The 69,283-nt window shown below is 38.7% G+C and overlaps 2 protein-coding genes and 1 non-coding gene across 3 annotated transcripts; 1 reads left to right on the top strand and 2 right to left on the bottom strand.

The window, feature by feature from the left end:
• Positions 1 to 9,051: 9,051 nt before the first annotated feature.
• Positions 9,052 to 40,907, top strand: RPP30 (ribonuclease P/MRP subunit p30). Its single transcript, XM_064374120.1, has 11 exons — positions 9,052 to 9,140; positions 12,996 to 13,051; positions 13,671 to 13,727; positions 14,139 to 14,213; positions 17,138 to 17,209; positions 24,350 to 24,439; positions 34,070 to 34,186; positions 34,756 to 34,785; positions 35,497 to 35,534; positions 35,932 to 36,011; positions 40,512 to 40,907. The coding sequence occupies exons 1-11, from the start codon at positions 9,059 to 9,061 to the stop codon at positions 40,619 to 40,621; spliced, it is 807 nt and encodes a 268-aa protein (XP_064230190.1). The 5' UTR covers positions 9,052 to 9,058; the 3' UTR covers positions 40,622 to 40,907.
• An 11,128-nt stretch (positions 40,908 to 52,035) lies between these two features.
• Positions 52,036 to 61,338, bottom strand: ANKRD1 (ankyrin repeat domain 1). The gene is made up of 9 exons (XM_012454760.3): positions 61,234 to 61,338; positions 60,402 to 60,581; positions 59,366 to 59,503; positions 59,116 to 59,223; positions 57,945 to 58,043; positions 56,387 to 56,485; positions 56,011 to 56,109; positions 55,773 to 55,871; positions 52,036 to 52,902 (listed from the first exon to the last, which is right to left on the bottom strand). Exons 1-9 carry the CDS (start codon positions 61,258 to 61,260, stop codon positions 52,792 to 52,794), a joined length of 960 nt encoding a protein of 319 aa, XP_012310183.1. The 5' UTR covers positions 61,261 to 61,338; the 3' UTR covers positions 52,036 to 52,791.
• A 1,626-nt stretch (positions 61,339 to 62,964) lies between these two features.
• LOC135274064 (U6 spliceosomal RNA) lies at positions 62,965 to 63,068 on the bottom strand. Its single transcript, XR_010341877.1, has one exon. It is a non-coding gene; the product is annotated as a U6 spliceosomal RNA (small nuclear RNA).
• Between the last annotated feature and the right edge of the window lie 6,215 nt (positions 63,069 to 69,283).

Here is a 69,283-nt window from a genome sequence, read left to right as displayed (position 1 = left end):
AACTCTGGTTGGAAAGACCAGATAATTCACAGAGCTAACATATCAGCACGAGTAGAAAGTTCATTAGAAGACTGGAGGAAAGCAGAATGCAATGCTGACGGGGTCCACAAACACATGGAAGACTTGCCAAAGCCGTGGAAAATAGCAAGGGTAGACTTGTTGGGGCAAATCATTAAAAAAAACTATACCTACCTGTGTGCCATGCAAGGTAGGTATGAGTTTTACTCTGCTCAAGAAGGGTCACGTTATTTTTCTAAAATAAGTTACTGACTGACACTAATTGTTCAATAACACATTTAAATTTTTTTTCAAACACTTAAAAATCTAAAAATGATTCTTAGCTTGCAAGGCATATAAAACAGATGGCAGACTGGATTTCGCCCACGAACAATAGTTTGCTAATCTCCAATTTAGACTAACTACTGGCAAGATATTTGTAAAATTCTAATGTTCCAATATTATTTCAAATTCTCAATACAATGCACTGCTGTTCAAAAACATGTAATTTTTCTTCACACTAACAGTAGCAATGGAAAAACGCAAATTAGGCAATATTATCATCAAGTCTTAGGGTTTAACTCAGTGTCTTTTCTGGATCATAGTCTTCGGCTTCACAATTTGGTGCTGCAATATAGGGTTAGGCCATAATTTTCATATCTGGAAACCAATTTCAGTGCAAAAAATAGACTATAAGATTCCTACCCAGATGAGTTTCCAAAGATACAATTTTGTTATATATGAATAAATCTGTTTATATGTTTTTTTAAGGGTCAGGGGTTATATCATCAACTACAAGAACCAAATCTTTGATTCAGCCATCACTGGTGAGCCAAGATAGATATTTTAACCTTGATAACATTAATAAGTAAATTTCTTTCAGCAGCTCAAAATTGAGTTCTCAACATCCACTGTAGCTATTTGGAGCATGAACTGTGTGTGAGCCATCGTTAATGCCTTAGATATTATTTGTATGGCTTTTAAATTTAGAGCTCAAAGTGGTTTCTTGTTAATAGTATAATAAATTGGCTTAAATTCTGTGTCTTGACAAAATCTTGTCACATCGTGCTTGTATTTCATAAGTCTGATGTTAACACTGACCCCTACTGGAGTCCCATCTGTAGCCATGGTTACCAATTCTGAAAAGTGTACTTTAAAGTTCAAAAAAAAAAAAAAAAAAAAATCTCTTCTCTATACATAAAAATAAGCCATTTCCTAATGTGCCTTTTTGGAGCACCATTTCCAAAAAAAATTTTAGTCATTTAAAAATACTCTCCAACACAAGTAGCTTTTAGGTTTCTATACACTTATCAGCTGCAATGAAAAAAATGCCAGAAATAGCTTAGTTTTTTTTCACATAACTTGTCTTGCAAGCTCTAAGCCATATTTACAACATACTGAGCAATAAAAGCTACAGATATTACATTTGTAAGTGTTGGTTTCTGTTTAGGACTTGTGCTTTTTTTGCCTTCAATAAACGTTCTTTTTAAAACTTGCCTTTGATACAAAGTTTTTGTTGCCTGAGCAATTTTTTTCACGTAATATGCCACAATTTCTAGATAGTGTCACTGTGAAAGTTGATTTTGTGTTTCAACTTGACTGGGCCATGGGGTGCACAGATATTTGGTCAAACATTATTCTGGGTGTGTCTGTGAGCATGTTTCTGGAGGAGATTGACATTTGAATAGGTAGGCTGAGAAAAGCAGACTGCCCTCCCTAATGTGGGTGGGCCTCATCCAATCAGTTGAAGGCCTGAACAAAAAGCTAACTGTCCCCTGAGAAAGGGAAGATTCGTTTTATCTGACTGCCTTTGATCTGGAACATCAGCTTTTCTCTCCTTTTGGATTCAAATTGAAATGTCGGCTTTTTCTTGAGCCAGCCTACCTGGAACTACACCATCAGCAATCCTGGTTCTCAGGCCTTTAGACTCAGACTGGAACTACCCCATCAGCTGCCTTGGATCTCCAGTTTGCTGATTGCAGATCTTAGGACTTGTCAGCCTCCATAGTCACTTGAGCTAATTCCTTAAAATAAATCTCTCGTGCTTTCACTCTACACACACACACACACACACACACACACACGGTTGATTCTTTTTCTCTGGAGAATCCTAAGAGCATCATTTATTCTATTTGTATTTTAAAAATTCTGTTGAAATTTCAGTTCTCGTCTTTCCATTTATTGAATCAGTCATCATGCGTCTTTTTCCCTATACCAGTCATGGTTCTTCCTTTGATTTCTTTCATAATGGCTCCTTAAATTGTAGTTTTTAAAAATCAGGCACACTTTGCACCTTAAAGAGGTAGGATGACTGTTTATTTTCACAATTGAGCTTGCTTTTATGCTAATTTTTGTAAATATAAGCCTATATCTCTCTCATTTTCCCATTTTTAATAGAAACATCTGTATAAAAATATTTCACTTTCATTTAACTGCACTTAAAAAGAAAACTAATATTGCAAGCAGGGACAGATTACCCCAGCACAGAAAGTGGACAAATTTTTATAATATCAGGTCAGTAACAAGAATCTCTGGGGGATGGCAAGAAGATGAGGAAGGAATTACTGTAAGCAGCTCCCTGGATTAGTGACGTCCTATGGAGGGTCACTAGAGTTCTAAGTTTAGCAATCAACCCCTCTGATCTGCTTTATGAGGGTTTCTGGGAAAGGTTGGGCAGATGGTTCATTGCACAAACTTCCCAGATATGTGAATGAGTAGGGCAACTGTAATGTCAGGCTGGAGTTCAGGTATATTCTCTTAGTCTCCCCAAGAGCTCCTATAAGTGTCCCATCATGTGGGACACAGAGCATGGTTCTGTTTAAGTTACTGGTGTATCATACCAATGCACCATGTGCACAGTTCAGTGAATTTCTGACCATGTGGTTAAATAAGACATCCAACATTGCTACAGTTCTGTTGATGTGGGTATGAAGTCAAACAAGAGGTTATAAGTTCATTTATTCAATCAGCAAATTTTAGCTGAGTACCACCTACTTTGTGCCAGCTCTGGATATACCCTCAACACCCTAGATCTCTACCTCAGGTATGTTTCTCTTCCACTTCATGTGTCAAAATTCAAGTCAAGCATTACTCCTTCAAGGAAACTGCCCCTTTTCCTCTTCAGATCTCCCAAACCTCCCCCCTCAATTTGGGAGAGAAATCTCTGCTTTGTGCTCCCAATGCATCTGGCCAAATCATTTTATAATATGGTTTTCTTGCCTGGCTCCCCCTCAGTCTTAAGCTGCAAGAGGACAGGGGTTGGGTAGAGCATTTTTCAGTTCACTCAGGAGGGGTGAACAAAATAAAAGTAGGATAAGGCCAGAGACTAATCAGGCACACACCCTAGCCCACACACAGCCCAAAACACTCTTCTGGGAGGATAAGAAGAGCCCAGTGATTGCTTTGGATATGAAACCCATCATCTTTTTCTAGGCTTCCCACAGAAGAGGAAATGACTCAAGAGTCATCCTATCTGAGCCCAGGACTTCTTGATATAACAAGAATAACAATATCCCTCTCATTTGCTATTGTGAGGATCAAATCAGATAACTAATGTAAAATGCTAATCACAATTTTATAGAGTACTTTTTTCTTCGCTGTTGTTGCCCAGGCTGCAGTGCAATGGTGCAATCTTGGCTCACTGCAACCTCTGCCTACCAGGTTCAAGCAATCCTCCTGCCTCAGCCAGCCAAGTAGCTGGGATTACAGGCATGGGTCACCACTTTTTTAAAGAGACGACAGGTCTCATTCTGTCACCCACACTGGAGTGCAGTGATGCAATCCATAGCTCATTGTATAATAACATCAAACTCCTGAGCTCAAGGGATCCTCCTGCCTCAACCTCTCAAGTAGTTCAGACTAAAGGTGCACACCACCACACCTGGCTAATTTTTTAATTTTTTGTAGAGACAGGGTCACTTTGTTGCCCTGTCTTAATCTTAAACTGGCTTTAAGCAATCCTCCTGACTCAGCCTCCCAAAGTGCTGGGATTACAGGTGTAAGCCACCACTCCCAGTCTTATACAGTAGTATTATTCCAGTCAGAAATCTCCATGGTCTTCTTCAAACTACAGATCCTTGCTGCCACATCCATCCCTGCAGACCAACTTCTAAGCCTTCCTCCCTGTTCATCACCCCATTCTGTCTTGTCTTTTTCTTCTTCCCACTTCTCTCTCCCCTCTTCTACTTTTTCCTTTCCTTCCTTCTCCCTTCCTGCTTCTCATTTCCTCCATTCTCATTCTCTCCTCTCCAGACTCCCTTCTCTTCTTTTCTCTTCCTCATCCTTCCCCCACAACTCTAGTCTCTGCTTGCTTTGCTCAGGAAGCAGTACACTAGGCAAGAACTGAAGCAAACTGTCTCCATCCACATGTAGTTCTACCACTACTACTTATGTCTTAGATTTCTCAGATGTACAAAATGGATATTGATTTTAAAAACAAAATAACAAAAAGCAAAAAACAGTACTTCTGCAAGTCTAGATCTGAAAACAATAATAAAATGAAAATAAAAAACAGCACTTAACACACAGCTGCTTTGAAAATTAAATAAGATACATACATAAGTACTTAGAGTACTTAGCAAGTTTGCTGACCCTCAGTATAGTGATAAATACTGATTGCTATTTATTCTATTATTTCTTACCTTTTCTTTTCCTCTTCACCTAGGCTTAGGGTGCAGAGAAGAAAAGAAGTTTATAGGGTACAGTCCACAGCAAAAGTTCTGTGACTTTCAAAAAAGCTCACTTCAGTCTAGTACTAGCATCAGATAATAAAACTGTCTCCTAGCCGAGGCAATTAGGCAAGAAAAAGAAATAAAAGCCATCCTAATTGGAAAGGAGGAACTCATATCATTCCTGTTTGTAGACAACTTGATTATATACATGGAAAACCCTAAAGCCTCCACCAAAAAAACTCCACCATTTAAAACTAGCAAGTAAATTCAGTGAAGTTGCAGGAAACAAAACTGATATACAAAAACTCAGTAGCATTCTGTATACTTATACTGAATGATTTTAAAAAATGAAGAAAACGATTCCATTTACAACAGCTACAAAAAAGATACCTGGGAATAAACTTAACCAAGGAAGTGAAAGATCTCTACAATAAAAACTATAAAATGTTGAGGAAATAAAGATGACACAAATAAGTGGAAAGATATCCCCGTTCATGAATTGAAATAATTAATATTATTGAAGTAGATATATTTTCCAAAATGATCTACAGATTCCATACAATCCCTATCAAAATACCAATGACATTCCTCACAGAAATATTTTTAAAAATCCTAACGTTTATGTGGAACCACAAAAGTCCTCAAATATCAAGAACAGTCCTGAGCAAAAAGAGCAAAGCTGGAGACATCACAAAGCCTGACTTAAAAATATGCTACAAAGCTATAGTACCCAAAAGAACATGATACTGGCAAAAAAACAGACACATAGACCAATAATGAAACAGAATAGAGAGCCCAGAAATAAATTCATGCACCTAAAACCAACCAATTTTTGAAACAGATGCCCAAAACACACATTGAGGAATAGACAGTCTCTTTAATGAGTCATGCTCATTAAAGAGAAATTGGATATCCACATGCAGAACAATGAGACTAGACCCCTACCCCTCACCATATTAAAAAATCAACTCCAAACAGAGCAAAGACTTAAATGTAAGAACTGAAACTATAACACTACTATAAGAAAACAGAAGTGCTCCATGACAAGCACTGGGCTGGGCAAAGATTTTTTAAATAAGACTTCTAAAGCACAGGCAACAAAAGCAAAAATAGGCAAATAGGATTACATCAAACTAAAAAGTCTCTGCACAGCTAAGGAAAACTTTAACAGTGTGAACAGACAATGAAGATATTTGCAAACTATGCATCTGACAAGGGCTTAGTATCCAAAATATATAAGGAACTGAAACAACTCAACAACAATGAAAAAAGCCAAAATAAATAACCCATTAAAAATGGGCAACTGGGCCAGTCACGATGGCTCACACCTATAATCTCAGCACTTTGGGAGGCCAAAGTGATCCACCCGCTTCAGCCTCCCAAAGTGCTGGGATTGCAGGCGTGAGCCACCGCACCCGGCCCTGAGGCTTAATACTTAAGTGATGGGTTGATAGGTGCAGCAAACCACCATGGCACACATTTACCTGTGTAACAAACCTGCACATCCTGCACATGTATCCTGGAACTTAAAATAATATTAAATTAAATTAAACAAATTTTCTGGGCACAGTGGTATATACCTATAGTCCCAGTTACTTGGGAGGCTGAGGTAGAGGAATTGCTTGAGCCCAGGAGTTTGAGGCTATAGTGAGCCATGATCAAGCCACTGAATTCCAGCCTGGGTGACAGAGATTCTCTTAAAAACAAACAAACAAACAAATAAACAAACTTTAACAGACATTTCTCAAAAGAAGTCAAAAGAAGTCATACAAATGGCCAACAGGTATATGAAAAAAATTGTCAGCCTTGCTAATCATAAAGGAAATGAAAGTCAAAACCACAATGAGCTACCACTTCACTCCAGTTACAATGACTATTATCAAAACAATAAATGAAAATAAGCATTGGTGAGGATGTAGAGAAAAAGGAACACTTACTGTTGGTAGAAATGTAAACTAGTATGACCATTATGAAAAACAGTATGGGTGTTTCTCAAAAAATTAAAAATAGAATTACCATATGACCTAAAAGTTTTACTACAGGGTGTATAATCCAAAGAAAGTGAAATCAGTATGTCCAAGAGATATCTGCACTCCTATGTTTATTGCAACGCTATTCACAATAGCCAATATATGGAATCAACCTACATGTCTAACAACAAATGAATGGATAAAGAAAATGTGGTATACACAAAATAACATACTATTCAGCCATTAAAAAAGTATGAAATCCTGTCATTTGGGATAACACCATCTTAAGCGAAATAAGCTACACACAGAAAGACAAATACTGTCTAGTCTCGCTCATAAGTGGTATTTGAAAAAAACATGTAATTTGATAGACGTCTAGAAAGTAAACAGTAGAACAATGGTTAACAAAGACTAGGGAGGGCTTGGGGGAGGAAGGATGGGGAGAAGTTGCTCAACAGGTACAAAGTTAGATAGGAGGAATAAGTTCTGATGTTCTATTGCACAGAAGGTGACTATGGTTAACAGTAAGGTATTGTTTATATATCACAAAATAGCTAGAAGAGAGTTTTTTTATGTCATCACCAAAAACGCATGAGGTGATGAATATCCTATCTTGATTTGATCATTATGTAACATATACGTGTATCAAAACATAAAATTGTACCCCATAAATATGTATAATTACAATGTGTCAACTAAAAAAATAATTGAACTGTCATCTGATTCACCTTTACCACACATTGGTCATATTTCTGACCAATCTACATTTTTATGGTCATAGGTGAAGCTGCCTGTATGACCCTGCAAAATTAACACTAGATATTCTCATGAAAAACAAAGGGTTTGCTTCATGTGACCTTATTCTATTTGCAGAAGTAATATTCTCTTCTACTCCTACTTAGGAAATATCAAGTACTGGAAAGGCAAAATATCTCTTCTTTACAAAAGTTAACCAAGAAGAGAACTGCACGCTACTGCATGGAACAGATCCCTCCTCCCTTCTGAGACAGACAAGAAAATCGAATAAAGAAGTACTAGTTAAGGTGTGGTCCATAGACAGAGACTATCTGTGAACTATTTGTGATCAGTAAATACAGAAATTGATGCGTGGGGCATGGGGGTGGGCCCCTGTAATCACAGCTAGGAGAGAGGATTGCTTGCGTTGGAGTCCATCCTGGGCAATAGCGAGATGCTCTCTCTAAAAACAAAACAAAACAAAACAAAACAGAGAGAACTCAGCAGGCAAGCAAATGGGACACTCCCCAGGTCAAATGGCTGAGCCTCTAATTTTTGGGGCAATCCACTCTGTGATTGTTGTTGCTGTGCATATGTTATTTTAAAAAAAAGAAAAGAAAAGAAAGTGAAAATGTTCAGAACGTTTACAGCACGTTGGCATTGTCCTGACAACCAAGCTCCTGATCAGCAGACTCTTCATTCAGCCAGGTATAGGGTAGTTCAGTGTTGTCAAATTTGTGATTCACATGAGGCCAGGCTGTTTACTGGTAATGCATAAAGGACCACATCCTGGTTCTCGAAGAATTTGGGGGTAGGGGAGAAGGAGGGAGAAACTGGTCCTTCATCACAGGTAGTTTGAGAGCACTGATGTAAACTATAGTTTCACACTGCTGTAGTATAATTGATTATTAATCCTCATAGGTTATTTACACTAAGTCGGAAAAAAAGTGGAAATATCAGATATGTGGGATATGCGTCACCTTGTACATTTCTCAGCTGGAAAAGTGTAAAACATCTCAATTTTGAACCTCCCTTTTCAAACGAGTCTTTGGCTGAATCAGTGGTGGCTCTAAGCGCTCGTCCTAGAGCGAGTCCTGCCATCTTGTGGTTGAAGATGCTGACTGTAACAGAATAGCAGGCTTTGACATCAACAGTTCTAATTGGGTAAAAAGACCCTCGTCTTGGGGTAGTTCTCTTTTGAAGTCCTAGAGTCAGTCACACACAAACGCCCTCTTCCCGTTAAATCCATTTTAAACAACTGAATGGACTTTAGGGAAAGGAAAGGTAAATGTATTCTTTAGGACTCTTTAAATAGCATTTTCGCCCTTTAGTAGAAATCTGATTCATGAGCAGATGCTAAATACCGTGTGCGTGCATTTTGATTGAATGAATGCATTTCTACACTATTTTATAGGAGTGTTGAATAGTGGGGAATTGGAACCCCTCCAGGGGGAACCAAACATTGTCATTTAGAAGACGATAAAGAGGGATTGAAATATAGCTGTTGATTTCAACACACAGATTCTGGTGGTATTTGAAGGCAAAGCAGGTAAATTTCTCCGAATCCCTAAATAGTCAGCTGCTGGTAGAGACGGACTGCGCAGGTTAACTACAGCTCCCAGCACGCCTGAAGGGCGGGCCCAGCGGCTGCGCAGACTGGCGCGCAGGCGGTCATGGGACTTCAGCATGGCGGTGTTTGCAGATTTGGACCTGCGAGCGGGTTCTGACATGAAGGCTCTGCGCGGACTTGTGGAGACAGCCGCTCACCGTGAGTTGCCCTGGCTTCGCGGGCAGCAGCGCCTGCAAAGTCTCATGCCACCTAGACCATCGGGCCACGCTCGGGAGGAACTGTTTCCTGATGGGTCTCGGTCAGGTCTCCTGGAGTCTCTGGGATGTCCCTGGAGGCTGATGACAGCCGAGGTGTTGGTCTGATACCTAGCGCAGGAAACTCGAAGGTTCTAGAGGTTATCTGGTTCAGCTCCTTTCATGCAGTGAAGGAACTGAGGCCCAGCGAGGGCGAGAGATTTGCGTAGGGGCCTACAGCTGATAGATGACAGAAGCCGGAGCTGGACTCCACGTGTACAATCTTCTAAGCTTCTAAGTTACCATCAGCCCTTCCAGACTCTCACGACAGTATCTAAACAAATGCTGGAATTTGGGGCCCGGACAGGAAGCGCCTTGGAAGCCCCGAGGGGGAAGATGTGGAAGTGTTGGAACAATATTATCTAAACAGAGAGAGGGTAGTGGGGGCAGAGGACATCCACCGCGGAGTGGGGGTGGAGGAGGAGGACAGCATGGCCCAAATCTAAGGGAAGCGAAAGCCTTGAGAGGCGAGAACCTGTTTTCACTATGGAGTTAGTCATGGTTCTTATTCCTTAGACTGTAAGGTGTGGGGCTAGAGAGATTAAAAAGAATCAAGAGGTTTGTGCAGTAACATGTCCTCAGAGACAGTTCTCAGCTCATTGTGAGGTCTGGTTACTGATACTTTTCAGAGATGGTGCTAGAAATGACAACCACTTCTTGGCAAAATGAATCACACCATTTTTTCTTGTCATGTTTATGAAATATCCGTAGCGAAATGACTTTCCCTTTCTACTGCTGCCACTAAATGAACATTATCTCTGGGGTACTTTGCTCATCAGTAGGAAGAGGAAAGTAGACATGATGATATGTGCCATTTAGCGTTAATGTTCTTTGATCCCGTAAAATAAATTTTCCTGTGTGTAGCTAGTTGCAATTATAACCTCCTCAATGAGGCTTTTCCTGATGCCATCCCATTTTTTAATAAATCATGAGCTTCTGAAGGTAATTGCCATGTCTTATCCTTTTATTTACTGTGCATAACACATTTACTCTGCAGGCACTAGTGCATGCCAGTTACTCAGTTAATGCTTGTGGAATAAACTGAACACCTTAGAAAAATCGATACAGAAAAGAAAAGTTATACTGATTTCTTTAGATAATTTCCCCCAGTTTAAAATACACTTGAAATAGGTGTGGTAATATATGTACATTGTTAGTGGTTTTTTATTTAGAAATTAAATGAAATTCATGGCATATGACAGTCACCTCAACTTACAAGTCAAAGACAAAGGACTGCTATTTGATGAGTCTGGAAATAAATAGTAGACATTTTCAAAGAAAAGGGAAGACAGAGCCCTGGTTCTTAGTTTCTGATGTGATATAAGAAACCAGTGATAAGCTTCAGAAATATACTGTGTAAATTAAAATACACTAATGCTTGACTGGGGAAGTACTCCTAAACTGCCAGATGAGGAGTAGTCTAGGAAAAAGTTTTATAGAGAAACAGAATCTAGTTGACATTTCTGTAAAATGGTAGGGATATTGTTTAGTAGCCAAAAAGATACCCCAAATGGGGTATAGTAAGGAAGTTGAGAGCAGATTTGAGAGTGTGGTAAAGAAGAATGGGAAGGAGGTGTGGCTGGTTGATTTGACTAACTGGGTGCAAGGTGAAGTCCAAAATACAGGCATACTTCTGATTTTTTTGTTTTTAAGGGTAACTTACGCCAGGGAGCCTTTTGTGACTCCTACAGCAGGTTTCATTGTGCTATATTCTTCCGTAGAATCTTTACTTATAAAAAACATGTATTTATATGTAATGACTTGCTAAATTGACTATTTACCTTAGTTCTTCAACATGTGGACCAGGATTGTATTGTTTATCCTGTATACGCAACACCAGTTTAGGGCTTGTCAAGTAATGGATGCTCAGTAAATATTTGAGGGAGGTAGGGAAGAAGGAAGTTGGACAAACTGTTGTAAGTTTGGCATTAATATGTATTTTAATATTACTGTCCTTTCATCCCCATTGGTATTTTTAAAAACTTATAAGATGGTAGTCATGATTTAGATTTTTTTTGGTAGCCCAAATGTCCAGAACAGTACTAACTGATGAGGATTGTAGGGTTGTTGGCCCCACAGGGTCGTGGGGTGTCCCTTATACTGTGCTGAGGTACAGGATCCAAGAAGTAAAGAGACAGGACACTGAAGAACTGGAGAAGAGCAGCTGGACTCGGGGGGTCACGCCACCTATGAGCAGAGATAGGCGAGGCCCCAAATGCCCAGAAGTGTCTGTATTTATTAGGCACAAGCAGGGGTAAGGGTCGTAAGTGAGGTCATCATCTATAGGCTTAGTGATAGGGTAAAATAATCATGTGAGTTACAAGTGAGGGGGCCACCCCATTATGTCACTTGGGCAGAGAGGTGAGCCTTGCCCAGTAGGGACCCATGCTGTGTGCAGTAGTAGAGGGTCGTGTACAGAAAAGGGGTCCACCTCCATTAGGTCACCGAGGCAAGGAGGTGGGCTGTGTGCAACAGGTGTCCTGTGCAACACTTCTTATCTGGGGGCTAGAGACTTCAAAGGGTTTCTAATAGAAGGATACTGTAAGCCAATGCAGTGGGAGCTGACAGACTTGTGCTCTTCTCTTAAGATATTTATGGAAGGATGGTTTAAGCTAGCACAGAAGTGAGAAAAGAATGACAGGGTGTACAGGTGCTGTTACTGGTCACACCAGAGGGGTGCTTCTCCCTCAGTTATTTTCGGGATCTCAGGCCTGAGGCCTACTTTCCACAGAAACTGGATGCAAGGTACTACAACTCCTTTATCAGGAGGAGAGACTCTTGCTCCAAGTCTGCCATACCGTGTATGCCCTTTCAGGCAGGGACAGCACTGCCTGGGTCTTTGGTTCTTGTCCTGGTCTGGCTGTTTTCCCATGTACTGCTTCTGTTCTGTGACTGCTCTAGGCATTCCTCCTACTACAAACTACTATATGGTTATATAGAAGGATTATATAAATCAGCACCAAATGTGTCAGTACGGCTCCAACTACATCTGTTATATGATTATATAGAAAGATTATATGAAACTAAGTATGATTATATATGTAAGCTAGATATAGTAAGCAGTGAGGCACTTATACTTCAGGCACTAATTGTGCCTGAGGTCTGCACAGTTCTCCTTCCTTGGTGCCATAGGGAGTGTTACCCACAAGGATAATAAAGTAAGCCTTTGACCTCAAAGAGTTCCCAGTCTGTCGATGGTGTGCACTCAAAATGGGAAGTGGGCAGTGGTGTGAGGGAGTCATCACTCCATTTCTTCTTAGGAAAGGAGTCTCTGACAGAAGTAGAAGGGTAAAAAGCAAAAGAAATGAACAAGAATAAAAGTGACAGTGGTAAAGTAAGAACTTGATGGGATGAAAATGAATACAGGGACATGAAAGAGAATGATAGTTGAAAAGAAGCACAAAGTTAAGAGTCTTTGATATCATGTTAATAATAATTTGTAATGGTTAAACAAAGACCTATGTGCCAGACACTGTTCTCAAACACCTCATGTGTATTATTTCATTTAAATCTCATGACAAGTGTATGAAGTAAGTGTTGTTATTATCACCATTTGACAGTTGAAGAACCTGAAACTTTACGTTAAGTAACTTGTAAGTGGTAGTGCCTAGACTTTAAATCAGACAGGCCGGTGCTAGAGTTTACATTCATAACCATTCCTCAAATGGCCTCCTGCTCTTGACATCTAGAGTCAGGATGGACCTGTGTGTACAGGAAGGAGAGGTTATCTTTAACAAAAGTGTTCAATTTTTCTTTTCAGTTGGCTATTCAGTTGTTGCTGTGAACCATGTCGTTGACTTTAAGGAAAAGAAACAGGTAAAATAATATTTCTGAAGTTAAGTTCATAAATATTTGTAATCTGTTTATATTAGTAATTTGGGAGCTACAGATTAGAATATTTCTTAAATGCACTCCTTTATATACTATTACTTTCCTATTTTATATGTTAACAGTTGAGCTGATGCATATTTAAACAAACAATCAAGATATTTGTGAGGTACTATGACATAGTGTTCAGGATTCTTAAAGTTGTTTTGAAATTAAGTTACTTTCACTGTTTAAATTAAAGTGCATTGTTGGCTGGACTGTAATAAAAATATTTAGTCTTTTTAATTTTATTGTCATGGACTTATTAACTAGTTTCTCTCTTAAACATTACTAGTAAGTATGTATTTCTCTTTAGGCCAACAACTGTATCCTATAGATTATTTCAGTCTAAAAATTAGTTTTCATTCTTCCTATTCACTGATGTTTGTAGTTGCTTCTCTATTTAACTTTCTCTTTAAAAATAATTTTTAAGGCTTTTTGAAAACCAGAAATCACCTAGCTTTTTAAAAAAAAATACATTTTTTTTGAGATTCCCCTTGTAATTTTTGCATTATGCCTGTGCTATTGATGTATACAATCTATGGTGACTATTTATCGTTTGTTTCAGGAAATTGAAAAACCAGTAGCTGTTTCTGAACTCTTCACAACTTTGCCAATTGTACAGGTAGGTGTTTTGTTGTTTAAGAAGCATAATATCTACTTATTCAGTTAAAAGATACCTAATTATGTGTGCTATTCTCTAACTGGAGTTGTACCTTACTCTGCCTACCAGTCTTACATTTTCCTCAAGGCCCAGCTCTTCAGGAAACATTCTTTTACCTTTAATTCAGTACTACTTTGATGATCTTCTTTCCTGAAGTCCTACGACTTTTAAATTATCTTATTATGTAGTTTAAGATACATACATCTCTTTCTGTGGCTGTATTGTAAATTCCTAGAGAACAAGGACTGGGTTTTATTTATCTTCACTATCCCTCATAGCCAGTACCTTTTAATGAATACTTTCTATGGGTAAAAAGGAAAATCAGTCAGTTATCTTTTGTGCTTCTTTGACAGCATGTTTTTTTTTAAATAGGGAAAATCAAGACCAATTAAAATTTTAACTAGATTAACAATCATTGTCTCAGATCCATCTCACTGCAATGTTTTGGTAAGTTAATTATTTTTCCTCTCCTTTTAGCTTTGTAAGTTGTACTGATTAATGTTGAACAATGTTGCATTTTTTTCTTACCCCATTTTTACATTTTCCCTTACCCCCCAAACCATGACACCTGCCTACTCTCCTTGTCCTCAGAATTCACACAGTGTAACATGTATGTTCTACTTACTCATGACATATGTGTAATGATACCACAATTAAAGAATCCCTTGGCAACTATTATTTGTTAAACTCACATGCCCCAGATTTAAGGCAGGTGCTAGGGGTTATTGCCATGAATAATATGAGCTCAATCCTTGAACTTATAAAGCTTAAAGTTTAAATGGCAAGATAAGCACTGAACAAATAATAATTACAAATGGTGCTCTGGGAGTATGTAACCTGAGTAAGTTGATATTGAAGCTGGGAGACTGAAGAATCAGTAAATATTATATAGGTGACAAGCAGGGGGCAAGTGTTCCTAGATAGAACGAATAATGCATATTGAAGCCAAGGTATTTTCTGGGAAGTGAAACAAAACCAATAAGGCTACGTTTAGCGAGCCAGTTACAATGGGATGAAGTTAGAGACATAAGCCTGGGTGAGGATTCCAACAGCAGTTGGAAGCCCCTGAATGTTTTAACAAAGGGAGTAAAATTATGAGGTTTGAATTACAGAGTATGGATTAGAAGGAGTTAAGGAGAGGATTTAAGAGGCTCCAGGAGGGAGAATTGATGGGATTTATTGGTTAATTGGATGATCATTACTCCTTAGGTGGTCTGAGCAGCCAGGTGGGTAGATAATGGTATCATTTCCTGAGATGGGCCATACAAACAAGCAGGTTTGGGGGAATCATGATGAATTTCTATGAGAGTTTCAAAATAGCCCGTTAAAAAAGATGTGCATGGTGGTTCATGCCCGTAATCCCAACATTTTGGGAGGCCTAGGCAGGTAGTCACTTGAGGTCAGGAGTTCAAGACTGGCCTGATGAATGTGGTAATACCCCATCTCTACTAAAAATTCAAAAATTAGCAGGGTGTGGTGGTGGGTGCCTGTAATCTCAGCTACTCGGGAGTCTGAGGCAGAAGAATCGCTTGAGCTGGAGAGGCAGAGGTTGCAATGAGATCACGCCACTGCACTCCAGCCTGGGCAACAGAGCCAGACTTCATTTCAAACAAACAAACAAACAAACAAACAAACAGATGTGGCCTTCAGAAGAGTGATCCCAATTAAAGATGTTTCTTTGGAAGTAGTCACCTGCAGTGAATAATTGAAATCATGGAAATGGATGAGACTCCCTGACCAAAGTGCATTGTGGGAGGAAGAGGTTTAGTACAGAGTGCTAAGAAACTTAACTATGTAGTGGTGGGAAAGAGGATGAGCTAGGATTGGAGACTGAGGAGGGACTACCGTAGAAGTAGAAGGACAGCAAGTAAAGGGAAAACAGAAGAGGAGGAACAAAAGGTCAGCAGAGTTAGTACACCTGTGTAGTCAAGCAGAAAGGCCAAAAAAAAAGTCTATAAGATTTATTGATGGGACAGTCGTTGGCTGCCTTAGCAAAAACCATTTCCATGGATATGATAGGGTTGCGAGAAAATGCAGACTGTGCTGCTGACTTTGCTTGAGAAATTTGATTCCATAGGAGAATGGAAGGCAATGGGTGTTGGTAGATAAGAATCTGCTGTATAAAGAGATTTTGTTTCTTAAATGAGAGAAGTTTGGGTATGCCTGATATCAGGGGAGAGAGAAAGTGAGATTCCCTGAGAAGGTAAACTGTTTTATCTTTAGCTGAGATGGACATCTCCTTCATAAAATAGAAATAATTAAGGAAAGACCCCCTTTATAATAGTTACTATTGCTAAAGAAATTGTGAAAAGCTAATTTTTGGTGTCTTATACACCTGCAAGGCAGCATTCAGTTTCTTTAGGCCCAGGTAGACATAAATGGAGCTGACTTTTGATAGGTTGTAAAGACTTTGATTTATTCTTGGTATCATAAACATCCAGGTGATTCCTTTTTGTGTCCTTCACAAGTGGGAGTGGGCAGGTGAAGGAGAGCAAATCCCAGATCCTGGTTATTTCTGAGACCGGGAACCTGCCCTATCTCAGCACAGGTCTGTCTAGCAGGCCCTCTTACCTGCTCAAGCACAGCACCTACTGCTTCTCTTATACCCTCCTTTTCTTTTTACAAAATAAGAGATTGCAAAATTTTAGAGGATGCCAACAAGCAAAGAAGTAGTACCACACTTTATCCCATAATTCAGAGATTGTATGTTTGTGTATAAATATATATTTTTTCCAGTCTCTTCATATACAAACTCATACAATTTAGGTTTGAGATTTTTCTTCTTCTTCTTTTTCTTTTTTTTCAAACAGGGTCTCACTTTGTTCTCCAGGCTTAAGTGCAGTGGCATGAATGCGGCTCACTGCAGCCTTGACCTATGGGGTTCAAGTGACCCTTCTGCCTTGCTTCCCTCCCTCCCCCCAAGTATCTGGGATATAAGTGCTACCACCACACCCAGCTAATTTTTTAATTTTTTTGTAGAGATGAGGTCTCACAGTGTTTCCCAGGCTAGTCTCAAACTCCTGGGATCAAGCACTCCTCCCGTCTTGGCCTCCCAAAGTGCTGGATTTACAGGCATGAGCTATCGTACCTGGCCTAATTTGATTTTTACATCTCAAACACAATGTTTGGTACATGGTTAAAGTATAACAAATGTAGGAAGGAAGGAGGAGAATGATTGGTGAGATAGATGTTCGTATCTAAATTCTCATGTGCTTAGGTCTTTTCTGCCAACATCCAAAGCAAAGCCGAAATGTCAATAGCATATTAGAAGTGTTCCATGATTGAAATATAGGTGTGAGTCAGTCACTAGACAGAATTTCATGTGTATGGGTTTTTGTTATTATATGATAACATTCTTTTTGTATTCTTAGAGAGCAACTTCTTCAAGGGTCCGGCTCTATGATGTTGTTGCAGTTTTTCCAAAGACAGAAAAACTTTTTCATGTGAGTAACAGATAAGTAAAATAAAGTAGTGTTTATGTGTTATATAAGAAGTCTGATATTCTGACTTTGTAGATGACCTGTTTTGCCTCATCTGGAAACTTTTAGGATTTGTTATTTATAGTTGGAGTTTCTAGAACCCCATAAGGGTATATATAACAGGCATTTGGTTTTCTGTTTTGTTTTGTTCATCCTGCTAACATTTGATGGGATCAGTTTGAAAGAGCCTGTTAAGTTTTCTTCTGTTTCTTTATCTCTGCTTCTTTAATTCAAAACTTCTGTTAGGTAAGTGTTGGTCCATCTCTTTCTTACTCTAAAATCACTTCAGTTTCTGCCCTTCTCACCATTTGCTGCTCCTTGGGAGGGAAGAATGGGGCAAGGTTCTACTGTGGCATAAAAGTTTCCACCTCTGTTTCAGCTTCCTCCTTTGCATGCTCTGAGGTATAGCCCGTATGCAAGCATGATTGTCTCAGTCTTTCAGACATTTTTCAAAATCAGCCATTTGCTGGTATAATCCCTCTTCTTATCTTGACAGCCTTTATGAATTGAATTTCTTTTGTACTTTTAAAATTGCCATTTCATTGCCTTTGCAGAAAGGAAAGGAGCTTAACATGTATGCTTATTTTGTCAACTTGAAACAACACCCTGGGCATTTTAAGTGATTACAGTAAGAAAAAAATCAACTGTAATGCATTTTACTGTGTAAAATGAGTTATAGCTACTTTTAGAAAGTTCTGAAAGTTGCTTTTATTTAGGTTCACTAAAGTGTCCATCTGCCAAAAGTATAAAATGAGGTATAGCTACTTTTAGAAATTTCTGAAAGTTGCCTTTTTCTAGGTTCACTAAATTGTCCGCCTGCCAAAAGTGTAACCACCAAAGGTACTACTCTTTGATTTTTTTTATTGAGACTAGTCAAGTGCCCTATTAAAAGGGAAAGAGTAGAGCAAGGAATTCAATCTGTAACTGACTGTAAACAGTCAATTAAGATAACTGACTGTGAGTCAATTAAGATAAGTGACTACCTTCAGATCAGCCTGGTCTTTGAGGTTTTAATGTTACATCAGTTTTTTTTTTTTTTTTTTTAAGCAAAATTTGTTCTAAAATTACAGAAAGATGTTTTTCCTAGATGTATTCAGTAGATGGAGCTACTGACTAAGGATGCTAATGTCTGTGGTAAACATCAATAGTTTTCAAGGCATACTATCAATTCTTAATTATTTATATTAACGGAGAGAAACAGCATAAAATATTTATGGATGCCTACTCCTTTTTTCTTGGTTACTTCCTTTAAAAAATGCAATTATAGACCAGGTGCGATGGCTCATGCCTGTAATCCTAGCACTCTGGGAGGCTGAGGCGGGTGGATCATTTGAGATCAGGAGTTCAAGACCAGCCTGGCCAATATGGCAAAACCCCATCTCTACTAAAAATACAAAAATTAGCTGGGCATAGTGGCACTCACCTGTAATCTTAGCTACTTGGGAGACTAGGCACGAGAATTGCTTGAACCCAGGAGGCAGAGGTTGCAGTGAGCTGAGGTTGCACCACTGCATTCCAGCCTGGACAGCAGAGCAAGACTGTCTCAAAACAAAAAAGTTTTTTTTGATGCAATTATAGATTTTCTCAAGAATTTTGTTTTAGTTAAAGAGGTAAGTAGAAGCCAGTGATTTTTAGTCATAAAAGATACCTGTAGAACTTTTTTTTTTTTTTTTTTTTTTTTGAGACAGAGTTTCGCTCTTGTTACCCAGGCTGGAGTGCAATGGCGTGATCGCGGCTCACCGCAACCTCCGCCTCCTGGGTTCAGGCAATTCTCCTGCCTCAGCCTCCTGAGTAGCTGGGATTACAGGCACGCACCACCATGCCCAGCTAATTTTTTGTATTTTTAGTAGAGACGGGGTTTCACCATGTTGACCAGGATGGTCTCAATCTCTTGACCTCGTGATCCACCCACCTCGGCCTCCCAAAGTGCTGGGATTACAGGTGTGAGCCACCGCGCCCGGCTTAGGCACATTCAGCCCTCACCACTGGAGATTCTGGTCCAGTAGATTTGGGGTTGATTCTGGGTATCTCTGTTTTTTCATGTCCTGTAAGAAAGTATAATTCAGTGCTGAAATCACTAATGTTCAATATAAGGAAGACCATGGGCATTTCCAAATTTGTTAAACAACCAACAGCAACTTAGTTTACTTAATAAATAATAGCAACTCAGTTGTGATTTAGAATAAAAGTTGGTGATGTACCAAGTATTTTGTTGTACATTTGATTTCTGTATTAATTTTGAAGATCATACAACTTAACATTTCTAGGTCCCTTTTCTGATGATTAGAGAGGCAAAACAAGGAAGGTATACATTTGTAAAACCTTTCAGAAACATTTACATATTTATTTCCTTTAACTTTCACAACAATCCTGTAGGATTATTAGAACAGATATTTATTACTATACTCATTTTATAGTGGAGAAAACTGAGACTCAGGCTGAGTGATTTGCTCTAAATCTCCCAGCAAGTATGTTCTGAAGGTAGGACTTTGGGTTTTAGAATATATTGTAATTTTATATAGTAGTTTTATTTGTTTATCTTACTGTTTTTTTGTCAAACTCAGACTCTTCAAGTTTAAATTTACTGAACACATGCTTGATGATAGTGGATGGACCTGTCAAAAATATTTTGGAAGATAGAAGAAAGCACGAAGTATTGATTTTACACATATACTCACAAAGTTATATGAAAACACATTTTTTAAAATTGAAATATCTTCCTCTTCTCTATCCAAATATTACCTGTTCCTTAAGATTAAATCGAAATGAGAGTTCTCCTGTTTTCTATAGAAAATCAATTTTAAAAGACATTTTTCTTTTAAAGCTTTTACAAGTATATCATGGTTTGGAATCAGGTCAAATGCAAGCAGTTTGTGTCTTAAGTTACATTCTATAACTGATTTTATTTGTTTGTAAGTTGATTATCTAGAATTCTAACAGGTATCTTTATAGGCATGGTATTCTAAAACTAAGTTAGGTTTTCAATATGAGTCATCAAGCATATACACACACACGTTTACGTCAATAGTAGTGTAAAATCTAACCACCTTAAATAGCATCATTTCCATGGGACATAACATACTCTTAGATTTTCTACTCAGAGTATCTGGAAGATGTCTCATAGAAACTCTCTCCCCAGGATAGCAGAGGGTCGGGGGGATTGGGGAGGGATAATATTAGGAGAAATACCTAATGTAGATGACAGGGGCATGGATGCAGCAAACCACCATGGCATGTGTATACCTGTGTAACAATCCTGCGTGATCTGCACATGTACCCTAGAACTTAAAGTATAACCAAAATAAATAAATACATAAATAAATAAAAAGAAACTCTCTCCCCATAGCTACTTCAGGAGATAAGGCAGAGATTAAAGATTTGAAGGAATCCATTGGTTAGGGTGCCTTAGAATTGGGGACAGCTGTGGAATATGACAGAGAGAGTTGCACAGAAGCTTCAGGAGCTTCTGGAACAATTACAACCATTTAGGATTTAAAGCAGCTGAGCAGGTTGAGGAGAATTCAGGTTATTTAGTCCAGTGGTCTCTAAACTGCTTTGATTGTACATCCTATCAGTTAAGAAAATTTTTGACCCTGCTTCCCAATATATGTATGTTTCTTATGAATTACATGCATCTCTCATTATACCAATGTGCCTTATAAAAAATACATTCACACAAAACAGATCTTAAGATAGTGAATTAAAAAGTAAATGGAGACTGGATGCAGTGGCTCGTGCCTGTGATCCCAGCACTTCGGGAGGCTGAGGCAGGATGACCACTTGAGGCTAGGAGTTCAAGACCACCCTGGGCAATATAGTGAGACCCTGTCTCTATTTTTAAAAAATAAAAGTAAATGGAAATAAAAGTTTTATTTTTTTCCTGCTCCTGAAATTCATGCCTTTCCTTTGCAGAACACTGTTGTAGAGTATCTTGAGGAAGGGAGTATCTTGGTGTTTCTTGGAGTATGGTCTGGCTCCACTGGCTTCAGAATTACCTGGAATATTTATTAAAATGCAGATCATTAGGCCATACTTAATGCATCCATGGAGGTAGGGCCTGGTTGTCTTCATTTTTGATACATTCTTTAGGGCAGTTTTATACACACTAAAGTTGAGAGCCACTGTTTATGGATATTTCTCTTTTTCCTTGGTAAGCCTGATTGTCCCTTGCCCAGTTTATCAACCTGATACCTTTGAAAGGGATTCAGGGAAGAATATGAATCCCTACAGTCCTTTTACTTTTGTGCCATAAAGGCAAAGATGTGTACATATCTGTGCATTTTTATGGGAATACATTTTCTTTAAATTGTCATAGGAGTCTCTGGACAAAAAAAAAATTGGTTATGGATAACTGATGTGAATTCATCTGTAGCCTACTAGTTTTCAGAGAAAACCATTATAATATTCTTAACCTCAAGGCTCTATTGGGCATTATTTAATCTTTTAAAATTATATAGAAAGTGTTTCACTGGAGTGTGAACATTAACTCTTATTTTGTGATTATCTAAATGTATCGATTGAACATTTTGGTTGATAGAAAACTAAATAAAATAATTCAGTTTGGGGCATTCTAAGGTTGAAGTGTCAGAGGGAGCCATGGGGACCTGTCATTTGTAACTAAAGTTTATTATAATATATGTATTTGCATGTACTTAAACTAACATACAGCCATTGTTTAATTGGCCACTCATTTAGTAACCTAATTTAGCTTTATTCTGGGGAGAAAGTTTAACAGGCTTTTAAAGAATTAATCAGGTTTTTTAACTGAAGAAATAATTTACATTCATGATGATAAATTTGAACAGCACAAAGATATTGAAAAGTACACCTTACTTCCACCTAAAACTCCCTCTCCCTTTTTTCCAGAGGCAACCACTAGTAATAGTTCTTGTGTATCTTTTTAGAAATATTATTTACCTCATCTTTCTTTACTTTGTTCTCCCTTTTCTCCCTCCCTCTTTCCTTCCTACCTAACACCATGCTTCTTTCACCTTACAGTTTCTTAGAGGTTGTTCCATAATATCCATTAGAGATGTACATCACTCCCTTTAATGAGTTGGCATATTCCATTATATAAAGGGATCATAATTTATTTAAGTAAAATTGAGGAATGTTTAATTGTGTCTAGTCTTTCATGACTGGTATTGCAATGACGGTCCTTGTACTAATATCCCCTTAGGGTATATAGCTATATATTTCTAGAGTCTCTACACTTATAGAAACTTCTCTATAGGAGACTTCACTTACATGTACTACATACCTATAAGTAGAATTGCTGGTGTGTGCATTTAAATTTTGGTAGCCATTGCTAAAATGCTTTTCAAGACCTTATACTATTTAAAGACCTTGCGAGTGCCTGTTTATTCATTCTCATGTCAGCAAGGTGGTACCAGACTTTTTAATCTTTGCCAGTATGATAGTTAAAAAATGGTGAACAGAGCTGAATTTGTTTTAGCTATCATTCAGAGCTTTCCTTCATCCATTCTTACTAAATTTTCAATGACTCTTTTATGAGTTGGACAGCTGTGGCAGTTGGGATGGGGCCGATTCTTTATGAGCCAAGTATTTCTGCCAAAGCAACATTGCTTCCCAGGCTTACTAAGTTACTTTGACTGTCTTAAAGCCAGCCAACCTCTGATCTGTTCTTGCATCCTAAAGTTCTGGGGTTGGAGTAGCAGTAACTGAAGGGGGGATTCTGAAGAAGAAGGGGAAGATATATTCCTGTCATTGCTGAAGGTTGGCACCAATCCCACGGGTCATTATTACTCCCTCTTCTCCACTCTTCCTTACTCTACCCTTTCCCCTGGTACATGCTACTGATGTTGTTTGTCAGCATAGCCATCTTGGAAGTTTGAATTTGTCTGCCAAGCTTGTACACACTATCATTGTCAGTAAGCTTTATTTTTAATGTAATACATAACAGCCAAATATTTTTACCACTATAAATCAGATAAGGCAAAATCAGAACCAGGCATGTTTCTTCTAGCAGTGTCTTCTGACTTGCAGTCTACACTAGTAACCTTTTCTCAGCTATATTTTTCTTCCCTGATTTTCCATTTATCCTAATTTTCTTATCTGTTTATTTTATCTTGTATATGGTTTTTATAAGTAGTTTCAAATACCTTTTAGAAGAAAATGCAGAGTATTAATCAACAAGTAATAGCAAAAATTAAAACGAGGAAAGGGAATTTAAAAGTTGAAAAATGCATTCATTTATCACTTGATTTGTAATACCTCTCCTTTATTTATGTAGATTCCTTCTATTAGTATTTGAACAAATGTCATGAGGTGCTGTGTTCATGTTTCTTTAGCTACTCAGTAGACTAATAGGAGCCACAGCCCTGGGACAATTCTTGGCACAGAGTTGCTCAATAAATAGTTTGTGGAATAAATGGACCATGCATACATTCCATTTGGCTTATTTTTTCCTTGGGTTTTAGAATAGTCAGTTTCTACTTTCTGAAATGATCTGAAGTAACCTTACAGTAACTGAGCCTCACTCAGCAACCCATCCTTATGTAGAAGACCATATGAGTTAGAGAGTCTCCAGGCCCTATCTTTTGAGAAAGTCTATGGACATATTCCGCTTTTGCTGGTTTACAGTTAAACCATTTAAACCAAACCTAAAAGAGTAGCTAAACAGTTGACTTTGTAAAAGATCAGTTGTATTTCAACATACAACCATCAAAACACCTATGGAGTGAACCATGCTTATATTTCTTTTTTTTTTTGAGACGGAGTTTCGCTCTTGTTACCCAAGCTGGAGTGCAATGGTGTGATCTCGGCTCATCGCAACCTCCGCCTCCTGGGTTCAGGCAATTCTCCTTCCTCAGCCTCCTGAGTAGCTGGGATTACAGGCACGCACCACCATGCCCAGCTAATTTTTTGTATTAGTAGAGACGGGGTTTCACCATGTTGACCAGGATGGCCTCAATCTCTTGACCTCGTGATCCACCCGCCTCGGCCTCCCAAAGTGCTGGGATTGCAGACGTGAGCCACCGCGCCCGGCCGCTTATATTTCTTTATATCGAATTTGACCCTATCTCCCATTCTTACTTGTGGCAATTTTCCTTTTGGCCTTATCTATTTTTTTCTTCTTTACAGATTGCTTGCACACATTTAGATGTGGATTTAGTCTGCATAACTGTAACAGAGAAACTACCATTTTACTTCAAAAGACCTCCTATTAATGTGGTAAGTGTTATACTTTCCATTCTGTATTTGAATCTTAGAAACTTACATTAGCAAATTGGAAAAGGAGCAGAAGAAACTAGTGTTCTTAGAAGGAAAAACTAAGGCTAGAGAATAGGAGGTAATTTTAGAAAAGAGAATTTTAGTTTTGAAAGCTGAACAAAGGGAGAAAGAAAGCTTAAAATTAAAAATATCCAGTTAATTATTAAGATGTTTTTAAAAGGCCATAGAAAACAAAATTTATGAAGGCATTTCTTAAGAGGCTAGCTACTAATCATGGGTACATATAACCTAAACATCAACTGTTAAGGGAACAGAGCAGTCAAAAAAGAAGGGGAAGGGAAAAGATAAAAGGTGGAGGATCCTTGAGGCATCAGCAACCTAAAGGGAGTCAAGAAGGAACAGGTCATGGCATCCCATAGACATGGTCTATGCAGAATTAAAATCTGTGCTGAAGCATGCTTATTCACAAAGAGTCCAGAATTACTTTATATTAACTTAATAGGATGGCCATGTATTCAGAAAACTTTTTTGTTTCTCCCTCTGCTAGAGATTTTTCCTCATCTTCTACATAATTTTTTCTTGTTTTCCCATATCCTTCATCTTCCATCTGTCATGCCTTCTTCTAAGTCTTAATTTCCTTCCATTCCCATCATAAGGTAATATTATTTCACACCAGTAACTATTTTAGTAGCATAGGGTCAGCACAGCTCTTAACTATTTGCTTTGCCAATCAGATCCTAGGAAGAGTTGAGATGCTACTTTAGAATAGTGGCTTCCAAAAGCCTACTTAGTCTCCTATTCTCAAAAACTGCTATCCAAGGAGAAAAAAGAGTTTAGCAAATACAGCCCAAATTACATATCCAATCCTATCAGAATCAGAAGATTAATTTTTTTAAGAAGTTTTTCAAGGTGGATAATTCCCCTACTCGTTTGCCTCTGTAGTATTATAACTTTCAATTCTAATTCTCTTTGCTGCTAAGGAATTGGCTTGAGATTTAGGGGGAGACAATAGGTGAGAAAATGGAAAATTGGTATGTGAAAATTCAATGTGGCAAAAAAATTATCAGAGATAGGGTCTCACTCTGTTGCCCAAGCTAGAGTGCAGTGGCATGACCATAGCTCTTTGCAGCCTCAACCTCCTGGGGTCAAGTGATCCTCCTACCTCAGCCTCCTGAGTAATTGGGACTACAGGTGGGCTACCACACCCAGCTAATTTTTTTATGTTTTGTAGAGATGGGATCTCACCATGTTTCCCAGGCTGGTCTCAAACTCCTGGGCCCAAGCGGTCCTTTCACCTCAGCCTCCCAAAGTGCTGAGCTTAGAGGCATGAGCCACCATGCCTGGCCCACCCAATGTGGAAAATTTAAGTTAACCTATATTCTACCCCTAAAAATGTGCTCAAACTAAAAATATATAATAATATATTTCAAGGAAAAAATATAAAAGCTCTTGTCAGGTAAATATTGACAGTACTTATGAACATAACAATATTGGCTAAGCTCAAATCATTGGTTCCTTGTGTTGTTGCTAGTACTTACAAATAAATGAGGAAACAATGAAAAAACCTTGAATCACCACATTTTCAAGTTGGAAATCTGTGTTGTGCATCAGCTCATTTGTCAAATGTGGGGAAATAAAAAACTGCAAGAAGTCATTCAGCTCTTTAGTCACACAGGGTTAAAAAGTTCTGATTGATTGCCTGTCAAGATCTCTGATGTGTCCCAAGTACCTATGATAAAAGCCACAAATTAATACAGTGCTCAAGTTTATGACAGTCTTTTTGGCCTCACATTGTTTCTCTCCAGAGGTAGCAATCTCTGCTTTAGAAGTTTGCCTAAGTTTTTTACCAGCCTCAAACTGCCAATTCAGTTTTTATGGAAGTAGCACCCCCAGAGTTGGGCACTATAGCCACTCAGCAAATTGCTAGTTAACTTAGAACTTTTTCACCTTTTTCTTCACCTCAATGAACTAGGAAGGTCATTTTCTAGACAGCTTTGCCCGAATAAGCCCTCCTACGATACTGTGACCTTGGTTGGGAGGAGCTAGTAGCATGTGATGCTAAGGCCAGTCCAAGGAATGGACAGCAGTGCATAGCACATAATTCCTCATGTCTCACGACAATGCTAAGATTCCCAGTGGCTGCTTTGGTGAGAGCTTTTAATTTGGGTTCTAATGAACTTGTATTATTGTTTAAACCAGAGTGTGAGCTTCTAGAGAACAGCAGCTGTGTCATGGTCCTTTTTTAAGTACTCCACTATCTTGCCTATAATGAGTCCTTCTTTGTTGATTGAATAAGTACATGTTGAGCTTAGCATATCAGGGTACAACATAGGGGAGCTGGCCAAATTCAGCTTGTTGATAGTCGCCAGCAGGATGTCTGCATTCAGCAGGAAGTATATGCAGTCAGGGAAGTGGGGCAGTGGTGCAACATGAGGGCAGTGGTGCAACATGAGAACAGTGGCATTCAAGATAGTGACACCAGGGCATCCTACCCCCTGATTCCATTGGGAAGTTTAGGAAAGCTACTTTTGTTTGATGAGCATTTTTGGCTTGATTCCCACATTTTTCAATTTAAGAATTCTGAAAAGTAAAAAATTTGTCAAGTGAGAGGGATATGCAGTTTAACACAGTGTCTGCTTTAAAAAAAAAATCTGGTGTGAACATTTTACATATGTTGTTTAATAAAAACTAGATGATGGAATGGAAAGAAAGGCTGTACAAGATTATTTTTAGTCTTCATCTGTTAGAGAAGTAGGCTGCAGTGTGAATTGGTCAGGAAGCAGAAGAGTCCCTGTTAATATATTCACCTATGTTTTATTAAAGAGAGAAAAGTTGGAAACATACAGGTGGCCAGCTTGTTGTTCAGAGTAAATAATAGTTATGGTATAGGTATGTATGTATTATTTGTCACATAATATCCAATCTGGCTGTGGAGCTGTTTGTCTACATAAAGTATGGAAATGTGTACATTGTGAGAGCACAGAACATGTAGTTAAGTAGGTGTGGGTAATAGCTCAGTCTTAAGTTTTGGTCCTTGCATGTTCCCTTGGCTTTGAGGATAAACTTGTCTTTGGCCTTGAGAAGTTTATAGATTGCCTTTAAAATGATTACTTTATAAGGATTACTTTTTTTTTCTTTTGAGACAGAGTCTCACTCTGTCACCCAGGCTGGAGTGCAGTGGTGCCATCTCAGCTTTCTGCAACCTCCACCTCCTGGGTTCAAGCGATTCTCCTGTCTCAGCCTCCCAAGTAACTGGGATTACAGACATCCGCCACCATGCCCGGCTAATTTTTTTGTATTTTTAGTAGAGACGGGGTTTCACCATGTTGGCCAGGGTGGTTTTGAACTGACCTCAAGTGATCCACCTGCCTCAGCCAGGATTACTTTAAATTAAGCACAGATCTTAATTTTGTTAGGATTTGGGCCCTTTTCTTTGGTTGTGGTGAAAAGCAGTATTAAGAGAGGTAAGTCATTCGTCTTTTACCGATAGGCCAGACGCCATATGAGTCGTCAGCTTGGAAGGTTAGGATTACAAAGGTGCTCTAGAGCATACCAAACACTCCGTTTGTGTACTTTGTAGCTCTCTTCCCTTTTGTCATCTTCACTGCATGCTTAGGGCTCCATAATTTCAATTACACAATTTCCTGTAAAATCTCCCACAGACCTTTTCTGGAATCTAAGAACTTGTCATCACAACTCTATCATATGATAGATGTATTTCTAAAAAATTAGATTCCACTCCTCTTCTTGGATAATCAAATGACTTCAGATTATTTAGCATTTTATAACATAAGCAGTTTGATACCTGCTGTGGCCCAGCAGCTTTGGGATGGGGTAGATGTTAATTATCTCCATATGCAGGTAATACAATTGAATCTCAGGTAGTTCATGGTTCTCGCAGTTAAATGACTCTCTCAAGGGATTGACTAGGGATTTGTATTCAAGCTTTGATTCCAAATCTACTGTCATTTCCTACTGGGAAATGCTATTTAAAGTTGCTTTACAGCAGAACTCTTTGTTAAGCACAGAGTAATTTCATATTTTAAGACATGAGGTTTATGAATTCAGGTTGTGAGAAGAAGGATGTTCTTAAAGCAGCATGTATCTTTACCTTCCCTTTGATTTTTTTTTCAGTGTTATTTCCATTTCAATGTTATTGCCATTTAACAATAACTTCAAGCTTATTGAGTTATTTTAGGGGATCATGTATGTTTTATACTCTCTCCGATGTTTTTTCCTCAGTCCTTCCTTTAACCCTAATCCATAATCCATTTCTGTTTTCATGGTCTGATTACTCTTCACTGAGAGATGTTTATTAAGTAATGTCTAAAGCAGTGAGTTAGTTCTAGGAATCATGCTGTAAATACTTGATTTTGATGTGGGTATTCTGTAAACTTTAAGTTTTATCACACGTGAATGTAATGTGTTAAGTACTGTGTCCATTCAGTGCTTGCATCAGTGTCAGCAAACTGTGCCAGTATTAAAAATTTCTGTGACAGAAAAAGAAAAACCGCAGAAACCAAGTGAAAAGATGACAAACTGATGGAAATATTTTCACTCATGTCATAGACAAGGTGTTTATCCCCTTAACACATAAAGAGTAAAAAGTGCCTAGAGCCGGGCACGGTGGCTCACCCCTGTAATCCCAGCACTTTGGGAGGCCGAGGCGGGTGGATCACGAGGTCAAGAGATCGAGACCATCCTGGTCAACATGCTGAAACCCCGTCTCTACTAAAAATACAAAAAAAAAAGTAGCTGGGCATAGTGAGTGGCGTGTGCCTGTAATCGCAGCTACTCAGGAGGCTGAGACAGGAGAACTGCCTGAACCCAGGAGGCGGAGGTTGCAGTGAGCCGAAATTGCACCATTGCACTCCAGCCTGGGTAACAAGAGCGAAACTCCGTCTTAAAAAAAAAAAAAAAGTGCCTAGAAATTGATAAGTTAAAAAAAAAAGATGAACAATACAAAAAATGGATTAAGAATATGAAAAAGTTGGCTGGGCACGGTGGCTCACGCCTGTAATCCGAGCACTTTGGGAGGCCGAGGTGGGTGGATCACCTGAGGTCAGGAGTTCAAGAATATGAAAAAATCATTTCACAAGAAAGGAAATACAAACAGGCCTTAAACATATGAAAAGATTATTAAATTTATCATAATAAGTGGTTCCACGTTAAAATCACCTATGTGATTAGAAATACACTCAGTTATAAGGCTGCAGGAAAGCAGACATTCTCATACTTTGCTGGTAACAGTGTAAATTGGAACAATCCCTTTGTGGAGGGTGGGTAATTTGGCCACAACTATTCAAATTATAAATACATGTACTGATTTAAAAAACAGTTTTTTTTTTTTTTTTTTTTTTTGAGACGGAGTTTCGCTCTTGATACCCAGGCTGGAGCGCAATGGCGCGATCTCGGCTCACCGCAATCTCCGCCTCCCGGGTTCAGGCAATTCTCCTGCCTCAGCCTCCTGAGTAGCTGGGATTACAGGCACGCGCCACCGTGCCCAGCTAATTTTTTGTATTAGTAGAGACGGGGTTTCACCATGTTGACCAGGATGGTCTCGATCTCTTGACCTCGTGATCCACCCGCCTCGGCCTCCCAAAGTGCTGGGATTACAGGCTTGAGCCACCGCGCCCGGCCAAAAAACAGTTTTAAACTGTATGATCTTACATTTCTGAAGCCCTGAAGTCTGCAATCAAGGTGTCAGCAGTCTTGTTCCCTCTGAACTCTGTAGGGCTACCTTCCTTGCCTTTTGTTAGCTTTTGGTGATTTTCTGGCAATCTTTGTAATCCTGGGCTTGCAGCTACATAACTCCAGTCTCTGCTTTTGTCTTCGTTATTCCTGTTTGTCTCTGTGTCATCACATGGCCATCGTCTTATAAGGACACCAGTCATATTGGATTAGGAGCCTACCCTATTCCAATCTTACTTCATCTTAACTAATTACATTTACAGTGACCCTATTTCCAAATACAAGATTACATTCTGAGGTACTGAGATTTAGGGCTTCAGCGTATCTTTTGTGGATGAGGACACAATTCAACCCATTGTGCCTAGCAATCCCAATTTAGTGTTACTCTACAGATACACTGAAACAATCCAAAGTCTATCAGTAGAGATTTGGTTAAATATATGCTATACCTCTACAATATAACACTGTGCAACTATAAAACAGAAGAAGTTATGAGGTGACATGGAAAAGCTTTCATGTCAGGACAAGAATGTAGCAGACTACCTTTTGGATAAGAAAGAAAAATAATATCTATTCATATTTGCTTGTAGTTGTATGAAGAAACTCTGAAAGAAGACACAAGAAATTAATAAAAGTGATTATTTTAGGAAGGGATAGGGTAGACAGGATCAGAGATGCAAATAGTATTTTTAATTGTTTTCTTAGATTCTTTCTTATGCTTTGTGAGTCATGTGGTCAAATTACCTATCTTGAACACTGAAAGGGTGTCATTCATTTGAACTGAATAAAGAACTAATTTTTATGACAGTAACAGAGAATCAGTACATTGTCCCAGTAATCAGCTCCTTATTTTCTTCTCTTCTTTTCTCTAAGGCTTTGCTTAATACTTGGAATTTTATTGCCAATGTCTCGTGATTCAAGTATCACACACCTGTCCTTAGTAGCATCTTTATGACTGTTATTTCTCATTAGTAAAGAAATCTGATCATCCACCCATGCCAGAACCTTTGGTCAGATATGGGAACAAAAGCTAATCAGGCACTGTTAGGAGGAGGCTGTTATAAACAATCATTTGATGAGCTTAAAGCAATTTGCATTAAAATGATCTTAGAGCAAGATCCCAGGTAATGAGTCTGTATTTTATCCATCTAAAAATTTAAAATAAGGTGCTGTGAAAGAAATATTCACAACCTTCAATAGCACATTATTTTTCATTTTTCAAGAGTTCTTCCAGCAGTTTTAAAGTGAACTTGATTAATATACCAAGATGAAAATCAGAACCTTTTTCTTAAAAAATTATTATGCTGATAATATCGTTTTTTTGTCCCCTCCCCCTGCAAAAGTCGTTTTTATTTTGATTTGGTCCCCACAAGGGTCTAGAAAGTTAGATTCAGTCAATTAGGAAAATTTTGAGATCTAATCATCCAACTCTGTACATCATTCACTTCTTTCATTCATTTCCCCTCTTCTTCATCCTATTGCCTTGTGTTATAGTTCCACAACTAGAAGGATAACGAAAAGAAATACAGGTCAGCCTCTTCAGCTAATTAGTAGTTTTGGTAGAAGATATAGCCAAGGAGATAGCTGATATTAGGGGTAAAGGGATGTTTTTGTTTATCTGTGGCTTTTGGTTCTTCAGCTAATTAGTAGTTTTGGTAGAAGATATAGCCAAAGAGATAGCTGATATTAGGGGTAAAGGGATGTTTTTGTTTATCTGTGGCTTTTGGTTCTTCAGCTAATTAGTAGTTTTGGTAGAAGATATAGCCAAAGAGATAGCTGATATTAGGGGTAAAGGGATGTTTTTGTTTATCTGTGGCTTTTGGTTAGCCAGGTACATCGAGGTTCATTTTGTGATGGGTAATCCATAATGAACAACATTATCACAAGACATCTTCTCCATAAGCTACTATTTATTCACTCAAAATATAAATATATTACACACGTTTTATGTAAAAGGCAGTCTAACTCTCAAGAAGTATACAAGCTTGGCAGAGAGAATGAGATACAGGTTCAACTATGACAGAAAGATTATCTTAACAAATGTCATTCCCAGAAATAATCAACACAGGTAAAAGAATTAGAGATGGGGAAAAGTCAAAAAATGAGAGAGGGTAAGGTTGCAGTGTGGAAAATAGGATTTAAATTCTAACTAAACTAGCATCAGAAATACAGGAAAATCTAAAGTAAAATCTGGGAGCCTTAAAGCCAGAGGAAGAGTTAAGGACATCTGTGTTCAGGAAGGAAAAGAAGAAGGGGCCTTCAAGGTACAACCGAATTAAATCAAGGTGGACTGCCAGTTCTAGAAAAAGACAAGTTTCTACATTTGCTGTAAATGCTCGGAGTAAATCCAGTAGTCACATCTGGGCCAGTCTCAATTCATACTCTGGGTAATCGAAACTAATTTGCCAAGAAGAGACTTGGACCATACTGCCTAGAGCATGCCTACCATTCTTTCTTTATTCATTCTAAAGAATACTGCCACCCAAGTGACTTTTGCAATTGAGTCTGATTATCATCTCTATGCTGAAAATCCTTCAGATGTTTCTCCATTAGGAATGATCCTTGTCACCAGCTCTAAAGGCCTGCACAGTTGGCCCTTCCCATCTTCTTTAGCTTGTCTTCCTCATTATTTTTCTCCAGCCATTGACCTTCCCTACCTTCTGCCACGATGCAACCTTGAAGCCTTTCACATGCTCTTCCCTCCCTCTGAAAGAAAATGCATCTTTCTCTACTATTTAACTACTCAATTTCTTCCTCACCCCCATCTAAACTTCTCCTTGATAGCACTTATTACAGTTGAAATTTTGTATTTTTGTATGGTTATTGATCATCTCCCCAAATAAAATGTAAGCTTTTAGAAGGGAGGAACTGTCTCAGCTTTTGCACAGAGTGGGCTTAAAACATATCTTTTGTGAATGGATGAAGACATTTAGGTGTTCATTAGGAAAGCAAAATAGTATAGTGGTTAATTTCAACCTCATTTCCACTCATCCATTTACCTAGGGATCACAATGTAGTAAGAGTACATTAAATAAGAGAGAAGTTTCCTTTTCTCATTAAAAAAAACAAGCTTAGGACAGTGGCCATGGAAGTTGGAATCCGCTAAGGAGTGTGTAACAACTCACCTGCCGAATCAACTAGTCCTGAAAGTGGATGGCGCTGGAGTTAAAATTTTTTTTAAAAAACAAAACAAAACAAAACAAAAAACCAAGTTGTATGATGAACTGGGCAAAATCTTCAAGGGCACTTCCATCTTTTTTGCTGGGCAGCTGTGAACCCAGCTAAAAATCAGGGGCTTTATTACTAAAGAAAAGTGAGAGGACAGATATCTGGCCAATTAGCAGTCTTTGCAGTAATGCTTTACAAAGTTATTGTAGTAAGGATTAAATATTATACATAAGACTCTTGGCATATAGTCAGCACTCAATTAACTATCGCTGTTATTCTCTCTTCAACATATAGGTAATAAATTACTTACCTGAAAGACCTTCCCACCCTTGGTTCTTTGGGCTCTTTATTTCTTTGTCTTTTTGTGCATTCATGGGTCAGATTACTTGGTTTACTATATTTGCATACAGTTTAAATGAGTTTAAATGTAGGGAGTACATCTCTGTTTTCCTTTTGATAGTTCATGGAGTAATAGCCCCTCTGCCACCCCACTGGGACTTTGTTCTCCTTAGCCTCTTCATAATTCCTGTTTATGTAAAGTCAGCTTCCCCACAGCTAAGATAAATTCTTATTCAAATAGAACCATGGACTTATTTTATTCTCCTTGTGGGTACTGCCATTTGACTGTTAATCTGTCTTTCATAAAGCTTGTACCTTGACATGTAAGAGGTGGGTGGTGGGGAGTGAGGAAGGAGGTGATGAGAAAATCAATGAAAATGAAGTAGGCCAGTGCATGTTTATATCTGACAGTTTGTTTTATTTTCTGTGAAGGCAATTGACCGAGGTCTGGCTTTTGAACTTGTCTATAGCCCTGCTATCAAAGACTCCACAATGAGAAGGTATACAATTTCCAATGCCCTCAATTTGATGCAAATCTGCAAAGGAAAGGTATGGTTCTATAATTTTAGGATGTTTTTCGCATCTGGCAGTTTATTATTAGTAGTACACTGGAATTGTCAGACTGACTCCTTTTCCTTAAAGCAGAATGTTCTCAAGGCATAGGATCAAATTCTCCCATTTCAGTGAGCTCTGCAAGTTTTATGGGAAAGAAAAATACCAAGAAAATAATAATATAAGGGAGAAAAAGTTGTGTTGGAAGCCATATCTTTTGATAAAAATTTGCAATTTATATACTGTGAAAGAAAAGTCTAGAATAACAATTGTTGGCATCACTGAGTTGAATTAAGATTATGTGACCTTCTCATCTTGTTTTTTAAACTTATTTCATCTTTACTGAGATCTGTTAGGAAAACATACTCTGTTTTCTGTTACAGATTGCCTTTAGTTCGACATAAAGTCTTTCATTTTTTTCACTTTAATTATGTACCTCATCTTTAAAAGAAGTTGGTATTTGGGCCTTAAATGTTAAAATGTGATTACTGGCTATTTATATTGTGAAACTCTTTCCTTTTTTTGCATTTATCTAAGATTAATATTAATTACTTTCTATTTTGTAGAATGTAATTATATCTAGTGCTGCAGAAAGGGTAAGTCTAGCATGAAGTACTTTGTTTTCATCTTTCAGATTATAAAACTGCAGTTTCTAGGGGATAAATTAAAATAGCAAATGAATATTTGTTGCTTTTTTTTCTATTTTATTACATTTGCTCATTGTAATTGATAAACAGTAAAATTTATCCCCATTTTCTTTAGATTTTAACTTTTGTTTACATAATTAGTTTTTCTTTTTCTTTTTCTTTTTCTTTTTTTTTTGAGACAGAGTTTCGCGCTTGTTACCCAGGCTGGAGTGCAATGGCGCGATCTCGGCTCACCGCAACCTCCGCCTCCTGGGTTCAGGCAATTCTCCTGCCTCAGCCTCCTGAGTAGCTGGGATTACAGGCATGCGCCACCGTGCCCAGCTAATTTTTTGTATTTTTAGTAGAAACGGGGTTTCACCATGTTGACCAAGATGGTCTCAATCTCCCGACCTCGTGATCCACCCGCTTCAGCCTCCCAAAGTGCTGGGATTACAGGCGTGAGCCACCGCGCCCGGCCAGTTTTTCTTTTATACTGTTACAAAGTGCTTTTCAGGTTTCTCTTATATTTTCAAAAACTATAAAACCCATCAAAATTATAAAGACTTAAATTTATGTAATTTTTTTGGTTTTAGATACTTAAGTATTCTGTTAATTTGCTGTAAGTCATTGAAATGTCATAAATAATTTTCTCATCTCTACTTTTTGTTCATTTTATTTCAGCCTTTAGAAATAAGAGGGCCATATGATGTAGCAAACCTGTATCCTTTTCTGAGCAAAAAGTTGTTGACATTGTCTTTCAGGAAATTTGGAATCTGAAGTCGTATTATAGTCTAACATGGTATTTTTCTCAACCTTTTACTGTAAGTTTACCAATTGATAGCTTCAAAAATAAATTATATAACATTATAGAGAGCTTTATACTTCTGTTTTTTTAATTAATCCTGAGACAGAAAAGAGAGAATGAGGGACTTCGTATGATAAAAGCTTAAAGTTAAATGAGTCTTTTCTCAGATGCATGTTCCAGTTGGACTAAGAACTGCTGTTGAATTAATTAGCCTCTCAACATGACCAGGTTAGCTGGCACTTTGAGTTATGTTTGTGTTAGTCTCATGTCCTTGGTTGACTCCGGGTTGAAATCTTTAATGCTCCCCCAAGAGGCTTGCTGTTTGGGCTTTCTGAAAGTGATGCCAAGGCTGCGGTGTCCACCAACTGCCGAGCAGCACTTCTCCATGGAGGTAAGCAAGTTCTTCCAGTAAAAACTGAATGGTCATTTTAGAAGCAAGTCATTTTTATCAAACAGTTAAGCCATACCTATTTTTATTGTTCTACGCTGCAGAATTCCTTTGTGGTTATCTTTTCTCAACCTGTTGTAACCATACCATCAGTGTTTTCTCACCCGCACTTCAGGCCTTACTTTCTATCGTTTTTAGAATGAATATAGCTTTCATTACAGAAATGAGTATTGAAAAGTTCCTCCCAGCTATACATGTGTGCTCCTGCCCACATTTTGATAGGCTTCTAATCTCCCTTCCTTCTTCTTTCTTGCTGAAGGGGCATTCTTTCCCTGTTGAAAATCTCTGTTTTAGAGAACTGATATGTTAAAAACTATATGTTAAACTATTTATTAGGAAAATAAAAACAGCAAATACATTTTTAAACCAACTAACAAAACATAGACTGTAACTTTTACATTTATTAAAACTCAGAATGTTTATTTTCCCATGTTTGCTTACATGGTCAAGTGTGTACAAACTGTAACTTTTTTTTTTCTTTTTTTAAATAGAGACAGGGTCTCACTATGTTGCCTAGGCTGGTCTTGAACTCCTGGGCTCAAGCAATCCTCCTACCTCAGCCTCCCAAAGGGCTAGGATTACAGTCATGAGCCACCATATCCAGGCAGACTGTACTTTTTTTTAACTCAGGTTTTGTATATGTACCTCTTCACTGACTGAATTTCTTATTCATCAGATGAGAAAAATTGGAAGTATGCTGAAACTTTGGAAAATGACAATGAAATTTTATTAAAACAACTTAAGCTTTTGATCACTGTTTTGTCTTCATTATCTTTATAATTCTTAGAACTAGTCGTAGTGGTTAAGAAGCAATTTAGTTGATATCACCCAAATGAACATTAAACTTCAGAATAGATTGCTGCATATAGACTAAGTTATTTGCCATATGAATAGCTTGGTTATTGAGGACTTGTGTGTTGTGTCTGGACTTTATTGATCTGATTTCCACTTGAGAGAACTACATATTATATTGGCTTACCGTAAGTTAGATGATTTTGCTTTTAGTTTCAACATTTTTAGATTGAGATTTTTGTATTATGTAGCCTAGAACTCATCATATAAGCTCTGGGAGCGATCAAATTAATTGGGACTTTTTAGAATGATTTTCCTGAAATTGGGGAACAGTTGGTTCACACTTTGGTAATTCTGTCATTATTTTTATCTGTTTTAAATAAACAATTATCAAGATTTTGAGTAACACTTAGGGTTCCAAAAATGGGGCTAAACAAGACACAGAAACCAAAATATAAATACATATATAATTTTGTGTGTGTGTGTGTGTGTGTGTGTGTGTGTGTGTGTGAAGTCCTGCATTTGACTTTAAAAACTCAGCTATTCAGCATATAACACATAATATGTAAAGTATTGTTTTTTAGAATTTCTATATTTTTATGGGTACATAGTATGTATGTGTATTTATGGAGTACTGAAATATTTTGATATAGCTATTCAATGCACAATAATACATCATGGGAAAATGGAGTGTCCATTTACTCAAGCATTTCTCCTTTGTGTTATAAAAAATCCAATTATACTTTTTAAGTTATTTTTAAATATATGATTAAATTATATTGACTGTGGTCACCCTATTGTGCTATCATATACTAGGTCTTGTTCATTCTATTTTTTTGTACCCATTAACCATCTTCACCTCCCCCTCAGCCCCCCACTACCCTTCCCATCTTCTGGTAACCATCCTTTTACTTTCTATTTCTGCGAGTTCAGTTGCTTTGATTTTTAGACCCCACAAACGAGTGAGAACATGCGATGTTTGTCTTTCTGTGTCTAAAATCAGGCTTTTATAGAAGCTAAACTTAAAGAAGACTTGTGAACTTCAGGTGGCATTACCATGTACCCCAATGTGCCCAGGACAGTTCTAGTTTATGTCTGCCATTTCTGTGACCTTATTAATACTTCTAGTACCTGAAAAGTGTCCTAAACTAGATGATAAAATATGGTTACTCTGGTTTTAGTTGCCAGGAGGATCACTATGAGACGGTATTATGATGTGTTCTTAAGATTGCTAATTCAGCTTGGGTAGCATTAGAAGAATTAAAGGATTCTGAGGCAAGAGAATTTAAAGTCTCATTATTATACTCTCATTGATGAAATCTCAACTGGCATCTGTGTCATTCTGAGTGCCACATTTAAGAAGGATGGTAGTGCACTGAAACACTATTGGAAAATGTCTGCTAGGTCCTTAAAGGGTCTGGAAACCTCATGATGAGAGGAATCATGAGGGTGGTGCAGGCATGGATACCTGGCAAGCAGAAGACTTGGGACACACATTGGTGGCCTTTCAACATTGGAAGGCTTGCCACAGGGAATCAGAATTAGGTTCTTTGGGGGTCCAGAAATCCAGAAACTAATGAGTAGCAATTCTGGGGAGGTTGTGGGGAAATGACAGAAGAAAGAGGCTCAAGGTCAGAATCTTTGGCCTGTGATTGACAAAGTTTATGCCCATAATCAGCCCCTGGACCAAAAGGAACCTGTTGGGGACACCTGCCTTAGCCCCTTGTGAACAAAGTTATAATCTTTTAGATTTTCCTTGGCAAGATGATTAAAGGGAATAATATATGTGAAAACATTTTAGAAACAAAAGCATACACAAATGTAACTTCTTGCTCTTACCGAGAAATGCATTTGTTTTTAAAAGACACTAAAGAAATTAATGCATTTTGTTAAAAAGTGCTGATTTTCACAATGTTTATTTCAGTTGATTTTTTGGACTGTGTACAGAATAAGTGATATAAATTAATAGCTATAAGTGTGACATTTTTCATTTGGTGAAATGGAAATCATTGACAGTTTTTATTTTGAGGTTCTCATTATGTTGTCATTTTAATGACCTTGAAAGCAGTTTTATCCCTTTTATTAATAAAACTGTTTTAAAATAATTGGCAAAGTAGATTTGCTAAGTTAATCTTGATAAATGGGAAAATAATGCTTAACACTTTAGAGTTGACTTTACTTGTGTTTTTTTTTTTTTTTGAGACAGAGTCTCGCTCTGTCGCCAGGCTCCAGGCTGGAGTGCAGTGGCACGATCTCGGCTCACTACAACCTCCGCCTCCTGGGTTCAAGCAGTTCTCCTGCCTCAGCTTCCCAGGTAGCTGGGACTACAGGCCCACGCCACCATGCCCTGCTAATTTTTTTTTTTTTTTTAGTAGAGATGGGGTTTCACCATGTTGGCCAGGATGGTCTCGATCTCTTGACTTCGTGATCCGCCTGCCTTGGCCTCCCAAAGTGCTGGGATTACAGGCTTGAGCCACCGTGACGGCCAAGAAATAATTCTTAACTAAATTTCTATTCAAGTTCTTTTGATTCTGCCTCCTTTGTAGCTAATCAGTATCTCCCTCCTTCATAATCCCATTCCATTTCTAAGGACAGAGTTTGAGTCTCTTTTCATGACACTGTGGCCTTTCATAAGCTATTCTTCCAGCCTAATTTCCTCCTAATTTTTTCATATTCCTCCTTCATATCAGCCGTATTGTCCCCTAAACTATCTTATCTAGGTACTTCTTACCTTTCTCTCCATGCCTTTGCAAAGGAATACTTCTCCTTTTCTTACTCCGTTTCCCCTATTCCAAGTAGTGTCTCCTTTATATGAATACCTCGTTGCTTTATCCAGGCAGTTAATTCTTGTGACTGCCTCCATTCCTATTATATTTGCTCTTATTGTGCTTCTCACATGCATGTATTATAGGGAAAAGCACTGTCTGTTAGATATCTTAATACCCTGTGTATATGGACACAGTTTACCTAGCCTATTAGTAGGTTTCTAGGAGAAATTGGTTAAATTTAATTTGAATTCTGCTGCCAGCCTAATCTAAGCATCTAATAATTCCCAGTTATTCTTTGTTCATTGTCACCAGTTAGATAAGAGATCAATAAGTTTATGAGTTTGATTTTATTCATTAACTCAACTAGTATTTATTGAATACCTTTTGCATAACCAGGCCATTGTGGAGTTTTCACAATACAATGCAATTGATTCTTTCAGAGGTACCTTGATGTTCTAATGGAGCGATAGGGTACATGCTGTAAAACAAGGCAAGCACGTGCTCCACGTGGGAGCCATACACTCGACTGCTGTGTCTGCTCTCTTGATTTGTCTGTCTACCATATATAAAGCATCTGCTATACCAATGTCTATGACTTGGGTTCTGGTTACATAAGATGTCATGGACAGATCATTAGAGATAACACTGTCCTGCAGTTTTATGCATGAGGTAATCTTTAGGAATAAATTAGATGTTAATAATATACTGATGTTTGTGTATGTTGGGGGAAAAAAGATAATGATAGTAAATGACACTAGTACCCATAACAGTTCATTATGGCTTATCATTTACTAGTACTGTAAGCCAAAGTCATATGTTAAACCACCTCCTTTTAAATTATGTCTTAACTTCAAGCACAATGGTTTTCCTGTTGGTTTTACAGAAACTAGAAAAACTGCTTTTGGAATTATTTCTACAGTGAAGAAACCTCGGCTATCAGAAGGTGATGAAGATTGTCTTCCAGCTCCCAAGAAAGCCAAGTGTGAGGGCTGAAAAGAATGCCCCAGTCTCTGTCAGCAGTCCTTCTTCCCTTTTATACTTCATCAGCCACAACAAAGAGAAAACCTTTGTGTGATTTACTGTTTTCATTTGGAGCTAGAAATCAGTAGTCTATAAAAACAGTTTTACTTCCAATCCATTAAAACAACAAACAAAACCTAGTGAAGCATTTTTTTCAAAAGACTGCCAGCTTAATGAATTTAAATGTACTTTAAGAGAGAAAGAGTATTTATTTCTCCTTTATGTAAGTGATAACAGCAGATACACTTGAATAAGATGTTTCAGGTATTTTTGTTTTGTTTTGTTTTTGAGATAGGGTCTTGCTTTGTTGCTCAGGCTGGAGTACAGTGGCATAATCACAGCTCACTGGAACCTCAAGCCTGAGCTCAAGTGATCCTCCCACGTCAGCCTCTCAAGTAGCTGGAACTACAGGTGCACACTACCACACTTGGCTTTTTTTTTTTTTTTCTCTGTAGAGACATGGTCTCATTTATGTTGCCATGGCTGGTCTCAATCTCCTAGGGTCAAGCCATTCTCCCACTTTGGCCTCCTAAAGTGTTGGGATTACATGGACCACCAGTGTAGCCAGATGTTTGAATATTTTAAGAGCTTCTTTCAAAAGTTTCTTGTTCATACTCAAATAGTAGTTATTTTGAATATATTCAAACTTATATTGAAGAAGTGACTTTTAGTTGACGTTTTAAGCTTCTCTCATGTATTCACCAAATCAACATTTTTTTTCTAAAAGGAATTGCTGTAGAGTTTGTAGAAGTAGAGAAGAAACACATGTAAAATTACACTTGGACTCTTACTTCACTGCTTCATACCTCCATGAGGTCTTTGAAATAGCATTCCTTACTTTTAGTTAGAAACCCCTAAAAACCTAATATTGATTTTCCTAATAGCTGTATTAAAATAGCAAAGCATTGGACTCAATCAACTTTGGAAATAATTTATTTTTATAACAGGATCATGTTAAGTACAAGTAGTTTTTTTGCACGTCTGCATTTATGTAATATTAATGTAAGGGCTCTAAAACACAATGGAGTAGAACCAGAGGTATAACTGAATAAGAAACTTTTTTAAACAAGAGAAAGAAAACTGTTCTGCAGGTTGGAGAAAATATAATTTTAAAAAGAGAAAACTTTATAACCTCACCAATGAATATAGATGTTTAAATAAAATATTGATTTAAAAACATGAAAATAAAGTACATCATTTATTCCTTTTTTTGTGAGATTTATTCTTTGTTATTATTGTTGTTGAAACAGGGTATCACTCTGTCACCTGGGCTGAAGTGTCAGCAAGCCATTCTATCAGATCAACCTCCCAAGTAACTGGGACCACAAGCATGCACTACCACATCCCAGCTAATTTTTGTATTTTTTTGTAGAAATGGGGTTTTGCCATGTCCAAGTTGGTCTCAAACTCTTGTACTCAAGCAGTCTGTCTGCCTCAGCCTCCCAAAGTGCTAGGATTACAGGCACAGGCATGAACCACCATACTCAGTCTTCTAGTTCTTTTTAATGCAGTATCCTTTTGCATATTAATAGGTCAAAAGAGAAAAATCAGAATATTCTTAATAGATGCCAAAAAGACATTTAATAAAGTTTAAAATCCACTCCTGATTTTTAAAATGACAACAATAAAAACCCTTGGCAAAATTTAAGTAGAAGAATATTGTATGCATATACAGATATGTTCGTAGTGTCTATTTTTTGTGTATGTTAAGTGTGATGGCTCCAAAAGCATTTTTGACTACCACTTGGCCAATTTGATGGATCAGCCCACCCATTCCTTCTGTAAAATTGAGGCTACTGCAGCTGAGCCCACACACCAAAAGTCTGCCACTTCCTTGTGTGCCAGTTTACTTTTGCCTTCACCCCACTTAAGTTCACCAAAAGTCAGCTGTGTTTATTCACAAATCTGTTTATACCAGCTGTATTTAGCATTTTATGTAAATTAATTTTTTTAAATATGAAAATTGATGAACTATTGGGGGCAAATAAAGAATTGCCAGGAAAACTAAGTCAACACTTTGGAAATGTTTGGAAAAGATAAGTCATTACAAAGAACTGCTGTCAAATTAGGTGTGAGAAGGATAACAAGATTTGGGGGTGATCAGTAAAGACTCTTGGATTGCTTCGCTAATGTCAAGTTCCTTTTCTGCTTTAAAGGGACTAGAATTCAAGAAAGACAACTTTGGATCTCTCATCAATGTATCCATACTCCCAAGAACAGGCTTTGACCCTTATTTAAAAGATTGGTATCTGAGTATACATTTATCTGTTTTAAGCTCAAAATGCTTAAAAGGATATATGTTTAATTTTTTATGATGTCCCACCTTAATTTATGAATTAGTGATGTACTAGCTATCGTTGCACCAGATAGAATAAGATTTTCATATTATAGAAAGGAGGTACAATTATTTGTAGATTTGACAGTCTTGGAAAACTCGTAAAGTAAATGGGGAAAACAATAGAAATATAGGTACCCTTCAGCTTCTGTCCGTTTACTATATATTTGTGTAGTATGTGTTTGCAGTCATGCCTGCTTTCTATTAATACATGTTTATGCCATTGTTCACAATAGTAGAGTATGATGGCTGGTCACCAGTGAATAGCAGAGGCAGGTTTCCTTCTAATATTTACTTTTGTTAGAATGAACCACCAATTTAATTGCTACAGGATGACAATTGCTCTGCCAAACCAAGATGAAGTTTGGCAGAGTGGCCAATTATGTATAAATACACAAAATCCAGTAGTTTAGATTAATAACCTGTTACATAATTTTAAAAGGTGACACTATTCACAAAGACATAAATTACGAAGAAATGTTTAGGACCTCTATAAAGAAAACTTAATGAAAATGTTAAGAAAATAAAGGGAAAATAAAGACTAGAATACATGGAGAGATACATTCTGTTTTCTTGAATGAGGCAAATTGTAAATCAAATTCTCCCCCAAATTATGCAGTTAACAAAATTTAAAATTAAAATGCCTGTATTTTTTTTTTCTTGTTTATGTATTTGGTCTTTAGACTTGGTATTCTGAAAGAGTAAATGTGAGAATTGGAAATTTCAGAGAAAAACCTAATGGAAGGTACTTACAATGCTGAATATTACAGAGTATGACAAAACTCTAGTACTGTAATTAGAACTAATTGGTGCAGAAATTCAGCAAGAACAGTGAAAGTAGGGAGTCCAAGATCACATTTTAGTTATAAAAAGAAATGATGGATTGATTGTTCAGTAAGTGATACTGAAATGATTGGTTATCTGTTTGGGAGAGGCAGTACAGCATACCAGTTAAGTGCACAGAGGAAAGAAAAAGTACATGCGTTAAAAGCCTAATTTGCTAGTATGCATTAGCTATGACCTTGGGCAAATTATGTAACCTCTCTTTGCCTCACTTCATCTGTTCTCCCTTCCTGTGACCTTATTGCAAGGGTTAAGTAGGTTAGTATTTGTAGAAGGCTTACTTAGAACGGGGCCTATCATATAAAATGTACCAACTACAGCTGGGAACCGTTGCTCACACTTGTAACCGTTGCTCACACTTGGCCTCCCAGCACTTTGGGAGGCCAAGGCAAATGGATCACCTGAGGTCAGAAGTTTGAGACCAACCTGGTCAATATGGCAAAACCCTGTCTCTACTAAAAATACAAAATTAGCCAGGTGTGGTGGCCCATGCCTGTAATCCCAGCTACTCAGAAGGCTGAGGCAGGAAAATGACTTGAACCCAGGAGGCAGAGGTTGCAGTGAACGGAGATCGCGCCACTGCACTCCAGCCTGGGCGAGAGAGCAAGACTCTGTCTTTAAAAAAGAAAAGTACCCACTATTTTATTATTTATTACTTGATTATATTAATTTGAATATTGAAGTGTTGGCTATTATTTACAAAAAAAATAAGTCTAATCTCTATCTTGCACCCAGTATGCACCTATCGTAAATAAAGGGAGATTAAAGATTTAAATTTTTTAAAAAACTTGTAAAATACTAGAGGAAAATGTAAGTTAATTTAAAAAAATAATGATCTCGGATTGGAATAGACCTGCTAAGCATGGTCATCAAAGCCAGAAAACAAAGTTTGATTGATTTGTCTCTACATACAAACAACTAGAAAAGAACATTTACAGTGTATATTCCAGGAAGGTTTAATACCCAACATGACATGCTATTAGCATCCATGCAGATCCCCATTCCCAGGGTGGGGGTCCCAGGTTTACAGGTGCTAAAGATGTTGGGTACTAATGACTTATCTTTACTCTTCTCCAGAGGATTGTCCTGGGCTGATGAGAGTCACTTTACTTTACCTGGAGATGCCTGGGAAGTTTTGTCTCCTCTGAGGTTGGCCCATGGCCAGTGACTGATGCAGGACATTGCAGCCCAGCCCACTAGCCTCGGTGGTACAATTTATGCTCCTGAGCACCCCATGGGATTAGGCTGAATGTGGCTTTCTCCTGAAACCACATCTTTGCCTCTTCTGCCATGTTCTGTTTTTTCCCATTCCCTTACAGAGGACTCTCAGTAAGTCACTTGCACAAGAATCCTAATTTCAAATGCTGCTTCCAGGAGATCTGACTTAGAAAATTGGACAAATAAAGTTAATTTTTTAAATGTCTGGTAAGCAAGAAGGTGCTGAACTTTCCTAGTCATGTAGGGGAAAATCACCAAAAATATATCTGGCTGATCAGGTTGAAAGTTAAAAGAAAAAAAGATTTATAAAGTGGATATTTTCAAGATGGTGGAGAAAGGCAGTAACATTGTGGAAGGGGATATAATTTGATGCAAATCTTTTACTTGTAAATTTATTATCCAGAAGTAACTGGTTAATTATAAAGGCTGAATGGATAAGGTTATTCACTGTAACAATGTCTAAAATAATGTGAAAATGGAAACAACCTAAATATCCAATAATAACAGGATTAAATAATCCATTGTACATTGTAACAAAAGAATACTGTCTATAAAGAGGTCTAGAAGTTGTTCAGTTGAAAAAGTTATAAAACTAAATACACATATATTATAAAGCCCATACATAATGTGCACAGAAATAATCAGAATGTCATGAAACCAGAATTATTGGCGACGTGTTGCTCCCTTTGATATTCATTTCTGTATTGGCATAATGAGTATTGGGTGTTCAAGAGGAGAGGGAAGGCAGCATGACAGATGTTATTACATGGGGAAAAAGCAAAGTACAGCAGGAAGACACCTGGGGGAACTAACAAAATCTAAGGGCTCAGGATGCTTCCTGGAGGAAATACAGCTAGACCAAAGGGAAGGAATGAGGAGAAGTGATGTGACGGGGCAGAGTGGGCTGTAGTGGGAAGAAGAGACTTCCAGGGAGCTGGCACAGTATGTGAAAACAGTAAAGCAAGTGCCTGGATTTTTTAAGGAACTGAAAATTTAGTTGAGTTGAAATTTAGAGTTTGGCTAGGAAAGTAATGAGAGATAAGAATAAAGAGTTAACAGCAGCCAGATTTTAAGGATTTTGTAAGACATTTTTAGGAGTTTTTATTTCATCCTGAGGGAAATGTGAAGCCATCAAAGGGTTGAAAGAGGAGAGTGAATTGATCAGCTTTGCATTTTAGAAAAATCACTCTGGCAGCAACTTGAAAAACAGGTTGGAGGTAAGCAAGCCTGGAGGCCAGGAGCCCTGGAGGGCTGTTTGAGTGATCCACATGAGAAGTAACTGTGACCTGAACCAGGGCAGAGGCACCTAGGAATGGAAGACACAGAGAGATCACAGCACTACTTCCTTAGTTTACTTGGTAAGACCTGGTGGTTGATTGAAAGAGAAGGGTGAAGGAAAGAAGATCAAAAACAACTTCTAGGACTCTCCATTGGCCAATGGGATGTGCCTTTCACTGGAGAGCAAACACAAAATGAAAGACTGTGGGCAAAGACTTGACTCAGTGGGAAGGCAAGAAGAGAACCTTATTTTAAAAAATGACTATGTGATCAAAAACTTGAAAAATTTCCCCAACGTGTTTATCTTCTCCATTAGCAGAGATAACTAAGATAACTAAGCATTGGTCTTTCTAATGGGATTTATTCCATATTGTCTCTCATGCCCTCTACCTAGTTATTAGTGCAAATATTTATATATGGCAACACAAAACTTTTTAACTCTTTATTCTCTTCTCTCATGTACACTCTCAACTCTTTAGGGGAGGTGGATTTGAGGCAGATACCATAAAGAAAAGTTGGTCACATGGCAGTAACACATCGAACTTATGCCACAGGAGACATCAGCACTAGCAAGAGAAATGTCCGTGTTGTAGGTGCTTCACTTGGAAGAAACTGAAGAACCCTGAGCCTTAAGAGTCTGACAAACTTAAGCCAGAACGTAGAGGGGTGGACAAAGAGGACTGGGAGTGAAAGAGATAACAATGAAATCCCCAATGCCTGTGGGAGGTACACTCCCTGGATTGTAAAGCACTAGATGGAAAAGGTACAAAAATATTTCAAACCATTCTCACAACTCTGTATGTGTCTATGACGAGATTAATTAGAAGACCTTCTGATTATGGACTATGCCTATATACTCTCCCAAACAGTTAGAGGCATGTCAAAGAAGTCAACATAGATGATCCTATACGAAGTGGGTCTCTTGGTGCTAGTGTTTCACATCAGACTTCATGGGCTTACATGTATTTCCACAAGTGCCAAACATTTCTCATACCCTTGCTGTATTCCATAGAGGAGTGTTCCTGCTACCTGGAACACTTGATGCTTGAATAACTCCTGTTTATCTTTCAGACAAACCCTAAAGGTTACCACCTCAAAGAAGTCTTTATAGAAACCTCCTCATCTTAGACACTCACACACTCTGTATTGCTTCCTTCGTCATATTTACTACAGACTGACACTGTGCACGTATGCCTCACTTAATGACAGAGATACATTCTGAAAGGTGAATCATAGGTGGATTTGTTGTGTGATTATCACAGAGTGTTACTTACACAAACCTAAATGATACAGCCTACTACACACCTAGGCTATATGAGCAGTACAGCCTGTTGCTCCTAGGCTACAAATCTGCACAACGTGTCACTGTACTGAATACTCTAGGCAACTGTAACACATGGTAAATGTTTTATGTATCTAAACAAAAATAGAAAAGGTTATGCACTTTACTATGATGTTACAACAGCCAGGCTGTCACTAAGTGATAGGAATTTTTCAGCTTCGTTTTAACCTTATGGGACCACCCTTGTATATGTGGTCCATTATTGACCGAAACATCATTCTGTGGCACGACTATATATTTATTCCTCATTATTCATTTAATATTCCTCTATTCCAGGAGGACATGCCAGGGACAATCTCTTTTTCTCATCACAGGTCTTAGGACCTGGCCTACCACCTGTTCAAAAAACTACTGGCATACCTCCTTTTATTGTGCTTCAATTTATTGTGCTTTGCAAATATGGGATTTTTTACAAATTGGAGATTTGTGGCACCTCTGTATACAGCAAGTCTATTGGCGCCATTTTTTCAACATCATGTGCCTGTTTCCTGTCTCTCTCATCACATTTTGGTAATTTTCACAATATTAAAAACTTTTTCATTATTATTATATGTGTTTTGGTGGTTAGCGCCCTTTGATTTTACTATCATAACTGTTTTAGGTAGCCACAAATTGGACTCATATAGGACAGCGAACTTAATCCATGAATGTTGTTGTGTGTTCTGACTCCTCCACTGACCAACTTTCCCCACTTCCCTCCCTCTCTTCAGGCCTCCCTATTCCTTGAAACAAAACAATATTGAAATTAGGCCAATTAGGTCCTGCCATGGACCAGCAAAAAGTGTTCAAGTGAAAAAAAGAGTCACACATCTCTTATTCTCAATCAAAAGCTAGAAATGATTAAGCTTATTGAGAAAGGCACGTAGAAAGCCAAGACAGGCTGAAAACTATGCCTCTTACTCAAGTTGTGAATGCAAAGGCAAAGTTCTTGAAGGAAAGTAAAGATGCTACTCCAATGAACACACAAATAACAACAAAGCAAAGCAGCCCTATTGCTGACTGGAGAAAGTTTTTGTGGTCTGGATAGAAGACCAAACCAGCTACAACATGCCTTAGGTCAAAGCCTAATCCAGAGCAAGGTCCTAACTCTTCAGTGCTGTGAACGCTGAGAGGTGAGGAAGCTGCTGAAAAACAGCTGGAAGCTAGCAGAGGTTGGTTCATGAGAGTTGAGGAAATAAGCCATCTCTGAAACATAGAAGTGCAAGGTGAAGCACAAGTGCTGATGGAGAAGCTGCAGCAAGTTATCCAGAAGAGCTGGAAGAGCTAGCTAAGATTACTGATGAACATGGCTACACTAAGTAACAGATTTTCAAGGTAGATGAAACAGCCTTCTATTGGAAGATGCCATGCAGGACTTTGATAGCTAGACAGGAGAAGTCAATGCCTGGCTTCAAAGCTTCAAAGGACAGGATGACTCCCTTGTTAGCTGGTGATTTTAAGTTGAAACCAATGCTCATTGACCATTCTGAATATGCTAGAGTTGTTAAGAATTATGCTAAATCTACTTTGCCTGGTGCTCTATAAATTGGACCACAAAGCCCTGATGACAGCACATCTTTTTATATCATGGTTTATTGAATATTTTAAGCCCATCATTGAAACCTACTGCTCAGGAAAAAAAAAAAAAAAGGATTCCTTTCACAACATTACTGCTTATTGAAAGTGCATGTGGTCACCCAAGAGTTCTGATAGAGATGGGAATCTGATGAGGATGTACAAGGAGATGAATGTTGTTCTTATACCCATTTACACAACATCCGTTCTATAGCCCATGGATCAAGGAGCATTTTGAATCAAGTCTTATTAAGAAATACATTTCATAAGGCTATATGCCATAGATAGCAATTCCTTTGATGAATCTAGGCAAAGTAAATTCAAAACCTTCTGGAAAGGATTCACCATGCTAGGTGCCATTAAGAACATTCATGGGACATTGGAGGAGGTAAAAATACCATTCACAGGAATTTGGAAGAAGTTGATTCCAATCTGTATGGATGACTTGGAGGAGTTCAAGACTTCAGTGGAGGAAGTAACTGCTGATGTGGTGAAAATAGCAAGAAAACTAGACATGGAGCCTGAACATATGACTGAATTGTTACAATCTTGTGATAAAACTTGAACGGTTGAGGAGTTGCTTCTTATGTATGAGAAAAGAAATTGGTTCTTGAGATGGAATCTACTCCTAGTGAAGATGCTGTAAACACTGAAATGACAAAAAAGGATTTTGAATATTACACCAACTTAATAAAGCAGTAGCAGGGTTTCAGAGGATGTACTCCAATTTTGAAAGATGTTCTATTGATAGTAACATGCTATCAAAAAGCATCAGATGGTACAGAGAAATATTTTATGAAAGTGTTAATTGATGTGGTAAGTTTCATTTTTGTCTTGATACAGCCATCCCAACCTTCATCAACTACCACCCTTATCAGTCAGCAGCCATCCACATGAAGGGAAGAACCTCCACCAGCAAAAAGATTATGACTCACTGAAGGCTTAGATGACCATTAACACTTTTCAGCAGTAAATTTTTTTTTTTTTTTTTTTTTTTTAGACAGAGTCTTGCTCCATCGCCAGGCTCCAGGCTGGAGTGCAGTGGTGCGACCTCGGCTCACTGCAACCTCCGCCTCCTGGGTTCAAGCAATTCTCCTGCCTCAGCCTCCCGAGTAGCTGGGACTACAGGCGCGTGCCACCACGCCCAGCTAATTTTTGTATTTTTAGTAGAGACGGGGTTTCACCATGTTGACCAAAATGGTCTCGATCTCTTCGTGATCCGCCCACCTCGGCCTCCCAAAGTGCTGGGATTACAGGCGTGAGCCACCGTGCCCAGCCAGCAGTAAAATACTTTTAAGTGAAGGTATGTATGGTGTTTTTTAGACATCATGCTATAGCGCAATTATTAAACCACGGAATAATGTAAACATAACTTTCGTATGCACTAGAAAACCAAAAAATTTGTGACTCATTGTGATATTAGCCTGTGGTGGTCTGTGTTCTCTTCTGGGAGGACTTTGACACTGCCAGTCCCTGTCCAAAAGAATTGTTAAATCTCTAGTTAATTTGCATTTCTCTAATGATCAGTGATGTTGAGCTTTCTTTTCCATATGTTTGTTGACCACATGAATGTCTTCTATTGAGAAGTGTCTGTTAATGTCCTTGCCCACTTTTTGATGAGGTTGTTTTTCTTGTAAATTTGTTTAAGTTCCTTTTATATTCTGGATATTAGACCTTCATCAGATGGATAGAGTCTGAATGACAATTATTAAAAAGTCAAGAAATAACAGATGCTGGTGAGGTTGCAGAAAAATAGGAACACTTTTACACTGTTGATGGGAATGTAAATTAGTTCAATCATTGTGGAAAATGGTGTGGTGATTCCTCAGAGATCTAGAACCAGAAATACCATTTGACCTAGCAATCCCATTACTGGGTATATACCCAAAGGAATAGAAATCATTCTATTACAAAGATACATGCATGCATATGTTCATTTTATCACTATTCACAATTGCAAAGACATGGAATCAACCCAAATGTCCATCAAAAATAGATTGGATAAAGAAAATGTGGTAGAGATACACCATGGAATACTATACAGCCATAAAAAGGAATGAGATCATGTCCTTTGCGGAACGTGAATGGAGCTGAAGGCCATTATTTCTAGCAAACTAACACAGGAGCAGAAAACCAAACACAGCATGTTCTCACTTATAAATGGGAGCTGAACAATGAGAACACATGGACACAGGGAGGGGGAACAAAATACACTGGGGCCTGTAGGGGGGTGAGGAGGCGGGAAAGAGATCATTAGGAAAAGTAGCTAATGCATGCTGGGCTTAATGCCTAGGTGATGGGTTGATAGGTGCAACAAACCACCGTGGCACGTGTTTACCTATGTAACACCCCTGCACATCCTGCACATGTACCCCAGATCTTAAAATTTACATTTTAATTTTAAAAAAATCTCTAGTTAAGCCCTGCTGGGAACTTCTTAGAGAATGCGGGTTTACCATGCAGAAATCATTCTGACCACCAGGGGTCTCTTTCTACACATCACTGGGACTGAAAGCTCACTAGAATTTTTTGTATCTTTATGACTCTCAGCCTAGGTGGTGGCATTCCGTGGCCTATCACCTGGGAGCTTATCAGAAAAGCAGAATCTCCGGCCCCACTTGAGACCAGCTGAATGAGAATCTGTATTTTAACCAGATCCCTAGGTGGTCTGTATACCCATGAAATACTGGGAGTGCTGTTGTATGGGACATTTCTAATCTGCAAAACTTGGGGAAACAATGGGGAAAAAACCCTCCTATATGGCTTTTTTTCCCCTACATAGGACATTCCCACCACGCTTATAGAAGGACTTAGAGGTTTGGAGTTTGCTTGCTTTTATTATGAATATAAAATGTACATACAATACAATATACATTTACACATTTACAGTTTGCATTTCCTTTCTTTCCTTCTTTTTCTAGCATATTCAATTCTGCATGGTCCAGTTGGCCTCTCCTTCCACTGCCTTGCACTTACACTCATGACATTCCCTTCACCTGGGTACTCTGTGTACTCAGTAAAAAATAAATAAATAAATAAACCAGCCTGGGGGGTAAATGGCTGGCTTCACTGTCCTTTTCACAGAATCACTTTCCTTCCATTGTTTCCACTCCTGTCCCTACATGCCGTCCCTTGCTTCATTCAAACTTCTGCCTTAAAATTTCAGGATAAAAGAGGGCTGCAATAATCAACCCTCTCTTAAAAACTCTTACATGAGTAAATGACACATAAGTAGGCACTTGAACTTTGCTCTTTCCCCTGGTTTAAGAACTACCTATTGGAAGGCTCTGAAAATGTTACATACAAATGAAGCTCTGCTCACCAAATGGATGATCATGAAGGTCTGAATATCAGTAGTGTGCCAGTTAATAAATAAACAGGAATACATAAAAATAGAGTTTCACTAAAGGAAATTTAAACACCTATAACCCTGTGCTTTCTCAAAACTTCATTAGGTACATCTTCACAATATGTTGATAAATAAAAACTAGATTTTATGGCTCGTGTCTCTTCTCTTGTGCCATGCCTTCAAAATGCCAGTGAACAGCTACTGATCAGAGTCTGTCATTTCCCTCAGAATGTAGCTATGCGAGAGGTCTTGTAGGAGTTCTCTTTGAGGCTGTCGAATATTGCTTTGGTTCCATTCTGCCAGTGTAGCACCAGATCCATCGGCGTCTTCCCAGCCTAATCAAACGAGATAAGGAAACTTGACTTTCGGGTGGGTGACATCTGTAAATTCACATTCTGTGTGTGTGTTCTATGAGGTAAGGAATAGGTATATGTTATCACAGTGTTTTACAGTTTCCACTAGGAGTGATCTGCAGTTTATACTCAAACCAGCCCTTCACTGTTTCTCAGAGGGATCCTTTTGCCATTTTAGAGTAGCAATCTTTTTCTGTGGGACCATCTCAGGTATTGGTAAAATCCCTTGTCCCTAGACACTAAGTGTCAAGAGCACCCCAAGTCACTTTGAAATTTATAAAATGCCCCCATACATCTTCCAGTATCTCATGGAATGGGCTCCTGGAGGTGGCAGCATCCCTCTTGAACCAATAATCAGTTCCTATCCATTTGAAGGATAGTGCTTTGATTGATAAGAAATGGTGGTAAATGGGCCAGGCGCGGTGGATCAGGTCTGTAATCCCAGCACTTTGGGAGGCCGAGGCGGGTGGATCACAAGGTCAGGAGTTCGAGACCAGCCTGGCAAAGATGTTGAAACCCCGTCTCTACTAAAAATACAAAAATTAGCTGGGCGTGGTGGCATGCGCCTGTAATCCCAGCTATTCAGGAGCCTGAGGCAGGAGACTCGCTTGAACCTGGGAGGCAGAGATTGCAGTGAGCCGAGATCGTGCCATTGCACTCCAGCCTGGGTGACAGAGTGAGACTCCGCCTCAAAAAAAAAAAAAAAGAAAGAAAGAAATGGTGGTAAATGAACTGCATAAATAACTTGGCTTAAGTACTCAGGTATCGTGTGGGTACTATTACTGTTCCCGGGAGCAGATTTTTCATAACTTATCAGAATTTACAATGGACTCTCCCAGGAAATGTATTTTTCTTGGAATTGATGGCAATTACATGTGTGAAAATAAATAATTTTTGAGACCAAATATTGATTTCCCTTATGCATATGTCTCAAGATACTTAAAAATATTAAAACCATGTCATCTCTCAATTCTTATCTATAGGTATGAGAAGTCCTAAATTCTTCCATTTCTATTCGTTGAGAAGTTTCTTTTTAATCCAGAGACTGCAAATTGGCAGCTTTGAGATGCAAACCAGAGAAGAGACCTGTTTTGTTTTGACTCAAACAGAAATTAGATTTTCGTAAAGATTAGTGTGAATTGGCAACAGTTGGAAATCAAGAGAGTTCCCAACCGTATTTGTGACTTTTATGAAAAACATCAGGAGAGTTAACATGGTACTTATGGTTCCACAGAGCAACATAGGCTGGGTTGGGGAGGGGGACCTTTAAAAGAGTTATGTGCACAGACACTTACAGCCACAATTATGCCATCTGCCTGGCATAGTAAGGCCAACCTGAAGTTAGATTATGTGATCTATAGGTATTTAAATTAGTGGCCCTATAACCTTCATTTTGGAACTTCCCCACCTCTGTAGAGCCTTTCTCTAGGAAGAGTCATCAGTAGACATGAATATAGAGTTTGGATAATGAGAAAATATTCTATGTTGTTCTCAATCTCCTCTAAGATGGCATCACTCGGTTATTGATCTTTGGGGGAAACAATCCATTGGGTCAATGACATTAATATTTCCATAATCCTGATGCTAAGGATCTAACTGGTAATTCAGAACTCTGAGCCCTATTTGTATATTTTGGGCTACTCTTCCATAAATTCCTTGCACTTCTCTCCATTGAAATTTACATCCTGATTTTTCTGGCGACTTACACAGTCTTCCTAAACCTGTATGCTATTTGTCTCTGCTGGTAGTATCTCACTGCCTGAAAAAATGAAATTGTCACATTTTCTGCAGCTTTCAAGATTTCATTGAACCTGCCCTTTTTCTGATAGTTAAAAAAAATTATTAGATAAGATCAATTCCAATATTTAGCCTGAGGAAGCACTACTGATAACACTTTCCCATCCCAAGCAATCTTCATTTATCACCATTCTTTGATCCTGTCACCAAGTCAGATTTTTTTAAATGATAAGATATTCCTCTCAGTCTTTGCAACACAAATAGGCGAAAAAATTATTTGCATTTATATGATGACAGAGTTCCCTCCCCCTCCGCCCTTTTTTGTAAAGTGATTCTTCAGAAGCTTCTTAAAAATTGTTTCTTCAGAAATTTATATCCGTCCCTCTGGGCAATATTTTTAAAGCTTATATTAGATGGTGTTTGTCTGGAAATTGAGACCATGAGGAAAAGTTGGTTATGTTCCCTGCTTACAGATGAAGTTAAATTAATATGTACTTATACAAGAATTTTCGGGGCCTAAATATAGGAAATTATTTTGAGAGATCTGCAGACAAATCCAAGTGGAGAATAGATAGAAATTATCTGAAAAAAAAAAATACAGGCAAAAGCACAGCTACCCCTGGAAGAAAATGGTGACATTTCACATTGCTGTAAGGAGGAAAGGGACTTTCTGAATTACTCAGATTGGATACTGATTAACTTTAGTTCATTGCCTGCACTGACCCTTGTGGAATTTTAGACCATTTCAGAAATGGTAGCTGTCTTTACTTCTAACTTTCTCAGCCCTTGAACAGATAAGGTTGGCCAAGGCAGATTGAATTTCTAGGTATTTGTGGGGATGTGCAAATTTTGACTATCTTTCATTTTCAAGACTGAATTGTAAAAGAATTATTAGGCACCTTGTCAGGCAGTGAATTCATAGCAGTACCTATGACTTCCCCCTTCTCTGGCCATGTGACCTGAGTCCTAGCCAAGATAAACACTGTCCTCAGAGAAATGGGCAGGGGCATTTAGACTCCCAAATACTGCCACTGTGGAGGTCTTTTCACGTATTTAAGAAATGCTTCTGGAAATTAGAAAGCTTGCAAGCAGTGTTTCTGGTTTCCAGTACTTACACAGTTCTTGATGTTGAGATCTGCGCCATACATAATCAGGAGTCGGATCATCTTATAGCGATTCAGTCTCACCGCATCGTGCAAGGGGGTATCTCCTTCCTAGAGAAGCAGAGTAAACAGGCTCAAGGTGGGTCTAAGGTCAGGAAGTGGGTCCTGCAAGGGCACCAGGCTTGGGGGAGTGATTCCAAATACATAAGCAATGAAGCTTTGGGAAACCCGAGTGTGTCCAGCTACTCACTCTGTCTTTGGCGTTGAGGTCGGCCTCACAGGCGATAAGATGTTCCGCGCACTCATAGTGGCCAGTCCTCACCGCCACGTGCAGCGCTGTGCTGAGCAACTGGAAAATTGGAAAACCCTGCTGATTCGCTAGGAATGAGGATAGAGGAGAGGCTGTCCCAGACCCCAAGACATGTGCGAGGGGGAGAAGTGGTCACTAGGGTGTCTGCACACAGCAAGGGCTTCCTGATGACTTTAATGGAGAGGTGAGGTTAGAAGATGGAGAGGGGGCGCAGGAGGAAGGGCGGGGGAGGGGGAAGAGTGGGAGAAGTGGAGGAGGAGGAGGGTGGCAGGGATGGGGAAGGGGTGAATGAAGGGAAGAGGAGGAGAAGAAATACCTTATCTCGGGCGCTAATTTTTGCTCCTTTGTTCAGCAACAATTTTAAAACATCCAGGTTTCCTCCTCGGCTTGCCCAGTGGATGGCTGTGGATTCGAGCTATACCGGGAGGGAAAAAGACCCGACAACGTGAAGGAGAATGTGGTCTGGGGAATTAGAACCTGACTGCCAAGGCATTCGTGATAACGATGAGTTGTCCCCATCTAGACTGCCAATTCTAATTGGAGTCAAAGATTTTTTACCAAATCTGTTGGCTAAGTTATATGTGTGTGTGCGTGCATATGTGTGTTTTATTAGGAGGCTCTTAAATAATCTAATAATTTTTAAAAGAATAAGAACGACCATTTATTGAGACATTTCTCTTGCCAACATGGTGCTACACTCTAGAAACCTTGATTCTTCCAGCAACATTTTGAGGTAGGTGTTACTATGCACATTTTACAGATAAGAAAAACCAGGTTCCCAAAAGTTCAAGTTTCTAGCCCAAGGAAACACAGTTAATAAGAGGCAGAATATATATTCAAACCCCCATCTGCCTGGAACTTTTAGCCACTTTTGTCAAATGTACTCAGAAGTTCTAAACACATGTACTTAAAAATTCTGGCAGAATAAAAGTAGCGCCTTCTAAAATATTTTAATCTGGATCTGACACCTCATCTGGGGTCCCTGTCACTCTTTCTCTACCCCTGTGGGTTTTCTGCTCCCATTTTTGCTAGCACAGCCTCTGTACCTCAACTGTGGTCACTTGTGGCTCCAGTTGTAACTTGCATAGTTAAACCTAGGAGACCCCTTCCTCACTGCTCTGTGTGGTTGGTATGCCCTGGCCTTAATCCCACACTCACGATTTTTTAGTTTCCATGTAAACTTCATATTTTGTTTCTTTAATTTTTTTTCAATGTGTTTGTATTTTGGATTCAATTTTGGCCAAGTCCTTTGGATTTCTTTGATACCTCATTTCCACTTTGCTATAAAATCAAATTGAGCTGCATTTAAATACATAAAGCATTTTCCCAGCTCAATCTTCAGTTCATAAATTATGCTGCATACTGGTCTTTGTAGAAATTACAGTGATTGAATTATTGAAGTGTGAGTAGCAGCTACTTTCCATAGATGCAATTCATTTCACATGCAGTCTAGCCCCAAATCTCACTGGTGGCAATTGGCATCTATCATATAAAGTGTGCAGCTAGAGAATCCGTATGTGTTGCTGGCAGCCAGGAGACCGTGAGCAGGCTGCCCTGTGTGCAATGGAGGGACAAGGCTGTTGAAAGGCAATTGTCGAAAACGAATGACTAACTTGCTGATGAGGATATTGAATTCTGTTTAACAGCTTTCACTTCCTTCTTTTCCCTGAAATATTCCTCTATTTTCAGTATGTATGGAAAATATTTCACATGGCCTAGTCTCATCTCCCAACTTTATTTGGAGAAATGAGCTTTTGCCTAGTTCTCTCAGATCAATTTTCAATCCAGTCAGCCCGGTTTTGCATTGGAGGTTTTCTGGAGCTTCATACGGTTTACTTATTTTGGCTCATTCCCAAGCAAAGAAATATATTTACCATATCACGGAATTCAATCTGGGCTCCAGCTTCCATTAACTTCTCCACAATTGCCAAATGTCCTTCCAAGCATGCTCTATGAAGAGCTGTCCGTTTATACTATCAGAACAGAGATTTTAAAAAAGAGATAGCAATAAATATAAAAATGTGCATAAACCATTTTAAGAGTTTTGAAGCTGAAGATTCTGATGACATGACTGAGAGAAACTCAAGTGCTTCTTTATGAATTAGAAATGTCAAAGTTAACTAAAATTGCAGAATCAGAACAATTATCCTGCAACTAATATTTGAGCCTCCTGCAACATACATTTCTAAGGGCTCAAAGGCCTACATTGAGGAATGTGAACTTAAAGGCTCAAAATTACCTAAATGCTGACATCTCCCTTTCTTGTATCTTGTACTTCCCTTGTTCATACAGCATTTACCATGCAGATCAGACAGTTTTCTTGCATCTGGGCCTATAGCTAGACTGACTATCAAAAAGTTTCAATTCATTTTTAGGAGAATGGGAGACATGCTTTTAGTTCAACTTCAGAAGTGATCCCCAATTTCACTTCATGGGGAAAAGAATACAAAAGGATTAGTGATTTCTGATAAACTGGCTTTATATGAATGGGCTAATGGAGGATTAGAGCTGGAACAACCTTAGGTATTATTTCACTCCAATGCCCTATGTTTACAGATAAGAAAACCAGGGCCCAGAGGAAGCAAATTAGCTGCTCAAAACCAAATAGCTAAGTAGTGGTACAGCTGGCCCGCCCCTGAACTGTAATCTTCAGATTTCTGGTCTAGTGTTGATGTGTTTGGTTTCACTCAAAGATGATGCCAATCATATATCTCTAAAGGGGACTTTTTGGCCCATATTGTAAGTCTTATCATAAGGATCTAAGAAGTTAAAGAAAAACTGAAAAATCAGGCAGACGTATATGAGTGCAAAACAACAACAACAACAACAACAACAACAAAGCAATGCAATCCGTAGCATTGATCCAATATCTATTTATCTTTTGGACCATTGAACTCTCCTATTAGGCTCCTGGCATACACAGCATCAGCTGGGGAAACTCTTTCAGGTGGAAGGACTTTGGAACTGTACTATCAAGGCTGCAGTAAAGCATAAGAAACATAAAATCAATGAGCTGGATTTTGCAGTGCTTTGTATGAGTCTTACCTCATCACAAACATCTGGGTTGTTCTTGTCTGACAGGAATTTTTCTACTACTGGCAGTTTATTCTCCAGAGCAGCCTTCAGAAATGTAGGCACATCCACAGGTTCTGCCTAAAGCAAAAAAAATATAGATATATGTATAGCATGAGAGTTACTGTGAGCTTGCCAAGTTTCAATCAAACCCTCTACAGGTATTTGCTCCCCTGCAGCACAACACTGGACATGTATTACTGGAAACCAAAAGAGCCCTTACAATGATTTCAGGTTCCGGTTCCTTTGCAACTGGAACTTTAGTTTTCCTGTACTTTTTCCTTTTCTTCAGTTGAATGATTATTTCAAGGTCTTCTAAATTTTCAAGCTTTGATCTTTGTTCTAGTTTTTTCTTTTTGAGCTAAAAAAGAAATTCATATTTCAAAAATATGGTGAGTTCTACTGACAAGCATTCTGGTGTTGTCTAAACTAAATCTGCAAGGTCTGAGATAAACATTTGAACAGTTTAAGCAAAACCATTTTTTAAAATTATATAAATCTTTGACTTCATTTTAGGGATTTATTATTCAGATATTTATCTGGGAGTCTAATTTTCAGCTAATTGCCATCATCTTTACTTGTTGCTTGTAGAATCAGCCCTTGAGTAACTGGGGACATGATCTGGTCTCTAAGTGATGATTTTGTACTTAATGCCATAAACAAGCCCTAGATTTTTGAAGGATTTTAAAAATTATGCTCAAAACCTTGTTTAGTTTTTGAACATGATAAAAAAGAATCTAAGAATAAATGTTAAGCTCTGAAATATCAATGTCATTCTCTTTCACTAAGCAGAGCCTCTAAAACAGACTGTTCAGAGACCACAGCTAACTAAAGCATATTTTATCTGTGCTAGTAATTAAGGAAAATTCACTGAGAAACACAGATTGTGTCAACACAGACAGCAGACACAGTTAAACAATGATCCATGGACCACAAACCATGTTATTAAGAAAAAGAGATCTCCCTTGCTTGGGATTAACTACATGGTGTATAACATCAGAAATTCACTGGACATGTGTATCTTTCAATCGAAACATGGTCACAGCACATTTAACCATTGATTCAGAATTCAGAGGTCATAGTCTTGTCAAAGAATTATTTCCCAAAACCTGTTCCATACAAGTTGCCTCTTTATGGGCTAGCATCTGGTAAAGAAACATCTTAATGACTGGCTTTGTTTCTCTCTTCTCCTTCCCTGGCATTTCCATTCCCTACCCCAGCCCCAACATCCTACTAGCGCATTCCACAGGCGCTCTCACCTCTGCCTCTCGTTGTTTCTCGCTTTTCCACTGTTGCTCTCCTAGGGTCACTGGGTGGACTGGAAGTGTCTTCAGATCCTCCTGCTTTTCTAAAGTAACGGCAGCTTCATACTCTCCATCTCTGAAATCCTCAGGAAGGAATTCCCCTGCCTCCCCATTGCCATTCTTCTTCCCAGTGACCTATGAGGGAAGAAGACGGCAGCGTCAGAAGCAGCAGCCTTGTCCCAGCTCATTCTTCACAGATAATGCTACAGAAGGCTCTTGGTCCTTCTCCCCGGGGAACAGCCACCTTTGCACAGTGCACTCTCAGACCTCAGGCTGCAACATACGCTGCTACAAATGTCCCAGAATTGCCTTCAGGTGCTTGTCTTACTCTCTTGGTTAAATCAAGACCTGGGTTAGGTTGACATATGTAAATCTACGTTAAATCTGCTTAATCACATTTCTTTCAGGAAAATCACAAACCTTCTCTACTTATTTAAAACTCAACTTAGGTACTTTGGATGACTCTTCGCCTTGACTGTAAACTTTCCAGACTTACATTCTTGCAATAAAACTTCTTCCCTAAGACATTTTGATAACTACATGTGATTCCACACTGTGATAATAAAACCAAAGGAGAAGATTTTAAACAGGAAACATGCAGAGAATTCACTACTGGTAGCTCCATTTTTTTTTTCCAATTTCACTTGTTTCATCACATCAACCTTTTTCCACATATGACATTTTCAGTTTCCTTGCATTATGCCTGAAAGCAAAGGGCATTTCAATTTTCAAATAAAAACCAAGATGAGCCAGTTTTCATTTTGTAAAATTAATGCATCTTACATACCAGTTCCTCTACTTTCAGTACCATCATGTTGGCTGAAGACGTCTTGTATGTTTTTCTCTCCTGGAGGGAATCCCTGGAGTTGGCCCTGCTGGGCCCCTCCACACCGGTCAGCTTATATAGCTGGGGCTGGGTGAGATAATCTTCCAACCTGGGAACCCAAGTAACACCCCTGCCAACTCAGAGGCAGGTGAATTTTCATTCCAGACTTAGTGTCTGGGAAGCTGAAGAGGGAGGGGAGGACAAGCTAACCCCGCTGAATATGTGAATCAGGAAGAAATATGAGAGGGCCATTCCTTTGGTGGTGATCACACCGCTCAGCAATGCAAGTCATCCTATTTGTCAAGAGGCAGGGGACAGCTGTCTGTTGACATTGCACCACATCACTGCCCTTTTTTTTCTTTGTCAGCTTTCATATGACTACCTATCATGAAAATGTAGATGCCCTACATATCACACCCCCAGTAATGTCCTTCTGATAAGCAGACTTATCAACACTTCACTTGGGGGAAGCTTGCCTCAGGACATCCTATTCCCTGGGTAAACAGCCTGAAAGGAAGAGATCTGGGTCCTAAGGGCACTTGTCTATATCTGTTTGGAATTCTTTGGAGTGATGTCTAGGGCTAAAAAGGCCCCATGACATGCCACCTTACCATCATTATAAGAAATTGAAAGCATTCGGTAATGCACTTTTATTTTATGATGTCACTGGCCATAATTAGCACATGACATGCTTACCGTGTTCTAAAACAGCATAATAACTGGAGCATTTTTTCTTCAAAATGGATCAGAGTGGTCAATAAATAGAGTATATGAGATCAGCTATTGGCTGGGCACAGTGGCTCTCACCTGTAATCCCAACTTTGGGAGGCAGAGACAGGCAGATTATTTGAGCTTAAGAGTTCAAGACTAGCCTGGGCGACATGACAAAACCCTATCTCTACTAAAAATACTACATATATATATATGTATAGCAATGGCAGGACTCTGATTATGCCATTAAGCTGAAGTTCTCAAATGCTATAGAGAAAGGAATCACCTGTGGGAGCTTGTCAGAAATACAGATCCCTGGGCCCCACTCCAGGGGATTCTGAGTCAATTTATGGTAACTCCCATGCATCATCTTGAATTTCAAAGCACCCAAATGATTCTGATGCATTAAGATTTGAGACACATGGCCAGAGGGATGATGCACTGTGCTTCAGGAAGGGTTGAAAAAGGTCTCTATTTCTGGTATCTAATCTCTGAGATGTAAATTATGTTAAAACACTGGGGTCTTTTTATAGTTCCAGGAGAAACTGGGTTTACTATCCTTAAGCTATTTAAAATCGTACCATTTTTTTTTTCAGTAAAAGGAAGAAGAGAAGAATGGGAGAAGGAAATTGTGAATGGAGGGGAATGTTAATTATGACATTATGTTTGACCTTTGTGTGTCTATTTCTCCCCCAAACTCACGCAGTCAACAAATGTGGCTGTCATTCTCCTCTTCCGCCTTGAATGCTCAGCCAGTGGATGGTATTTATAGAACTTTCAGAAGACACCGACTCCCAACCCCAAGACAAAACACTAACAAAGAGGAACCTTCCCAGTACCTCCTGTATCATATGTTCTGGTCTCCTAATGTTCTATCCTAAAAGGGAGTTAATTAGAGGAAATCTCCTGGGCTTTTCTTTGAGATAGACACAGCTATCACTATTTTCTTTTGGATGTTTTTCTTTGTTTATTATTTATTTATAATATATGAAATATTTCACAAATTTGTGTGTCATTCTTGCACGGGGCCATGTTAATTTTCTTTGTAGAGCTTCTATTTTAGTATATGTCCTGCTGAAGCAAGCAGAGCCATTACTATTTTCATTGGTCTGTTCATCTAAGTCAGAAGTAGTCATGGACACTTTTCCTACCATTTCTTATACTTTTTGTTCCAGGCCTGATCCAAACTGAGGGAAGTATTAGGATAAATCTTTGGGGAAGGATTGTGGAATGTTTAAGGGTCTTGGATATGAAATCCCAGAGCTGTCCATGTCCTCAAAGTTGGAGCAAAACTAGTGCTCTCATATTACAGAAAGGATGCTGAGGCACAGAAACACTAAGTAACTTGCTGTAGATGCACAGCTAGTTGGTGAATGCTAGACTGAAGCGTTTTGATTCCATCCAATAGAAGCGGACGATCACTGAGCCCAGAACAGATTTCCTAGGGCGAGTCTCACTTGGTCTCACTCAGGATGCAACCAAAACAGATTAAAAGGCTCTTTGCTGTTTCAATCACCTCAAAGAATGCAAGTGAAAGTGGGCCGGGAGGCTTATCAAGCCCTTTTCTTTCTCTAGTCATTTAATTATCCCCTGAAACCTAGCTGATTCTATTGAGAGGCTCCAGGAAGTCTTGAAGAAAACTTTACTGAGGATGACACTTGAAGATGAGTTGACGGAATAGGCTGAACTTGAAGGAGCAAGCTGGTGGATGCAAGGATGTCAGGGCTGGTGAAATCACCGCTGGTTCAACCTTTTCCCATGTTGATCCAATTTGTCATTATAAAACATGAGAAGTACAACTTGAGGATAAGTGGTCAAGATGTAAAAAGAATATGACGACAAATAAAGAAAAAACATGAGAGAATCTGCTTTTTGAAAAGAGATTCTGGGCACATTTAGCTCTCTAACAAGACAACAAAAAACAACAGTGTATTTTCAAATCATTCTTATTCAACAAAATTGAGAACAAAACTCCCCTGGAGGAGAGTTTTCTACCATTTGTTTTTCAGGAGCATCCCTCCCATAAAAGTTCACCTGTGGTGTAAATTCTGATATTTGTGTATTTGGCTTTATCATAGCCTCAAACTGGACATTATCTAAGCATCCCTGAGCTTCTCCAGTGTCACTCCATGAGCCTTTTCTCACTGCCCTCAGGATTTATGCATTTCCATGGGTGAAATGACATGTGACCAGAATTATGACCATGTTTATAGCTGGAGAAAGTGAGAAGCAGAGAAGTAGCACCTAAAGTACACTTACTGCTGTCTCCTAGAGATTGAAATAGGTGCTTGGATGCCACTCGGATCCATAGCTCAGCTCCAAGGGCAATTTTATCTTTCTGTATAAAATATGAAGTTCAAGACATTCTACTTCACCTTTTCATTCTTCTTCTCCTTCCCCCACCCCCACTCCCCGCTTCTCCTTCTCCTCCTGCTCCTCCTCCTCCTCCTCCTCCTTTTTTGAGAGAGTCTTGCTCTATCACCAGGCTGGAGTGCAGTGGTACGATCTCGGCTCACTGCAACCTCTGCCTTCTGGATTCAAGTGATTCTCCTGCCTCAGCCTCCCAAGTAGTTGGGACTACAGGCATGCACCACCATGCCCAGCTAAGTTTTGTATTTTTAGTAGAGACTGGGTTTCGCCATGTTGGCCAAGATGGTCTTGATCTCTTATCCTTGTGATTCACCTGCCTTGGCCTCCCAAAGTGCTGGGATTATAGGCGTCATCTTCATATATTTTAACTATATAAGTAATAGACACATTATTGCTGAAAATTAAAATTAAAATTAACATAACAGAGAATGTTGCTTAGTTGAGATCTCACTGCCGATTTGATTTTGATACTTGATTATTTTTCACTCAGTGACAGTATCTTGGAGATCGTCTTCTATCAACACAAACAAATCTATCTTGTTATTTTAAACAACTGCATGAATTTCCATGTATGGACATACCATTTCTTAATTAACCACTTTCTTATTTGTGGACATGTAGGGTGTTTTTTAAAATGGGCATTTTTATTTTCTACAAAAGCATTTTATAGCTCATAAAATTTTATTGTTATTAACACTCCTTGTCCTTAGAACACCCACCTTGATGCTAAAAGGAAGTACTCCAAGGACTGTAGCCAGATTCTGACGTGGAGGTTTCCTTGTTCCACTGTGAAACTTACAAGTGCTCATTTTGCCATCCCTTTTAATAGCCTTCCCAGTCACAGCTGTTACTCACCTTCCTTGGCCCAGAGAAGTGGCTGACTTAGCCTGACCGGCAAGCCATGGCTCAGTTACACGTTCGAAAATGCCAAAGGGAGGACATAAAAGTGAAGCAAATAAGATTCATTATTGTTTTCCCTTCCCTGCCAGGAATGGAATCACCTGTATTTGAAAACCAGGAAAGTACTGGAGACATTTTCAACAGGATTGTGGCACCTGCCTTCATCTCTCAAAAGGCAGAGTTAAGACTAAAGTTCTTCTGCCCAGGGCTCTGGATAGAAAGCACACACAAACTGCCCTAACACAGTTGGGCTGCCACAGTAGGTTACTTTTCACGGATATCGGCGGCCTCCTGACATTAGAGGTAGGTAAATGCCGTAGGTCTCACCTCTATACCTTACAGCAGGTGCCTTGTTAGAGTAAATAATGTCTCAGTGCAAATTCTGCCACACATATGAACTCATGTCAGCCAATAGGCACAAAGGGCCAGAGGGACTATTCAGTAAACTCATGAAGCCCAGCCTTCTGTCCATTTAGGCCTTTGGACAGCGTCCAGCATAAGAGATTCACTTGGCTAGGTAGGCACTGTGGCTCATGCCTGTAACCTCAGCACTTTGGGAAGCCAAGGCAGGAGGATCACTTGACCCTAGGAGTTCAAGACCAGCCTGGGCAACATAGCGAGACCCTGTCTCTATGTTTTTTTGTTAAAAAACAGAAAGAAAGAAAAACGTTCATTTGAAGCAAATGAAACCACAACCACATTCTTGCAGCAGATTTCAGCTAATTTTCTAGTCTACTCAAGATGATTAGACTCCTCCACATATGGCCTAACACAAGATATGGTAGAGTCCTAGCACTCACGATAGGCCTAGGACTCCAAGAGCATAGAAAAGTGAGTGACGCATAGTGAGGCTAAATAAATATTTAGCTGAGACCCAGCAGGACTCATATTCTTTTCTAGCCAAAGCACATATTTCAAATTCTCCTTTCAATGAGAAATAATTAGTAACATTTCTAATGCTAATTAACCATTAATCCTTCAATACTACTCAAAGGTAAAGATAGGTAAAGTGCTTAGGATTACCTCCTTTGGAGTGGGAGCAGCTCATTAACGTCTTTCAAATGCTAACTAACCCCAACAGCTGTAATCACATAGTTAGGGCTTCTCAGGTGTGAACTTACATTTCTTAGAGCAGTGGTTCTCTAAACTGGATGCATCTGAGAATCCTCTGGGAAGCAATTAGAAAATGCTGATGCCGGCTGGGCGTGGTGGCTGACACCTGAATTCCCAGCACTTTGGGAGGCTGAGGCAGGCAGATCACGAGGTCAGGAGATTGAGACCATCCTGGCCAACAAAGTGAAACCCCATCTCTACTTAATAAATAAATAAATAAATAAGCTGGGTGTGGTGGTACGCACCCGTAGTCCCAGCTACTTGGGAGGCTGAGGCAGGAGAACCACTTGAACACAGGAGATGGAGATTATAGTGAGCTGAGATCGGCCACTGCACTCCAGCCTGGAGACAGAGTGAGACTCCATCTCAAATAATAATAAAAAAAAAAAGCTGATGCTCAGGCTTCACCTCCAGTACACGAAATACAAAGGTTCCAAAGAACTCGTATTTTTTAAAGTTTTCCAGCTGATTCTAATTTCCACCCAGCGTTGAGAATACCGCTCGAGGGTGTAGAATGAAATGAATAAGTAAGTACATGTGTATTTTCTCAAAGTTGTGATGGAAAGTCAAGCTATTGTTATTCTGGTCTCAGAATTTTGATTGTCGAAGACTCTGCCTATGCTAAGACCATGGGAAATGTACACATACAATTTAATCTTTTAATATTTATTCTTATTTAATTTATTTATTTGAGACAGAGTCTTACTCTGTTGCCCAGGCTGAAGTGCAGTGGCATGATCTCAGCTCACTGCAACTTCTGCCTCACAGGTTCAAGCAATTCTCCTGCCTCGGCCTCCTGAGCAGCTGGGACTACAGGTGCCCGCCACCACACCCAGCTAAGTTTTGTATTTTTATTAGAGATGGGGTTTCTCTGTGTTGGCCAGTCTGGTCTTGAACTCCTAGCCTCAAGTGATCCTCCCGCCTCAGCCTCCCAAAGTGCTAGGATTACAGGCACAGCTACTGCACCTGGCCTACTTATTTAATATTTATTTAGCTCTACTTTGTGTCAGGCACTTTTCTAGAGCTGAGGTATACTAATGCTCTCAAGAGACAAAGGCCTCTGCCCTCATGGCATTCACACGATTTTACTGAAGTACTGAAGAAAAACTACAGACAATATAACATGCTGCTTCTGCCACAAACCAAGAAGAGTGAGGTGAGACAGTAGTTTTGCGGGTCTGAGATGAGGAAACAGGAAGCTTGCCTCTAAATCCTGGCTTTGCCCCATGTTCACTTGAGCAAGTTCCTCTCACCTCTTATCATCTCAAATCCTGAAGTTATAAAAGGAGAGCTTTGAACAAAATGATTTCTAGGGACCTAAAGTTTCATTGAGGTCTCAAAATCACTGAATCAAAAGGTAGAAATAAACATTCCTAACTGCGGCATCACGTGCAGACAGTAAAGTTGATTCTCCAATGTCGCTAAAGGAGGAAATGGGCCATAAAGCTTTCACTAGCCCAGGGTATTTCCACTATTTTTAAGACATCCCCCCATTTGATAAACATAAAAATCTCATACGCTCTGTTACATGGATAGAAATTTCAAGAAGATCAACTTGGGGTCAAGATGAAATAAAAGTAATGGCAATTTTGAATGTGCCTCTCCAAACCTTCTAAGACTGCAGAGACTTTTTATAAGGCCTCGTCCTCTTTCTTTCTCTTCTGAGAATCCCTGCCCAAGCTCTTGCCTAGGCTGGCATCTGTCCTATAGAAAAGGGAGTGATAAGTGGCCAGGAAGGGCTGTCAGTGACTTTCCATTACATTCTTATTTCTCCAAACAATGGGTTCTTGTTTAGGCCCCTACACTGATTCCCAGAACCTTAGGAAGGCAGAGCCTCTAAAAATCAACATTCTGGGACTGTGATAAGGACAACTGGCCTGTCTATTACAACCTCAAGAAGAATGGGTGTGGGTGGGAGGATCAGTTAAAATGCGAATGCATAATGGTTCCCCTCCCACCCCTCAACTTTCTGAAAAGCCAAATTTACTTCATGAGATGAAATTTCACTCAATGGTTGGTGGAATGATGGAGAGTTTGCATTTTTAAAAGGAAGTTTGATTGTCATAGTAACGTCTGAAAAGATTTTGATGCAACTTTGGAATTACTTCACACTCAATTACATAGGACATCCACTTGGGATGAGAGATAAGTGCTTCTGTGACTGCAAACATAGAAAGAAAATCCATTAACCTTTTTAGCCATTTATTAAAGCAGAGGAGAATTATTTTTAAAATGCAATTTCTGACTTCAAGAAGTATTGAAAAAATATTTTCTTGGTGTAGTTTGAAGTTTCCTAATAAAAGCAAAATGCCACAGAACATCTTAACTATGGATTCTTTAGGAATCAGAGAAATTTAAGGCCAGTAACACACTAAGTCATCATTGAGTGTGTTAATGACCTGGCCAGGAAGCGCCAGATTTAGGCAGGTAGGACCCTCTTGCTTTTAAAAACAGAAACCTCCCTTTGTCATTATCCTTATGTTTAAAATCTTATGGCAACACAGTTTCTTATGGCTTATTTAAAACTGGGCATTTTAGTCTATTTGTCTAATTCTCGCTTCAGGAATAATCATCACCAAAAACATGTATTGAGCACTTTTTACGATGACTTTGCTAGTCAAAGGGAAAAAAGCTAAAAGGTAAAATTACTGCCATTGAAATTTTACTTGAACTACCTTCATCCACTGGATCAAAACACTTTGCATAACTGGGTATTGTGAAGCTCTTCAGAACATAGGCTTTTGGACCATTAAAAGGGCTTTCAAATTGTCTAGTCCAGTTCTGTAATTATACACATTGGAGCAAATGACACCTGAAGAGGTTATATACATATATATTATTTTACTCATTCAACATGTTTGTTTAGTTTGTTCCTATGGGACAACCTGACATTATCCATTTCCTGAAGTGTTGCAAC

The sequence above is a fragment of the Aotus nancymaae genome, unplaced genomic scaffold, assembly GCF_030222135.1.
Source record: "Aotus nancymaae isolate 86718 unplaced genomic scaffold, 86718_ANA_hifiasm-v0.15.2.pri h1tg000010l, whole genome shotgun sequence".
Lineage (NCBI taxonomy): Eukaryota > Metazoa > Chordata > Mammalia > Primates > Aotidae > Aotus > Aotus nancymaae.
The sequence above is the reverse complement of the archived record's forward strand: the minus strand, read 5'-3'. Positions and strand labels throughout refer to the sequence as shown.

Coding starts and splice junctions, on each gene's coding strand:
- RPP30 (XM_064374120.1), top strand. CDS start 9,059: ATGGCGGTGTTTGCAGATTTGGACCTGCGAGCGGGTTCTGACATGAAG. Junction 9,141..12,995: donor TGTGGAGACAGCCGCTCACC/GTGAGTTGCCCT, acceptor TTTTCTTTTCAG/TTGGCTATTCAGTTGTTGCT. Junction 24,440..34,069: donor AAAGACCTCCTATTAATGTG/GTAAGTGTTATA, acceptor TTTTCTGTGAAG/GCAATTGACCGAGGTCTGGC.
- ANKRD1 (XM_012454760.3), bottom strand. CDS start 61,260: ATGATGGTACTGAAAGTAGAGGAACTG. Junction 56,486..57,944: donor AGATTGAATTCCGTGATATG/GTAAATATATTT, acceptor CTCCCGGTATAG/CTCGAATCCACAGCCATCCA. Junction 56,110..56,386: donor AAATTAGCGCCCGAGATAAG/GTATTTCTTCTC, acceptor CCAATTTTCCAG/TTGCTCAGCACAGCGCTGCA.